The sequence below is a fragment of the Meles meles genome, chromosome 6 (genome assembly GCF_922984935.1).
Source record: "Meles meles chromosome 6, mMelMel3.1 paternal haplotype, whole genome shotgun sequence".
Lineage (NCBI taxonomy): Eukaryota > Metazoa > Chordata > Mammalia > Carnivora > Mustelidae > Meles > Meles meles.
The window spans coordinates 52,650,919-52,721,840 of record NC_060071.1 but is presented as its reverse complement, the minus strand read 5'-3'; the positions used below and the strand labels follow the sequence as shown (position 1 = coordinate 52,721,840).

Below are 70,922 nucleotides of genomic sequence, written 5' to 3'. Positions count from 1 at the left end.
ACGACTTCGCCTTTTGGAGCAAAAAGGCCCAGCTGTCCCCACTCCCCTCCCCCAGGTCCCAGCTCTGCTCGGAACAGAGCAGCTGCTCAGCTTGGAGATGGGAGGAGGACCTGGATCCGGGCAGCTCTCAGCTTCCAGTCTCCGGGGAGGCTGGCCGGGAGGAGGTACAGTACAGGGCTCCGAAGTCTCAGACAGCACACAGACATCAAGAAGCCACGTCGTCCACCCGTCCTGTGGTGAACCGTCAAGTGAGTCCATTCTGGGAACCCAGCACTCAACTGAAGGGGTGGTGAGGGGGACGACAATCAGAAAACAGTAATGGGAAGGCCTCGGTGGAAATAAAAATAGAAATTGGCAACAGCAAGCTCGGCTATTATTTATGGAGCGCCCACCCCGCGTTAGCCACTCAGCCTACTTCTCTCCATATATCCCGAGAGCCCGCACCATCAACTGTGGGGAGCCCTCAGGACCCCCATTCAGCGGCGTGGGGCGGAGCTCAGGAAGTCACCACGCATGCGCATGGCATGCCGGAGCTTGCTCACGAGCCAGGCGAGATCACCCAGGGTGATCGGATGGCCCACAGGCCCATTCATTCACTCACTCACACCCAGAAAGTCGCTGAGCACCAGTACCTTTGGGGCTGTGTACCAGCCCGCTTGGAGTTCTGTGGGAGAAGCTGTCGCACACAGAGGACAGTGACATCGGAGAGGCCAACGAAGGGTCTGTGAAATAGTGGGGCAGGACAGCGGAGCCTTGAATATCAAGGTGAAGTGGAGAGACGTCACTGACCTGGGCCTGGGAGGGTGGCCAAGTGGTGGTTTAGCACCCAAACCCAGGGCAGTGGGGAAGAGGGCATTTCTCGCGGGGTGTGAGCCCCGTGAGGCATGCGGCGCAGCTTCCTGAGGGTGTCCCACAGCTGCAGTACCCAGGACACAGTGCTTCATGCCAGCTCACGCCCGGAGTGGAAGCCAGATTGCCAAGGACCTTATGTGTGATGCAGGTGATCTGAACTATGTCTGGTGGGAAAGGGGAGGCCTTGGATGGGTTTTAAGATTTTATTTATTTATTTGACAGAGAGAGAAATCACAAGTAGGCATAGAGAGAGAGGAGGAAGCAGGCTCCCTGCGATACGGGACTCGATCCCAGGACCCTGGGATCATGACCTGAGCTGAAGGCAGAGGCTTAACCCACTGAGCCACCCAGACACCCCCTCAGATGGGTTTTAAAGCAGAGGAGTGATGCCATCAGATCTGCCTGATGCCCAGACGCCCCCTGCTCCTGTGTGTCCAATGAACCAAAGAGTGCGCCAGGATGTGGGGCGGGGTCCCAGCCGGGACACCATTGCCGTTGTCCAGTGGCCCAGTGGGGGCTCAAGGGAACAGGGGCTGTGGTAGGTTGGGAAGAGGGACAGTTAGGTGAGACATTAAGAGATGGAACCAGTAGACTCTCAGTGGCAAGAAGCTGAGGACAAAATGATGTTCTTTGCCAGAAATGTCTGGGTGTGTCTCTGGGGTGTTTGTGTGTTTGGGCATGTCTGTTGACACGCCAGCCGTGTGTGTGCACACCTGCTCATATGTGCACGAGAGGCTGCTCTCTGGATGCACGCCGGAGCCATGTGTGCAAGCAACCAGTGTGTGTGAGCTTCTGTGTGCTCTCAGGCACATCTGCGTGGCCATCTCTGTGTGTCTGCTCCTGAGGCCCACACATCTGTCTGCTGCTCACCATCCAAGCTTGAGGCCCAGGCCCCCTTGTTGTGCTCTGGGCTCAGTGCAGGATTCTGAATGCCCTGTGCCCCAGGGACTCAAGCTTTACAGGCTCCCACTGCTAACCCCAGCTGCCTTCCATTCTTGTCTGATGCTGCAACATGAACCCAGAGGCAGTTCTTGAAAGGGAGCACTGGGGGGTGGAATAAAGAAGGCAAACATCAGGATTAAAATTGTGAGCTAACCCTGCTCCTGTTCCAGCCCTGGCCCAGGAACCTTCCTCTACAGACAGGCTTTGATTTGACAACTGCATTTTCCCCTGGCCAGGATGAGGAGCTTCTGGGAACAGGCCTGGTGGAGGGAGAGAGCCGCCCCTCCCACCCAGCAGGTGCCTTTGCTTGTTGGACAAGGCTGCCAGTAGGGACTGAGCAGAGGAGCCCTCCCTCCTTCCTTCCTGTCCTCCTCTTTCCCTCCGTCCACTCCCCTCACCTCTCCTCCCCCTTCCTTCCCTTCCCTCCCTAAACACCTTTCCAGAGGATTCCAAGGCTTCACACTGACTCCCATCTGGGTCCTTACTCTGATATTTAGTATTGTGTGATGGTGGGTGGGCACAGGCTTCCCCTGTTTTAAAAAGTAGCCACTCTCACCTCTCAGGGTTGTTAGAATTATGTAAATGCAGGCACAGTTGAGGAATGCAACAACTGGTAGTCGTCCATTTGTGTAGTGGATCGATAAGGCCTCTCCCCATCAGATCGGCTCCTGCCAGTAGCAGACACGGGCACATAAACAAATAGTGCAATGAGAGTTTTATAAAAGGCTGGGTGCTAGGGTGCTTGGAGAGGGCTCAGAAGAGTAAGGACCCCTCTTCCTAGGAAAGGCACAGGATTAAGGAGAGCTTCCTGGAAGAGGTGACTGAGTCATAAAGGCTGGCCGGATTTCACCAAGGGAGGCCGAGGTGAGGGCATCCAGGCAGAGGACAGGATTTTGCTGAGGTGTGGGAGGGATGCTGCAAAGGCACTGTGGTGCCTCCAGGCCTCTTGGTCTGTGTGGGAGTGAGGCACCGGCTGCAATGCCAGGCGGGTCTGTGAGGATTGAGTGCCCCTGGGAGGATTTCACCAGACTAGGAGTGCTGGGCTGAGGGGCCTCAGGAAAACCTTTCCAGGACATAAGATTGTTTCCACTCAGGTGACAGGCTGCCTGTGGAGGCCACCCACATGCCCCTTGCCAGATCTGCCAGAGTGGGGTGACTGACCTCGGCCATTGCAGCCCCAGGCAGAACAACTCTGAGGGGCTGCTCAAGCTCTATCACTTCCTCAAGAGGTCAGTCACACTGTGACTCCTCCCTCTGCCCTCCTCTCCCTTCCCCTCCCTCCCACTGCTGTGGATTGGAGGGTGGGGAGGAGGGGGGATGATCTCGCTGCCATTGCCACTCACCTCCACCTGACTCTGCGGCTTAGCCTTTGGCCCCAGTGTTGTCTTTGCATTCTTCTTTCCCCCACCTGCCTCTTTGTCCGGTAGCCTTCTTTTCTGTTGAAGGAACACATGCAAACAGAAAAGAGCAAAACACAGGGAATGGTGTATAGCTCAAATCCTTACCCGAAGTGAACACAGCCTGTTACCTGTTGTCCAGCCCCACCCGAGTCCCTTTGTGCCTCTCTCCTTCCCAAAGGCCGCCACTGTCTGGGATTCTAACACCATAGGTAGATTTCAGGTCTGTTTGGTTTTGAAGATGAAATTAACAGAATCACGTGAAGGCACATGTGCGCTTAAGTAGCTGGCTTCTTTCATGCACGGTTATGTGTGTGAGATTCGTGGTGCTGCAGGGGACAGTAGCTGGTTCATGCTCCCTGCTGCCCACATTCCCCGTGTCTACACTACCACACTATATTTATTCATTCACTGCTCGGAGTAGTTTGGGTAGTTTCCAGCTTGCATGGTTACAAATAGCTCTACGGTGGACATTCGTGTCCTTGACTTTTTGTGTTTCATTAACAAATTTCTGTTAGGTATACTCCCGGGCTCAGGATTTCGGGGGTAGGTATAAGTGTGGTCATCTTGAGCGACACTTCTGAGTTGTTTTCCGAAGGGACTATACAGCCTTACTCTATCCCCAGCAGCGTACGAGGGTTCCCGCTACTCCACATCCTCACCAAAACTTGATATTTCCTGTCTTTTTCATTTCTGCTGTGGCATATAGTTCTCACTTCAGTTTCCTTAATGGCTAATGAGGTCAAGCATCTTTTTATGCTTCTTGGCCATTTGGACCCACCTTTGTGAAATGGCTGCACTAAGTCTTTTGTTTATATATTTGCTGATTTGGGGTTTTTTGTTTTTGCCTATATATATAAAGGAGCTCTTTATATATTCTGTATCTAAGTCCTCTGTCAGATCCCCACGTTCCTTTTTTGAGATTCAAATATTTCCAAGAGAGGAGTGGGAGGATGGGGTGCTGGGAAGGAGGGAGAGCAGGAGGGGTGAGGCCCAATGTCAGCATTACTGGAGTGGTACCCGATTTCTTTCTCCCCTCTCTGGGCCTGGGAAGCTCTTCCAGAAAGGAGGCCTCCTCAGTGAGGTTGCATTTCCCTTCTTCCTACTGGTCTTCTTTCAGCTGGAGAAGCTAAAATACAAAAGAGGTGTCATGGAACAACCAGCAGCAAAGACCCTGGAATTTTCACTGTAGGGGAGAGGAGCCAGGAAAAGAGTTTGACCTCTCCCCTCCTTTCTGGCCTCCCCGAGTGATGAGCATCCACTGTCAGGAGGGGATGGCAAGGACTGCAGGAGCTCCCAGACGAGCCCCCTTCCAGAGAGATTGTCACTGAGCCCAGGAGACATTAGAGTCCAAGGGGATTAGAGAAAGAGATGAGAAGTATTATGCCCCCCCAAAAATGGGTCCATGATTAAAGGAGCAAGACTGATATAAAGCGAAGGTCAAGCAAAGCTTTATTTCGCGCCAAGCATCAAGAATCAAACTGACCGGCCAGGGCCATGCCTCTTACAGAGAGGGCGACCTTTCTCTGTTTCACAGACTAGCTTTTAAGGGCAAAGGCCATACGGTCGAGCCTGGCCACGCACAGGTGGCCAATGAAATTGTAACACACAGAGAAAGCTGCACAGTGATGCTAGGTGACCAACTGAATTACAATTTACCCTACAGTAGACATTTGAACTAGCCTATCACCTTGGTCAGAATTGGCGCCCAAAAGGTGCCCAAAGGGCGGGGCCCATACTCCTTGGTAACTAGGGAGACAGTATGCAACCCCCCACTGACCGGATGTCTCCATTTGGCCTGACCCACCCTTGTATCTGGGTCCTGGGGCTGGTTTCTGGGACTTGTTTTTAAGTCAGCCCCCTGGGGGAAGGGGAGCAGGGACAGTTTAAGGGTTAAACAAGGTTGTTGTTTAACCTTAATGGAAGTCTCTGATTAAATAGGTCCTTACAAGAAGGAAAAACCAGGGGGCCAGAAGGTCTTGGGGAGAGAGGTGATCCCCTCACTGTACAGGAGTCTAGCTTCTTCATCCCCAGATCCCTGGTGCTTAACACAGGAAGTGTTCTGTGTTGGCCCAGCAGAATGTAAGGAACTTTGGGACTTTCTGAGAAGCAGCTCTGGGAGGGGAGGGCCTGGGGGTGCTCATTAGTGTAGGCTGAATGAACGAAGTTTAAAATGCACTGTAAACAGCAATGGAACCGTTTCCAAGCACCTACCATTTGCCAGACACGTGGCCTTATTAGCAGCTCCTGTGGTACAATGAGCGCCTCCCAGCGGCCGCTGAGGATAAGTAACTTGCCCAAGGTCACTAGGCTGCAATTCCTGGTAACCCAGCCCTGGCAGACTCTGAAGTCTGTGCGCTTCCCCCTAAGCCACGCAGCTTCTTTCCAGGGAAGCCAAGAGGGCAGTGTACCAAGGTGTCCCCACCCGGCAGCTGTCTGCTCCCGTCCAGCTGTAGGACAGAGAAGCCACGGGCTGGTGGGCGGGCTCTGAGAAAAGGGGCGGGGATAGCAGCCCACTAGCAGCCTGTACGCTCAGCCCGCCCAGGACCTCTCTTAGGCCTGTTTGTCTGCCTTCCTCCCTCCCTCTTCCCTCCCTTTCTCTCTCCTTCCTTCACCCTTCCCCTCGTCTCTCCCTCCCTCCCTTCCTCCTTCCTCCTTCCTCCCTCCTGGAAGGAGGCCTCTCTTCCTCCTTCTCTTCCATCCTCCTCCCTCTCTTTCCTTTCTCCCTCCCTTACACAAACACTTACTGAGCCCTACTGTGTGCTAGGCCCTGTGCGAGGGCCAAAGTGAAGAAAGCAGCCTGCCTTGGGTAGCTCATGCTCAAGCGGTGAGCACTGGAGCCAGTCCTTGATCAGATGACTGTCATCACAAACGGGGAGGGGGTAGGCAGTGTTCACTTGTGTTTTCTCCTCCTGCTGCAGATGTTCTCCCAGCAGGGGAGGGAGCCCCGCATCTGTGAGTTCTGTTCCAGAGTCCTCAGTGTTGCTGGGTGAGCCAGCCCCAGGCTGCTGTTGCCAAGCACCCAGAAGTCTTCCCTCCCCTTCCTGGCTTTTGTTTGGTGAGAACACTTTTCCAGGGGAGTTACGGCTGCCTTGTCTGAGATGGGGAGGGCTTGGGGGGGATGAGGTAGAAGCCGCAGGAATAGAGAATTGGGAGTTTCTCCCAACCTTCTGAAAAGGGTCAGGCTTGGGGGGTGGGTGGCTCTGGGAGACCTTAGAGGAGAGTGGTCACACAGGCTCCCAACCCCAGAAGAGATGCAAATAATCCCTCATACCCACAGCTGCTTGGAACATCATGGAACTTCCCATCTTTGGGGCCCAGGAAGTCCGGGCACTGCTATTACCTATGATGTCCAGAGCATAATGGAGACTGGAGCACCAAGCCTGAAGGGCCTGTATCCCATAAGGCCTGGGAGAACCTTGCTTGAGGGAGGAGGAGCCTCAGTGTCAGCTGAGATCGGGTTCCCACCCTCATGACCACATGCACCCCCATTCCTCACCTGGATCTCCCCAATTCATGTTCAAATTCTCGGTCTCAGAACGATCATATTTTTGTCTAACTCCAGTGTTGACCTCAAGGCAGAATCCGTATCTGCTTTCCCAGCATCTTTCCCCATACCTGGGGCACGACCAGGGGGCGGCCCTGTGGGAGGAGGCGGGGGGCGGGGGGCTGACCCTCTTCATGGGGAATTTGTAAGGATTAAAGGAGATAATCCACGCACAGCATTTCATGCAGTGCCTGCTACATGGAAAGTACCCTATGAACATTAGCTGTCATTATTGATGACCTCTCATTGCGGAGCAGAAAGTGGAACACAGGCCCAGAGGCATGGAGGGTCTTGGCACATTCAAATCATTCAATGACAAACCGTTGGTGTCGGGGCTCGTGGAACAGTATCAGATATAGCAAAGTTGACCCAGGATCTAGAAGACATAGGTGACCACAAGAACCATGCCAAGGGGTTTCCCGCAGGCCGTGGGAAGTCCTGGTGTTTTATAAGCAGGAGTGTGCATTTTTGAGAGCCCACTGGGCCACATGTGGAAGGTGGATCTGAGTGGGGAGAGACTCAAGGATCTGCTGTTACATGCCCTTGACCCTGGTTTATGAGGATGAGACCTCGGATTCTGAGGGGCAACAGAAGGGAAAAGGGAGTCTAACCTATTTTTCCAGCAGCATCTCGTTTTCAGTGAGGAAGCAACTTTAGAATGCTAATTGTAGTCAGGGAGGCGATAAAGCAGGAGAGAAAGCAAAACAATGGAAACCTGTAAAGAGATTGCAAGTATGACTCGGTAGCTGACAATGATTCAGGGACATTGAAATGTCAAGGTTTCTAAAGTCCTGACACTTTCCCTTGCATCCCATGTTCCACCCACTGACCTGAGACCTTCTCTTCAGCTTGTGCATTAATGAGGACTCTGTACTGTAAGCAGCAAAACAAAAAACCTTTGGTCAAAAGGGTTTAAGCAGGAAAGGGAAGTTATTGACTTGCTTAACTGAAAAGCCTAGAGGGAGTCTGGCTTCAGGTGAAGCTTGATCTAGTGGCTCAAACAATGTCATCTAAGAACTGGTGGCTCTCTGTCCCACTATCTAAACAATCTCCAGGCACCCTGGCTTTCCCCCTCACAATTATGAATGGCAGCATTGGTTCCTGACTTCACATCCTAAATACTCTTTCCAAAGTGTTTGGTGGTGGGGGTGGGGGTGGGCATTGGGGAGGCTCTCTTCTGGTAGAAGAATTCCTCTTTTTAAGAATAGATGCCCTTTCCTCCTCTCACTGACATTGATGTCTCCTTGCTTCCCATCGACCCTCAGAGCTTATAAGGCCCTCTCTAACCCAAGCCCAGTGGGGGCTGGGGGACACAACTACCTAAGGACTGGCCCTCCTCACTCAAACCACACGAAAGAATGACACACGGGGAAGGGTTGGGTGCCTGGGTGGCTCAGTCGGTTGAGCATCTGACTTCAGCTCAGGTCATGATCTCAGCGTCCTGGGACTGAGCCCCGCATCAGGCTCCCTATTCAATAGGAGTCTGCTTCTCCCTCTGTTCCTCCCCGAACTCATATGAGCTCTCTCTCTTTCTCTCTTAAATAAAATCTAAAAAAAAAAAAAAAAAAAAAAAGGAAGAGTGGTTTCCTAAAGGAAACTGCCCTCAAAAAGTAGGGTATGGAGGCACCTGGATGGCATAGTGGCAACGACCAACTCTTGATTTCAGCTCAGGTCATGATCTCAGGGTCATGGGATCGAGCCCCAAGTCGGCCTCTGTGCTCCTTGCAGAGTCTGCTTGTTCCTCTCCCTCTACTTCTCCCCTTGCTCACGTGCATTCTCTAATAAATAAAATCTTTAAAAAGTGGGTACAGACACAGGATGCCGTGACACTGTTTCTCTGTGTACCCTTACCCTCTGGGACCACTCCTCCTAGATTTGGGGGTTCCTCCTCTTTTCCCATCCTTGAAGCACAAGGTCCTCAGAAGATGGTCTTGGGTCTTCTCTCTCCTGAGCGGTCACACTCTGCCCATCCCCCACCCACCCCCATGTTGCCTCCTGCATCCACACTGTCTGTCCAGGGCTCGCTCCTGAGCCGTGACATCACACGTCCAACTGCCTGCTGGCCCCTTGCCCTCCGAGGTGCCCCTGGGGTCTGAAACCTCACATATCTAACAACTAACTCATTCTCACCCCCACCCCCAAACCACACGCTCCAAAAACTGCTTCCCTCCATGTTCCCACCACCACCACAGAGCTAGAAACCCGGTCAGCCTTGACCCATCTTCTCCTCTGTCCCCCAGATGGAACCAAGCCCCCACTATAAACGGTCCTGGAATCCTTCTACCTCTTTCTGGCCCCACTGCCCATTCATGGTAGGCACTAGGGAAGTACAGGGTGACTGATGGTTTCTATTTTAGCCAAGACCCCATTCCATGTTCTGCGCAACCTCCTCTCTGCTCCCGTGGCCACCAGGGTGGCCTTGCTGTGAGGGCAGTGTCTGTCTCCTTGTCGCTGATGCCTGACCAGAGCCTGGGACAGTGCCTGGGGCTTAAAGATCTCTCTGGAACGGTGTGCATTGAACAGATGAATGAGTGGATGAGAGAGATAAGAGGTGAGATAGTTCCTGGGGGAAGGAGGCGGCATCTCTGAAGGCCTGGGAAGGCAAGGGGTGCCTCGGGCTGCCTGTGCGGGCCTTGCAGCCCCTGTCAGGCAGGGGGCTGCCCACCTCCAGGCAGCAGGACTCTAGAGAACCTTCTGTGTGAGGCATCCAGTGAAGCAGAGAATTCTGAAGCTGCTGCGGCGGTCAGCCCATATCACCACCAGGAGCGGCTCAAAGTTGAATCGCTCCATTTATTTGAATCCCTGAGAAAACTAGCCCATGGAGACGGGGGCTCTGGAAACAGAGCTTGCTTGTTGTCCCTCGCCCTGGTCACGGGGGCCTAGGCGTGTGGGTTAACGACACCCAGGAGTTCAGCGACGGCAGTGACAATAAAATGTGTAGCAGGGAGAGGGCCCAGCAGGCCTGTGCGTAAAAAAGCTCGCACACTAGGTGAAGCTTCTGTGACTTGGCGGAGACAACCCCCTGAGGGCAAACACACAGATGTGGAGACAGAGGTGGGGCCTCGTGACTTTGGTTTTCTCTCTGAGGTCTCTGTCCTTTTGTAGACAAGGACTTGCTCTGACCTTGCTCCTGCCGGACAGGACCCTCCTTCAACCCTGATAGGCTTGAAGAGAAAGGTGAGGAAGGAGAACACTTGGTTTTGGGTGCTCCTGCCTGGGCCACTCGCCATGCTGGGCACCTCACAAGCATTAGCTTATTGAAACCTCAGAGTAACCCTGAAAACAAACATCCTCGCTGTCCTCACATTTACAGACAAAAAGACAAAGGCCCAGAGAAGTCCTCGGACTTGTCAGAGGCTGAAGGGGTGGGGTGGGGGGAGAGGCGGCTAAATCAGGACCCACAGGCAATGCTGTTCTTCCCACAGACTTAGTCACCAGGCTGCCTCCGCAGCCCTGTTTAGATGGCAGGGTCTCTGTAACTGGCCAGTGTCAGCCGCACAGGGGACCAGGGGTGTCCATACTTCCTTTGGCTCTGGGTCCGAGCAGAAGCCCGAGTAGGAAAACTTACACAGCGCCCTAGTGTTGCATGTTTGCCAAACTTTAATACACATGTACTCAGAGACTGCCTGATTTCGCCATGTGGGGCTCACCTTCCATTAGGCCGCTTAAAACAAACTTTCTTCCTCTTACCTTCTTTCTGTCTTTCTTTTTTTCTTTCTTTTAATATGGAGAGGTTCCAAGAAGGTAACCAAAAGTAAGTCATTAAACTTCCTGGTCAGATTAGCCTTTGTTGACACTAAAAAAAAATTCTATAGGGGCACTTGGGTGGCTCAGTTGGTTGAGCGTCTGACTCGATTTTGGTTCACATCGTGATCTCAAGGTCGTGAGACTGAGCCCCATGTTAGGCTCGGTGCTGGGCATGGGGCCTGCTTAAGCTCGCTCTCTCTCTCTCTCTCTGTCTCCCTCAGGCCACCCCGTCCCCATGTCTCTCTCTCTCTCAAAAAAAAAAAAAAAAAAATCTGTTAACTAAACTTATCAGGTAATTACTTCACAAAATATACGTGTATCAGATCATCATGGTGTACCCTTACAACATATATCTGTCAATTATAGCTCAATAAAACTGGGGGGGGGAATCGAGGTATAAATTTTAAAAACTCAAACAACTAGAAAACTTTTAAAATTAAGTGCCACCCCTTTCTGTCCCTGTCCAAAGGCCATCTTTGTTAACATTTTCTTGTGATTCCTTCAGGAAAAAGGAACACGTACAATATAGGACTCTGTTTTCTGTGTGACATGAATGGGGTTCCATGATCCCTCCCCGAGATTCTGCCCTTGTTCTTTTTCACTCAGTAACACATCTGAGAGAATCTCCCCCCCCCCTTTTAGTACCAGACCGCCCACCTTTCTTTTCCTGAACACATAGTATTTGTTTGAAAACCTGATTTAGGGTCTTTTCCTTATCAAACCCTTAGAACTTAGAGAAATCAGTTTTTGGTTATCTTTATGTGTTACAAATACCTTTTTCCATTTTTCACTGTATAATCTCAAATAAATGCTAGCATTTGTTTCTAGAGATAGTTCAAAAGATTCCTTCACAAGGACCTGGGAAGGGCGGCAGGGGTGGCGTAGGGGGGAGGGGGACTGCATTTGTTTCCTATGGCTGCCATAAGATCTTACCACAAATTTAGTGACTTAAAACAAATTGAATTTACTCTGAGGTTGGCAGTCTAATATGGGTCAGTGGGGCTCCTGGAGGCTCTGGGGGAGAACCCCCTCCTTGCCTCTACTAGCTCCTGAAGCCCACCTTAATTTGCGGTTGCTTCTTTCATCCCCAAAACCAGCAGTATAGAATCTTCTGTCCTCCCTGGCTCTGTTTCCATCCTCTCCATCTTTTCTCTCCATTGAGCCTCCTGCTTCCTCTCATAAGGATCCCTGTGATTACACTGGGCCCATCCAAATAATCCAGGATCCTTTCCCCATCTCAGAATCTTTAATCACTTTGGCAAAGACCCCTTTGCCATGTAAAGGGACATAGTCCCAAATTCTAGGGATTAAGACGTTGACATCTTTTGGCAGGCTGTTATTCAGGGAAGAAAGGGAGGAGGGGTGTGAGGAAGAGGTGGTAGCATTGTTTCAAAGCGTAACCTCCCCCCCTTCATCTCTGGTATTCTGGAACTTTCTACATACAGTGGTACCTGAGTCTCACTGCAGGCCTCTTCTTCTAACCCCACCTAAAAGGTGACATCCTTGTTCTTCAAGGGCTGTCACATGAGCATGTTTATTTCTTATTGTCTTCTGTCCCTCCGCCCCCACTCCCAATGGGGAACAGGGACAACTTCTGGAAATCAAGCTCTTGTGCTAAGAAATTAACACTTGCAGCTAGGTCTTACTTCCTTGCCAGGCTGTCCACACCTGGAAACCAAGGGCCAAGACTTCAGCTCTTGTTATGTACGCAAAATGCCTGGCCTGGCACCACCTGCCTTCAGAGAGAAGAGGAAGGAAGGGGAACTGGGAGAGAGGGAGGGAGCTGCTTCTCTCAGCTCAGCAGGCCTCCTGCACAGGTGCCCCCTCCCTCTTCCCTGAGCCCTGTGCACCTGGGGCTCAGCTTGACTTCTCACCCCGTTGGAGACACAGAATTTTCTTTTCTTTTCTTTCTTTCTTCTTCTTCTTCTTCTTCTTTTTTTTTATAAGGGCATTGTGGGGTTTGATTTTTTAACTTTTCTTTTTTAAGATATTATTTATTTGAGAGAGAGAGAGAGAGCATGAGAGTGAGCATGAGAGGGGAGAAGGTCAGAGGGAGAAGCAGACTCCCCGTGAAGCTGGGAGCCCAATGCGGGACTCGATCCTGGGACTCCAGGATCATGACCTGAGCAGAAGGCAGTTGCTTAACCAACTGAGCCATCCAGGCGCCAGAAACAGAGTTTTCTAGGAGCTACCTGGGAGCAAAGACTGCAGGAGGACCATGCCCTACTTTCCATCCAGCCATCAGTGCCCTGTTTTCTCCCCAGCAGAACACTGGGGCCACCGCAAGAGCCACAGGGACACTTGGTATGAAGTTGAAACTCTTTTGGGGTTCTGGTATGGTGCCCTCCGTGGAGAGTGAAGAGGGCAAGCGGTGGTTTCTGGCCCAGGGAAGGAGCGCAAATACTGTCTTGTTCAGGAACTTCCTCCCAGAGACAGGGGAATGGCCTGACTGGCCTCTAGGGGTCGCTACCAGTCTGACACACCCCTCACTGCTGCATTCCCACCCCTCCAAACCTGCCTGGGCCTCCTCTGAAACTTCCAGACTTGAGACCTCCCTGTACAAATGGTCATGGAATTTTTTTTTAAATATTTTATTTATTTGACAGAGAGAAATCATAACTAGGCAGAGAGGCAGGCAGAGAGAGAGGAGGAAGCAGGCTCCACGCGGAGCAGAGAGCCCGATGCGGGGTTTAATCCCAGGACCCTGGGATCATGACCTGAGCGGAAGGCAGAGGCTTTAACCCACTGAGCCACCCAGGCGCCCCCGGTCATGGAATTTTTTTCCCCTCCTGATTTTAAAAATAGTACATACCTCTTATTATTTAAAAAAAAGGGGGGGGGACAATTTCAGAAAAACAAAGGAGCAGCAAAATCTGATACCAGTAATCCAGATATCTGTAAGGAACCATGGCTAACATTTTAGCTGTTTCTTTCCAATCTCCTTACTGGACATATATATTTGCAATTCCTGTGTGAGGCTCTTTCTAGAGTCTTCAGGGAGGCGGCTGTCTGGAGATTAACTTTCCCTCCAGGTGTCCCCAGTCAGGGGAGGCTGTTCATGCCCTGTCCCGCTTAGATGTCTTTCTCCCCTCTCCTCTCTTCCTGTCGCCCCTCGGGCTTCTCACCTCTTCCTACTCAGCCCCTTCTGGGAATGACACTATTGAAACAAACAAGGAAGTCTTGAATCCACTCTAGAGCCTCCCACATTCCCATCCTCTGGCTCTGATTGACCGTGGCTTGTCTCTAGTGCCTCCATCTGTCCCTGCTCTAGATGACAAGTCGGTCTCTGCAGGAGACCTGTTCTAGAGCACAGGGATGGTGGGTACGGGGTGGAGGGGTCTTTTGCCCAAACCCTAGCTGCTTTGCCCAACAGCGCATCTACAATATAACGTATCTCACTACCCCAACACTCATTTCTTCCAGGAAAAAAAATCCCACAACATACAAATAATATTTGACACACATGAGAAATTAATATTCTTCCTATTACTCTACTCGTAACTCTATTTCCTGTGAGCAAACATGCTGACCTTATTAGCCCGAGAGAACATTTACCTCCTCTCTGTCAAGGTTAGATGACAAGATAGCCTTCATTACCTTGACAAAAAAAGCATATTGCTTTAATTGCTTGGAAAGGAAATTGGGGTGGTTATAAGGTGGTGGGGAGGGCTAGGGTGAAAAGCCTCTTTTCAGCCTATCACACACATATTTTTAACATAGTTGAAATTATACAATTTTCTATCCTGCTTTTTTCACGATATGATAAACATTCTCCCAAGTTTTAAAAAATTCCCTAAAAACCCTGTCTTATATAAGCACCATTTTAAATGATTGTGTAACTTTCCATTGCAGAACACAGCCTGGGATTTTTAGGGTTAGAAAGTCAACGTCCCAGGATTACTCTTGCTAAAGTAAATCCTTAAGAGGCCTAATAACTAGCTGGGGAATTGCTGGAGAGTTTCCAAAGAAATCACTAATAGGGAACGGCTTATGTTAAATTGGGTATGTTGTTCTAGGATATCAAAGCTGTGTGCAGAAAGCACTGGGCCCAGACCGGCTGGAACTGTATGAGCTGCGTCAAGAAATATATCCTAGGGGGCGCCAAGGTAAAAATATTATAAAAAAACAAAAACCAAAAACCAGATACAAAAGGCACCCTATCTGGGTGATTGTGTCAGTAGCCATCAATCTGTCCCCAGGGAGTAGAAGCAATGACACAATGACATTTCATCATGGACACAGGGAGGCAGCTGTATTCCTGAATGGGAATGAACAAGACTGCAGCCCGCAAATCCCAGTTTTGAGCTCTGACCATCTCTGGGACTAGGTAGATTTTATTTTCTTTTTCTCTGTGGATCCCTAGGGAAAGACAAAGTTCTCTGTTCCATTTGTGCAACGCTGGATACTCTGGAAGGCCTTTCTGAAGGTTGGTGGTGATCTACATGACCCCCAGTAGGTGGCCCATGCCCCCCCACGAAGACTTGGCAGGAAACGCTGGGTTAGCAACAATTTTACAGAGCCTTTTGTGCCCAAGTGTTTTAATTTTGTAAACCCCATTTTCAGATCTCATCATTAGGAAGACGTGGTTAGTAGGACAGGAATTGGGGGAGGACAAGGAACTCGGCGTCCGACTGCCTTAGGGTCTTCTCAGACATTTCTGGCAGACCTGAGTTTCGTCCAGGTATCTGCAGGGGACCTTCCAGGGAAGTGGCGGGCTGCTCACCGGCCCATTAGGACTCCTCCATGGCCTTCCCCAAGGGCCCTGCCCCAGCAGATGCTGCCCAGAACTGGGCGGAAGAGCTGTGGAAGAGGAAGCCCTGTTCTACCAGCTTCTGGCAGCCAGCCCTGAAATCATCACTCTCTGCCTGAGCCATGTCCCCCGCCCCCACTCAAATGTCCCATCAGCTAGTAAGAGCCATGCACACTAACTCCTAAGGCTGTATTAGATCCAGTTCTCTTCCTCCCAAACACCAGCTCCCCAATGCAGAAACCATCACCTCCCTGGTCTACCAGCCTCTGATCCTTCTACTTCCAGTCTGTTCCACAAGCCAGGGCCAACGTGAAGACAAAACGGGTGGAGGACGTGCCCCAGAACACTGGCTCTTCTGCAGAGGTGCTCATAGGAGGAAGTGGAGTGGGGGCCCTGGGGTGTAGAGTCTCAAGGACAGCTTGCAGAGCATTCATCCAGAAGGTGGGGCACCCACCTGGGGAAGCAACGGAGAAAGCCTTCATTTGCGACAGCAGGAAGCAGGTGCGCAGGTCTGGGGTATGCGTCCCGCTGGATCAGGACTAAGTGTATTTGTAAGAAGCAGTCTGTCTCTGTGGCAACAGGGGAGGAGAGGCTTGGCACTGGGAAAAGCCTCACCGTTGGTGAAGAGAATTCAAGGCTAAGAGCCCTTATATTGACCCAGGTCATCAGGAAAATTGAGCCCACCTGGTAGACAACCTTGGCCGCTCTCCTGCAGGAGGCCCAAGGGAAGGGGGGAAACACCTGATTCCATGATGAGTAATTTACACAAAGCAATGACAAGAAATAAAGGCAGAGGGGTGTGGGGAGAAGAAACACACAGCAGGTGAAGAAGACACACCAAGGAATGTTGCCATGGAGCGGATGAGCAATCTAACCAGAAAACTAAGAGAACAGAGTGAAGCAGTTGTCTCCATGAAGAAAGTACTGACACGAGAGATCACGAGAGAGGTCATGAAACAGTAGGAAGAAATGAGTCCCGAGCCGGATTGCTCAGAAAAAAAGACAACGCCCAAACGTCATTCTTAAAGTCTAAAATTGGAAGGAGTAAAAGGGACAATAAATTCTGCTGAAAACTCAGCGAGAGACAGCAGGAGGAGGAGGGGAGGTCTGCAGATTACAGGGAAATAAAGAAAGGGTCAGCGGGGAAGCTAGACCTGAAGGACGAAGATGATCTTTGCAGGTGCATTAGATCCTTCTAAAAGGGCACTGAGGAAACTGATCAGGTTCTTTGCCCCAAGGGAGGAGGGTAGAACTGGAAAGAAGAGTTTTCACTTTGCTGTCTTTTAAAATGTTGACTTGCAAAATTAAAAAATAAATAAATAAATAAATAAATAAATAAATAAATAAAATGTTGACTTGCGGGGTGCCTGGGTGGCTCAGTGGGTTGAGCCTCTGCCTTTGGCTCAGGTCATGATCTCAGGGTCCTGGGATTGAGCCCCGCATCGGGCTTTCTGCTGGGCGGGGAGCCTGCTCCCCCCTCTCTCTGCCTGCCACTCTGCCTCTGTGTGATCTCTCTCTCTGCCAAATAAATGAATAAAAATCTTTTAAAAAAAGATTGGGTAAGCCTGGCGGTGGGTATTATGGAGGACACGTATTGCATGGAGCACTGGGTGTGGTGCATAAACAGTGAATTCTGGTACGCTGAAAATAAATTTAAAAATTTAAAAATAAATACATAAATAAGATAAAATGTTGACTTGCATGAACATATTAGCTCTCCAAAAAGCATTCTAATTAGGCAATCCCCACAAGCTCCCAGCAGGCAGGCATATTCACCAGTCTGATTATGGTATTTATTTACTTTTTCTGCTTAAAACCCTTGAATGGCTCTCCTTGCCAGTAGGATAAAGAGTGCATATCTCTAGATGGCTTAGTAATGGGGCAATTATAGAATTTATTGCCCCACAGGGCAGTTTTGAATTTGACAGGGAAGGCTACATGTGTAAACCGAGGCTAAGGTCACCCACCTATGTGGCAGTCATGACCTGACCTTTGCTGCCTTCTCTTGCCTCGCACTTCAGTGCCCCCAGCCCCGGGCGGGAGGGGGGATCCCTAAAACTAACCATGCTCCAGGCCTCTCCACACTGGCTGCCCTGTGTTCTTCCTCCTTCTCCCCTACCCCCCCCCCCACCCCGTACTTTCTCCTACCCATGCGCCACCGCCCCTCCCCCCTGCTCCAACTTATTCTGCCCAACACCCTTTGGGTCTGAATGTACCTCTCAACACTTACACATTTTTCCACTTCTAAAATGTACGTTTCCCCCTCTACCCATGTACATCTGAAATTAGCATAGGTCTTACCATGCAGGGCATGTCCCAGTTTCATCGGCAGCGTTTTTCCTGGCGGACCATGAATTAATGGCACATCTTACAACAGAAAGTATCTTAGATTTGACGTCACATGTTATCACTCTGGACTATAACTGACTAGTTCCAGGGCTGGCTTCTCACTAACTGGGACATCTTAGAGGGCAGTCCCATGGGTGATTTTTCACTAAATTCCCCAGTGGCACTTACTGGGGAACAGTGGTGACACAGTAAATAAATTCAGCAGTGAGCCAGAAATTTTCAGAGTAAAAAAGAATGGGTAGGGGTAGGGGATTTTCTCTTAAAAACTTTAGAAAGTTCTTTTTCTCCCCCCTGAACACTTCTGATTTTCTTGGGGTCTTCAGATCTCCAAATACCCAAACTTGATGATGGAATGAAGAAAATCAAATTCTATATAAAATACATCTTTATTTTCTAACAGCAGGACTCTAGATCTATACAGGAAAGTGAAATAAAAGTGCAAATATGGATATTTCTTTTTTCTTTCGGCGTTTAAAGTGTAGAAGAACATATTCATTCATTCAACAAACATCCATTAGGGTCCCCATAATGATTTGTCTGCACTTTGTTCCAAACTGAAAACACCACAGCAAATAAGGCAAAGTCCCCTCCCCCCACCCCGAGCATAAAACCTAGTGATGGATGTGAAACAGTAACATACACGCAAATAAAAATATAACATGTCAGAAGTGATTATAATGATGATACTATGAGCGTACAGCATTTTGCTACATTTGGGGGTCCCCAAGCTTATCTTATCATAATGAGCACCAGGAAGCTCATTAAAAACAGATTTGTGGGCCTATTGCCAGGCCCACTGATTTGCGATCTCCCTAGGAGAGACCTGGCAAAATTTTCTGGAGGAATGCTCCAGTTGCTTCTTGTGATCCCCGGATGCCTAGGCTGTAGCAGAGGTTTCGAACTTTGGCTATAAGACAGAATCACAGGGAGAGCTGAAGTGTATGACACCCAGGTCCCTCCCCTGAAGATTATGATTTAATCTATCTGGGTGAGTCCTGACTTTTGCATTTATTTGAAAGCTCACCTTGGGATGCTAGTGAGCTGCCAGGGTGGAGAACGGAGGACCACGGGGTCTCGGGGATGGTTGGAGATCAGAATCAGGAACTTGCTGGCTTCGGGCTGTCAGCTGCCTGTGCCACCGGGGAGGCAGGCATTAGGCTCCTCGACCCAGCTGTCCGCCTGTGTCCAAGGCTAAATGTCTTCACATCTACAGCCACCGAGCACAGGCTGCTCCTCACTAGCGATTTCTTGGAAAGTCCCCAGTGTATCATTTCCACTAGTAACTTTGTTTTGAAATCCCAACTAGTCTTAAAGAAAGAAAGAGAACGGGAGAAAGAGAGAGAGGAAGGGAGGGAGGGAGGAAGGAAGGAAGGAAGGAAGGAAAGAAAGAAGGAAATTATTTCCTTTTTTTTTTTTTAAGATTTTATGTATTTATTTGAGAGAGAGAGAATGAGAGAGAGAGAGAGCATGAGAAGTGGGAGGATCAGAGAGAGAAGCAGACTCCCTGCCGAGCAGGGAGCCCAATGCGGGACTCGATCCCAGGACTCCAGGATCATGACCTGAGCCGGAGGCAGTCGCCTGACCAACTGAGCTACCCAGGCGTCCCAATTATTTCCTTTTTTAGCTCAAAATTTCCCAAACCATTACATCCCTACACCAGGCCTCTGAGGAGAATCGAAGAGGGAGAGGGGAGGATCGGGGTGCAGGGACATCCAGGCAAGAGGCACCTCGCTATTCTCTTTTCCTGTGACTAGCCTCTGCAGTCACTCCCTCTCCCACACGAAACACACGGGCAGATCCCACCTGGCCTTGGTTGGACCTGGGTGACATCTGGAGCCTCAGGGACCCTGTAGGCATTGCTCTGAAAACCGGAGGTGCCCGTAGCTGGGGCAGCGGGTACTGTCTTTTGCACTTAGTAGGCAGTTCTGACTGTTCCTCCCTTCCTCCCCCTTCTGGTGTTTTTCTTCTTGAGAACTGATTGTGTCGGGACTTCTTTATGTCATTGCTCAATGAGCTGGAAGCGGCGGCCCCGCTGATTAGAAGGCTGGTTTGCAGGGAACAAGCTGGAGTGTTGACATTTGCAGAAAGCATTCTTGCTAAACTTTAAACACTTTGCAGAGCTAATCCTGCTGGCATTGCCTGTTAGTGATATTCCTGTGGCTCTGACGGGCACGCAGAGTTCCATCAGACACCCCGGGAAAGGGCAGGTTAATTGGTTTCTTTTAGGGGTATCACCTGGTTAGGCGGACACCACGTCCGTTTTCCTGCGAAGGAAGTGAACTTGCATTGAGTGTTACCTGTCTGGCACATAGGAGGAGCTCAGTCCAGGCTGACAAGCTGAGTAACGTGAAGGAGTGATTAATTAATTGCGTGGGCCGGGATGAACTGTGCATATTTATTGGGCACTCTTTTTTTTGCTATGAACAAATGAACGATTTCCGATATTGATGCATTTGTGGGAGCACAAAATGGCCACCTTCTCTCTGTATTCTCCTATGGTCTTCCCTTGGGGCATGTTGGAGAGAGAAAGCTCTCCGGAGACTCTTCCTAGAAGGACACCAGTCCTGTTGGATCAGGACCCCACCCGGGGGTCTCATTTTACCTTATTACCTCCTTATTCCAAATAGAGCCAGAGGGTTAGGGCTGCAACATATGAATTGTGGTGAGGGGGGGCGGTGGTCCCGGGAGGGGAAGCCCATGCGGGTCCCAGTGTGACCCTCCAGGGCAGTAAGTGAGTGAGGAACCCTGGAGACCCCATTCGCAGATGGGCGAGAAAGCTGGGCCAGCGGGGGGATGGCCAGAGGCTGCTGGAAGAGTGGAAATGCGGGCTGGCTGGGAAGGTGGAGTTCGAGTTAGTTAAGTGGACAGAGGGGCTGAGCCTGCCAGGCTCTGGGAACTTCTCCGGAAAGGCCTGGAGTCCTGGAGGTGAGGAGGGAGGGGTGAGGAGGGAGGGAATGAGCCTCCGAGGAACTGGAAACTGGCCGCGGGTGGGAGGTGGGGCGAGGGGCGGTGCAGGGAATGGAGAGGAGGCCAGGCAGAGAGAGGTGGTGGAGACCGCAATGGGTCTTGTGTCACTCACAGTTTTGTCCGGGGCCCACGCTACTGTGCTGGAGGGAAAAGGCGAAACATGTCGTTGTGGAAATAATTTCATGGGAAAAGAAAATCAGGTCTTTGTACAGTGTCATTTGTGTGTTGCTTTTTCCTTTCAATTCTGGAGGTGGACGCGGTGGCCTCCTTCCGTGGGCTTTGTAATGTTTCAGGCTTCTATGGGTTTTTATGGGGCTCTGACGGTGAGCTCCTGAAGGCCAACAGGAGCTCTGGAAGGGTTTCCCCGGAGGAGGGGAGTAGAAAAGAGGCCCGCTTTCTCTTTGTTTCATCTCAGGGGTGCAGGGAAGAGGGTTCAGTGAGGCTGCCCGGATGGGGGGCCCAGCCTACAGGGAGGTAGAGGAGGAATACAGGGGTTTGTCTGGCAAGCCCAGGTGCCCCAGTCCCCTTCTCCTGCGGAGGCCTAGGCAGGTTGACAGGATGGGGGGGGTGGTGGTGGACAAGGGTGGTGACCCAGAGCCCAGATCCCAGAGCTGGAAGCCAGCTTCCTTGGCTTCCTTGTCCGCTGAAGCCACGACCTCCTAGGGCTGCAAATCATCTTGGGCCTCTCTGAGCCCCCTCCTCCCATCTCTGGCTTGTGCCCCAGGCCTGGACGGATTCTTCCCTAGGACTTTATGCAGAATCTTCATGGACTTCCTGAACCTGGGGACATCAGGGCAGCCACTGTCCCCATAGGGCAAGCAGAACAGATTACCCGGGGGAGCGAGAGTGCCCCACACCCCTCCCTGCTCCAGGCTCACCACGGCACCCCCTTTCCCTCTTCTCCCCTTATGTCCCTCAGCCACTTGACATGGCCTGCGCCCTGCCCTTCTGGGTGTAGACCCCCTCCCCACCCCTGCCTGCCCTCCATACCTCAAAGCCCACAAGGGGAAAGGAGGGACCAAATCAGGTAGTTCCTGTCCTCTTCCTCCTCACCAGACCACCCTGGGCACAGGGAGGCTTCCTCCCCTTTCTGACCCAGGTGCCTGTAGTGAAGACCCACGAGCTGAGAAATGCTTCTCCCTCTCGTCTGCTTCCTTCCAAGTCCTCCGTCTCCCTGCCTCTGTTTCTCTTGTCATGATTTTCCTTGTTCCATCACACAGGGAATACACAAACTCGTTTTCATGGAAGATGCTGAAATAATACATGACGGAGATCACTTGGCAAAATGTCAATATCACAGCGTACCCCCATCTTCGTCGCCCCCCACCCCTGCCCGTTTCCCTTCCCTCCTCCCAGGCGGACTCACAGCCCGGGTTTGGGCTGCACCATCTCAGCCCTGTTCCTCGGGGAAGTTCCTGCAATCACACAGATATGAATACACACGCCTGAGTTCACACAGATATGACTTCATTACATCTATATCTATGTGTACACGTACTTATCATTTTTTAAAGATTTTATTTTTTTATTTGAGAAAGAAAGAGAGTGAGAGAGAGAGAGAGCACAAGTGGGGGGAGTGGGGAGAGGGAGAGGAACGGAAGCAGGCTCCCCACCCAGCACAGAGCCTGATGTGGGGCTCGATCTCAGGACCCTGAGATCATGACCTGAGCCAAAGGCAGACGTTTAACCGACTGAGCCACCCAGGCACCCCTGGTTGTTCTGTTTTTGTTGTTTGTTTTTTTAATATAATTGGGATCATACCATAAGTGTTCTGCAAATTGCTATTTTCCTGTAAGGTGTCTGGGGGAGCTGTCAATCACAGAGCACCCCAGTCTACATGAGCCCTATCTCATCCCAGCAGCTGCCTGTTCCAATCTGCGGATTTCTTATGGTTTTTTAACCTCTCATTACTTCTCATTATTGACATTTCTGGCGTTTCTAATTTTGATTTTGCTATTACAAATAAGGAAGTGACTACTTTATTAGTTATCTATTGCTGCCTAGCACGTTACCCCAAAACTTGGTGGCTTAAAACCATAATAAATATTTATTATCTATCCCAGTTCTTGTCCGTCAGGAACCTGGAAGAAGCTTGGCTGAGTGGCTTCTGGCTCAGGATTCTTCTCCAGGCTGCAGTCACTGGGTGTTGACTGGGGCTGGCAGGGACACTCACTCACAGGGTTGGCAGGTGGGTGTTGGCCATTGGTGGCGAACCTCAGTTTTTCCCCATGCGGGGCTCTCCACAAGGCTGACTGGGTGTCCTCACCACATGGTGACTGGATTCCCCTCACAGGAATTATTCAAGAGGGAACAAAGCGGAAACAAAGATGCCTCTTACAACCTAAGCTCTCACATCACATGTTGTCACTTGGGCCACATTCTGTTCCTCAGAAACAAGTCACTAAATCCAGCATTTTTGAAGGGAGGAGTGCAAAGGATTTGTGAACATATTTTAAAACCATCAGTACTGCCCTTATACATAATCTTTGCGTATTTATGTGAATTGTACCCCTAGAGTAGATTTCTAGAACTGCAATTACAGGATCAAGCGGTGTATGCCCTTTTAATTTTGATCATTCCTATTTGTGCCAGAAACTGTTCATCATCCCCTATTATCCATTGTCTCTTTCAGCTTCACCAGACCTCCTTGGTTTGAGCTGGCTTGGTTCGGGAACGTATTTTCCAGCATCACTTGCAGCTACGTAGAGCCGCGTCCTTAAGTGCTGGCCCATGACAGGGATCGTGTGGAGCTGGGTCATGCCCTTACCGGAACTGTTGGCCTACTTCCTTCCTTCCCTGTGGAGAGACGGTCAGGGGATACATAGAAAGACCCCATCCCTGGACCACCTTATGGAGCCATGCTTCTTCCCAGGATCTCCTACCAGCTTAGACTTCCATGTGAGAGAGAAATGAAGTTAGACTACCTGCATTCATGTCCCATCTCTGCCACTCGAGTCTGTTGACATGTCCGTCCTGAGTAGCCGCCAGGAGCCACTGGCAATTCCGTGAGAAACTGTTGTGTCCAGACCTCACCTTCAGAGGGCTGAGAGAGACAACAGGCCAGACTGGGCTGCGGCCCTCACCTGGAGAGCAGGGACAACTCCCAGGGCCACTGCCAAGACTGATTGAAGTTACATGTGTATTGGATTGTGCCCACAGCTCCTGGACACCGTGGAGCCTCAGGATGGGCTGCTGGGATAATTAAGAAAGACATAAAAGAAAGTCTCCAGAACCAACCCCCCATTTCCTCTCTGGTGACTTCCAGAGACTTTAATACCCATCTCCCCAGAAAAAAACAAACAAACCCTTCTCGTGTAAAAGATCTTGTAAACTCTTTCTCACCAAATAAAATTGGTTGGTGTCATTTTATGCCCTTCTGCTGTCACACGGACACTTTAGTGGGGGACATACTGTGTTTGACTAGACCACAGGAACGAAAAGTCCAACTGTGAAATTTCAAGTACCAGTGAAGCTAAGAGGGGGCCTTTGGCCCACTTAGAGGTGCTTCACTGATGCTGTTGGAATCATAACTTTTAGGGAGTGGGCCCCCAACCTCCTCTCTGCTTCCCCCCTTATGTCTTCTCCCCTCTCTTCTCTCCTGTTCCCTGTCTTCTCCTGGCCTCAACGGCCATCTGAGTCCCTGATGATTCAATGTGATTACGTTTCCACAGGCAGGTGTGTGTCTTGTTTAGTCACATTAAAAATAAATCACTTGGCCGCACACAGTCAATGCCTCAATCTGTTGCTCTCCTCTGCTTTCCAGGAATGGGTTGCTCCAAACACAAGTGACTGCTGGAGAAGGTGAGCAGGGAAGGACAAGGTGGGATGGACTGAGCCCTTCCAGCTCACCCTCCCACTTCCTGCCCAGTTGGACAGAGACTGGGCCATGCCCACAGTTATGCCCATCACGCAGCATGGGCTGCGTTCTTAGGGCCGGTAACAGTGAGCTGAGTGGGAAACCAGGTTTGGGGAGGAGAGGCAGGCTCGTATTCCTTGACACCTGCTTTGTGCCAGGCCCTGGGCTCTCTTTCATGTCTGTTCCCTTCTACGGGGGGATCGGGATCCTGGTTGTGGGACCCTGGGCAATTCTACCTTTCAGGGCCTTGTTTGTTCAGACTAGAAATATTACCTCATTCTCTAGTCATTCCTTTGGCTATGATGGAAGGGCCTGGGGGTTAGACAGACCTAGTTCACCATTGTGGGCAGATTGCTTAGCCTGTTTCTTCATCTCTAAAATGCAACGGAAATCAGGATCGAATGAGATAATGTATTTAAGACACCTTATAAATAGGCAGCTAAAAAAGGATGGTGTTTAATCTCTCCTTCATAACACATATAACATACTTCAGCATCTTAGAGATCTGATTAATTTTACAGGTTGGGGTGGCAGTGTTTCTGTGTGTGTGTGTGTGTGTGTGTGTGTTGATGAAAACAATGTGGAGGATGAAGAACTGAGTCTTTGTGGAAATCCTGGAACTTCAGAAAACTAGACACCCAACCCTGTAAAATACTCCTGGACATTCAATCAGGGGGTGGTGGGTATCAGAGATGTCCCCCAGTGAACTGGTCCTCCCTACGGTCTCACTCTGGGTGACCTCCTTCCACAGCTGATCTGGGCTGGTCTGTGATTTGTTTTAACCCATAAAATGTGGTGGGCTCTGAGACAGTTCTGGGTCTATGCCTTAAGAAGCCCTAGAAACTAACAATTTCGTGCTTTGGTGGGATCTTGAGCCAATATGGAAGAAATTTGTCCTATCTGTGCTGAAGACAGCAGAGAGAGAGAACACGTGGAAAAGAAGAAACCCTTAGAATGTATGGAGATGAGAGAGAGAAGGGCAGCCATCCCTGTGTCTCTGAGCCCAGCCTTCCAGCCACCCCTGTGAGGCTCCAGCCATGTGAGTGACCCATCCTGGATGCTCCAGCCCAGGCCAGCCCCAGGTCCATCATTTCACTCCACCCTGACCTGGGTTCCCTCCTCTTTTGGCCATCACAACACTTCACGAGGCTCTCTGCTGTCATCTGCTTCATTGTCCTTGGCACCTGGCACTGTACCTGGCATAAGGCAGCCATTCAACAGACACTTCTGACGTGAATGAATGAATGAATGAATGAGTGATTTTCAAATGGCGGACTAGTAGGCCTCAGCTGATTCCACAAGGTGTTGTTGGGTGGAGTAGGGCACGAGGAAGGGGCTTTCCTTCCTGGGACATTAGCCTCAGTCCAGCCCAGGTGTGGGGGCCAGGTTCTTTCGGAGGCCCTCCTACCTCCCTAAAGCCCACCCCACCTCTCTTCTCCCCTGGGGACAGGGGGCGGTGCTATTGGAAACTGGCCTTCTTGTCCTCAACTCTGAATTGAAAACCCTGGGAGAATTTTGCCGTTTTCCTCTTCTGGAGAAGAGGAGCACAGAGCCAAAGAGCAGAGGCTGCAAAGCGTGGCTCAGATTTGATAAACAGGCAGGAGATTTCCGAAGCAATCAGGGGAGAAAAGAACATACATTATTCCCGGAATTCACAATGCAGTACTAACGAGCTGGAGGAACTATGATTTGATCTCATCCTGCCTCCTACAGCCCAGGACCAGCAGGTTTGGGACAAGAAGCAGGGAGGGGCGCCGCAGCTGTGTCCACACAGCCTGGCCGGGGCTTCCCCTGGGATGTGAGGGGCCGGAGGTGGGGTAGGGCTGTGGTGTTTGCTGCCCCCTCGGGAGCACGGTGGTCCTCTGTGGGATGGGAGGGTGTTTATTAGGGCTCCATACGGCTGGTCATGAAGGACCTAAAGATAAGGGACAACAGGTGTCTCCTGATGGCAGGGGGGGACCCGGAAGAGGGTTCCCAGCAGAGCCCAACCATGCTGGCACCCTGATCTTGGACCCCCAGCCTCCAGAACTGTGAGCAAAAAATTGTGTCATTTATAAACCATCCAATCTACAGTATCTTGTCATAGCTGCCCAACAGACTAAGCCAGAAATAGCCAACATTTATTGAAACATAACCACATGCCAAGCATAGTTTTAAGCACCTCGCTCACATTAACTCCTTGAATCCTTGCCATCGTCCTATCTAATAGGTACCATTATTATTTTGTCCCCATTCTATAGATGAGGACACTGAGAGCAGAGACCCTGACCCTTCTGACCATGGTTGAACTCCAGCACCCAGAATGGTAGGAATTCAACAAATTCGTCTGCTTCACGGCACCAAAATACACTCTGATGTGGAGCCTGGGGGCCAGCAGCCTCCCTGGGGACACAGACTGAGACTCTCATATCCCCCACCCCCGCCTTCCTTCCATCCGTGTTTATTTTCCAAGGCCAGCAAAGTGCAGCACTTTCGCATAGAGAGAAATCAGATTTAGGTTTTGCCCCCAAGTAGATCATAATGACAGTTTAATATGCAGAGATAACCTATGGCTAAAAATCATGGCAAAATAATAAGAATTACAAAGAGAAGCAAACAATGGGCTGTAATAATTTTCTCATTCATTCATTCACTCCCTCAAGGAGCATTCATCAGTCCTAGCCCTGGGATGCAGGGATAAGAGGGACGTAGGCCCCCGCTTCCGGTGGGAGGAGGCAGTGGCTGTCCCCTCCAGAGTAGCAAAGACCTGGGTGGAGCCACCAAGGAGAGCAGGCCCCGGGCCAGAGTCTTGTCCCCCATCCCCCAACTCTCCTCTCTGCCCTACGGGTACTTTCGCCAGAGCTGCCTCCACAGTGCAGCCTGCGGGGCTCTGGTCTCTGCTGAGAAAAGCAGGCCAGTGGACCTTGTCCTGGGTCTTATGGTTGGCTGACCCCTTTCAGTATCCCTCTGGCCTCCCTTCCTCCCCCTGTGATGGCTGGCAGAGGGCCCCAGGCTCCTGGCCTGGCTGCTCGCTCAGGCACTTGCTCCCTCACACAGATCCTGCTGCAGACAGCGAGGCCACTCCTCCCACTGGCCTGTGTGGCTCTGGGGGGTGATTGATGGGGCTGCTCCCGCTCTGGGTCCCCAAGAGCGCCTTTGAATAATAACTTGGCAAAATTACCCTCATTTTTTTTTTTTTGCTCATCCTATTTCTGATTCATTTGCTCTTTCTAAGTCATTCATCTCTTTTGAGTTACAGAAAGAAAAGAGGAAGAAGAGGAGGGAGGGGTCACAGGTGCAGGGGACCACGAGCCCCACCTCCGTGTCTCATGGAGGGGCTGGACACATGGGCCTCTCTGCCTCTAGGACGCCTCTATTGCACCTGACCTCCGCCCACGGGAGGAGAGCCAGCATGGCAGGTAGGGGAGGTGGCGGAGGCTGGCTCTACTCACGAGAGAGATCCTGCCTGCCTGCAAGGATGTCAGGGTTTTCCCAGCCTCGAGGGGGAGCGGGAACTAGGGCAGGGAAAGGAAGGAGAGATGGGGGTGCGAGGGGGTCCTGTCAGCTTACCAATGCCTTCACTGATCACCTGCTACATACCAGGTGCTGAAAGACAGACAGACAGACTCTGTTCCTGCCCTCGAGGGGTCGCCAGGCTGGTAAATAGGTAAGTACCTGCGGAAGATGCCGGAGCGGAAGTAGGTCCTGAGCCATCGTACAGAGGAGGTTGTTCATTCTGTGACGAGAGGGACCAGGCCAGGCCGGCTTCACAGATGGGCTGGGGAGGAAATGTTCTGGAACTTCAGTCTGAAGGTGGGGAAGGGTGCTCTGCATGTTGGGCTCTACAGAAGCCAAGGCGTGAAGGTGGTCTGTCTGGGAGGACTTCTGCTACATGGTATTTTCAGAGCACAGAGAGGGAGATGGCCATTGGCAAGACGCAAGAGGTCGGGAAGGGCCAGTGATAACAGGGCTGCAGATCTAGCTTATGGGAGAGGCCCGTGTGCCTGTTACAGGACTTGGATTAAGCAAAAGGACAGTTGTCCAACAGAAAGATGTGTGATTAGATCTACAACAGTTGAGAGGGGGGAGATGGGTGGAGTGGCTGGGAGAGGCTGGAGGCAGGGAGACCAGCCAGGAGGCTGCTGCAAGAGTCCAGGCAAAAGGCCGTTGGAGGACTGAACCTGGGCAGGGCCAGTGGGGGAGGGGATGGGTGTGAGAAACCGGTAGAATGGACTGGGCTCAGTGAGTGGCTGGGGGTGAAGGATGGGGGACATAGAAGAGGCGATGCTACCTAGCAGTGCCACAGCTGAAACAGGGACCACGGCCGCAGAAACATTCATGACACACGGCCAAGCGCCTGCCAGGTGATAGCATTTTTCCAGTCCCAGAGACATAGAGAGGAATCATTCATGTCTCCTGAACGCTCTTCAGAGGCATTTAAAGACAAGCTTAATTTATATACAAAACTCATATCCCTCCTCATTTGCGTGCATCTCAGAACTTCTTCAGCAAAAATGTACCCTTTTCTCGCCTGCCACACAGAAACTCACTACCTATTTTTCTTTATTTTGTTTTCTCCAGCAAGCTACACTCACCCAAGTGGGATGATTCAAGATGCCCCCATTGGTCCATGGGCGGGAGCAGGGAGTCCGCTTGGGGCGGATTCCACACGGCTCGGGTTGGGAAGCTGGAAGCTGCAGAGTCAAATCTCCTTCTAGCCATCTCCGCCAGTCAGCTTGAGTATTTTCCCCCTTGGGATGGATTTCCCCGTAAAATAAATGTCTTGTCTGAATTAATCTTATTTTTAAAAGGAGAGAGTCATCATATTGTAAAGACAGATCATAAAAAGATGCATCAATCTGTCAGAAGGCTGGTTACGATGAGTGTTTGTTTAGCAGAAACGGTGCCGCCCTCCCCCTGGCTCCCCGACCCCCAGCCTCCCAGCCCCCCGCGCACCAGCCCCCGGCATCTGGCCTGTGAGCCTGGGCTGTTGCTGCGCCCAGCCTCGTGCAGGGAGCTTTTCCTGCGTGCCCAGGGCCCCTGCAGTCTGTGCAGACCAGCTTTACTGAATCCCCGCACGCAGCTGCCTCCCTTTTCAGCAGAGACCCAGCAGCGCCCCCAGCTGGAGAGGCCAGTCCCACTGCCCAGCCGCGTCCCAGACACTTTTCATTTGGGAGCTCATCAGTATTAATATTAATGGTACTTCAAATCTCTCTATTTTGCTTTTTCTTGAAAAAACAAACAAACACAAAATTATATAGGTCTTAACCTAAGGGCATAGATTAGGAGGGAAAAGAATCACACAAGCAATTCCTGAAGAGCCTGTACCATAAGGTGAAACATTACAAGGTAATACATGAATGTGCAAAATAGAAGGAACATGTGAAAGTCCTCCTTTACCTTCTCCACCGTTGACCACTGGGAACGTTTTGTGTGTTTCCTGTCTTCCAACACATTTCTACCAATTTTTCCCTTGCTCTACACACACGCGTCGTTTATTTTGGGCTTTGTGAGGTTTTTTTCTTTTTCCTTTTACTTAACATCCTTTTTAAAAAAAAACCTATAAAATCTACAGCCATTTATCATTAAAAACTTCAAATTTTACAGAGGGGTAGAAGATAAAAAGAAAAAAAACCCCACAAAACAACCCTCAAACAATATCCTTTCCCTGTCCCACCATTCCCACTCCCCAAAGCAAACAGATGAGAAACATATATTTTTTGCATATCTCTTAAGGAAGGATTATGCATATACCAGCACTTTAAAATATTCATCCTTAATCTGTTCCTCCTACAGGTGAGGAAGCGACAGCTCAGAGAGGTCCCAGGGCAGACCCAAGGTCACACAGCTGACTGGGACAGAGGCAAACTTGGCAGCCAGTGCCCTGATTTCAGAGAGCAAAGGTCCTTTCTCCACACGTCTCCAAGGTATTCGCCCAGCGCCAGTCTTGTCTCTAATCCCTCCCTAATCTTGCCTCTGCCAGGCTGTGACACCTCACATCATTGCCACTGGTTGTCACCCTCCCCTCCCAAGAACGCTTGTGGGCTCTTGTCTTGTCGGTCTGGGTGGGCCTGACTCAGGGCTTCAGGAGCACCTGCTGTCTCTATCAGAGCTGTCCTCAGAGCAGAGCAGCCTCGTGGAGTCTGGCCAAGGGATTCCTTCAGTGGGCTCGAGTTCAGCCTTAGTTTCCCAGATTAAAATGACAGCTATGTGCAGAGGACCTTTCCTTCCCAAGGACCATTCCAGTTAAGTAGGACCTGTGCCTTGTGGGAGTCGACATGCGGGGTAGGCCTCCTGCCGCTCCCTCTGTCCTGCATTCTGGGGCTGCAGGCCTGGCCGTGGGGAGCTGACAGCGTGGGGAGCTCACACTCACACAATCCACCTTTTATCTGTAGTTAGCCTGTGTTCCTTCTGTTCCTTTTCTGTGTGCCCTCCTTAGCCCTCTTAGACCCACAAATGTCTAAGGAGGAAAGTCAGCCAGCCATAGGGGATGCGTTTGTTTCTTGTTGATGGTGGGAGGGCCCCCATCTGGACATGCAGGCAACATCCAGATGGACAGACCCCACATTTGATCCTGCCATCTCCAATGATAGAAGGTCCATAGGTCCAGAGCCTGGACCTATGCTCAGCCAGGCCTATGCTGACCTTACAGATGGAAACTTGGGAAGCCCCAGAACCTGGACAGTGGGTCCCAGGGAGGGAGGGATGGGAGGGGGGCGTGGTAGGGAGAGGGTCTGTATGTGCATCTGTGAGGGGCTGTTAGGGAACGGCAGCTAGAGGAACTCTGATCCGGAAAACGAATTCTCTTGACTTCACAGATCCACCCACGTCTGTGCCTCGAGGTGTTGCCTAGAGGCAGAGCTTCAGGGTGGGGCACAGTTCGCTCTGGCGGGTCTTGGATTCACAGACGCTCAGGAACCCGTCTCCCTCCCAGCAAGCAAAACCTTCAAGATCTCTGATTCCGCAGCGCCCTCCAGTGGCTACCTGGAGTATGTCTTGCGAGAAAGCCTTAGGACTCGTGTGATCTAAGTCAAATACGTGGACCCTTAATGGATTTTAGAATCTGTATTCAAGTTCCTCTACCTGCTCCCACCGCCTGCATGATACAAAATTCTAGGTGAACAGAGAGAGAGAGAGAGAGACAGACAGACAGACAGAGAGACAGAGAAGTCCTATGCTAAACGGACTCTGCTCTGCCAACTTTCCAAATGACTTAGGCGCATTCCCAATGCATATCCTAGCCCTAAATCAGGACACCCTCTTAATTAACTTCTCCACTGCAGGGAGTGACAAAACATGCTCTAAAATGCATCAGAAAAACAAGAGGCACTGATGGATAGAGAGAGGGATAGATGGAAAATATGCAGAAAAGCAAATATAGCAAAACGCTAACAGAGGAATCCAGCAACTGGGTAACTATCCACTGTACAATTCTTTTAGTTATCTTTATGTTTGAAAATTTTCATAAGAAAATGTCGGGATAAAATCCCGAATGATTGTGGTGATTAAGCAGGTGTGGGACCACCGTTGTAGGGGAAGCCTCCCTCAGAGGACTTGCGGAGGGGCAGTGGCCTGGGAAGCCGCCTCTGCACCTCCTTCTGGAGCCTCTGGCCTCTGGCCTGGTCATTTTCTCAGCAGTCCCAGAATGCACCGCACTTTTCCCAGGGTCTTGAAGGAAGTCCATCTGCCCCTGGGCACTCCTGCTCTGGGGGTGGAATGGGACAAGGTGGGTCCTCTGAGGCAGGTCTCTGTGGGGCATGGGAGCAATGTGGTCAAGCTGGCTGGCAGTGTGGGTTGGGCAGAACTGGGAGAGATGAGGCTAAAAGTTCTCCTGGAAGAATTTGAAGCCGAACTGCTCACAGTGGCCCTTGAGCACCTTGGCCAGGGCTGGGGAGCCACAGAAGAAGACCTGCACCTTGCCCTTCTTCTCAGCAGCCACCTTCTGGAACACCTGAGCCCACACGGGGTAGGAGAGAGCAGAGGGAGGGGAGTGAGCCTGTGGACCTGCTCAGGGACACACCCAGCTGGGGCTTACAACATAATGGTTCGGCAGCGATGTCCCTCCATCCCCATGAGGAGCTCCAAGACACAGCTGCATGGCTTCAGAGCGCGGGGTCCAACATGCATTCTTTTGGGGGGCCACTTACTCTACCCCTAACCCGACCCAGACCCCAGGAAGGGGCTGGACCAGAAGACCCAGGCCCTCTATTCCCGGAGCACATCTGCAGGGAGACTGTGCTGTTGGGGGACAGTGACAAGGCCCCGTGGGCACACTGAATCCTGACTGCCCGGACATCCCGCTAGTCCTCCCCCGGTCACGTGCCTCCACTGAAATGTCTCTTTCCTCAACTCCGACCGTTCCCCCAGTGAAGACCCTTTCCCTCCCCAAATTCTGCTTACGGAGGCCATTGCCAAAAGCCCTCCTTGGTGCCCAAGCACCGGTGGTGTCCCCTTCCCTCACTCTCTGGGCATGATCGTCGCCCATGGATTGAAAAGCAGGAACTTCTGGCACCTAACACAAACGACCCTCTGACTGGCAAGTATTCAGAGGGGAAGAGAATCTAAAAACCAATTTAAGAAACAAAATAAAGACTGCAAACTTTTGTTCCTTTGGGCCTCAGTATTTCCATTTGTACTGAGAGGGACAGGACTTGGTGCCTCCCCAAGACCCCGTCTACTCAGGACTTCTGACCCCGGTTCCCAGGGAGTCAGAGCTGGGGGAGGCCTAGGAGGTCAAACTGGCTAACTTCTTCACGGAACAGATGGGGAAACTGAGCCCAATGATGGAACAAAGAGATCCAGTCGTGCTACCAGTTATCTTGGTTGGACCCTAGCCTCTGGCCTCGTGCTCGGTCCCCAGCTGCTAGTTTCCAGTCTCCCAGCCCCAGTGGTTCCTGCAGGCCAACGGGGCTGTCGCTGGCCTTTACCTTGCTCCAGTCGGGCCGCCCGGGCTGGGTGCGTGTCTGGAGGCCCGTGATGGAGTCCTTCTTCTCCTTCTTGGCCAGGAGGTCGAGGGCCATCTGCAGGCCAATGGCCTTCATGTCATTCTTGCCCAGTGCAGAGGTCATATACATGTGCAGCTCCAGGAAGGGGTCTGGGTGGTGGGAAGCAAAGGCGGCACTGAGGGGCTCATGCCCGAAATGGGGACCAGGCACGATGTCAGCCCCTGGCCCCGGGGCTTGGAGCGAGACCATGAGGGCTCCGGGCTCACACCTTCGGTCCACCAGTGCATTAGAAGGAAAGCCGGCCCGCTGCTGGAGCAGGGCCTGCTCTGAGCCAGGCGCACACAGTGACTGTATCCACGGTCTGGCCTGCACCCCACAGCCACCTCAGGACTCGAAGGGGAAACGCATTCCAGGGGAGCATGGCAGTCCTTGGGCTCCGAAACTCATGCCCTGTCACACCTCGTGGTGTCTGTTCCATTTGGTTGAGGACACAGTCCAGGCACAGCTGAAAAGCTGAGACCAAAGGGTCAAGGGTTGAATGAGGGGGTCAGGTAGCAAAGGGTACCGAGCTACAGAGAATGGCTGCAGCAGACCAGGGACTTTCTGGGACCGTGGGGATTGGGACAGGTCTTGGAAGAGGGGCACGATTCAAAGCTAGGGTGGGATGTGGGAAAGGAGGGCATCCTGAGGAGGGGGGACAGATGAGCCAAGAGTGAGAGGCTGGAAGAGATGTGGTGTTTGTGGGGAGTGACATGACTGCCCACCTAGAACACAGGATCCTTGAACGGGAGCAACAGGAGATGGGAGAGAGGAGACTGGATGTGCACTGAGGCTGGAAGGGAAAGGGCCTTGAATGCCCAGCTGGCAAATGGGGGGCAGGTAGTGGGTATCAGAGTGGGGTGTGGCAGGATGAGAACAACATCCCAGAAGGGGAGCCAGAGGGCAGGAGGGACAGGGCAGAGGCTGGCCTGGCTCTGCCTGGACACAGGCCTGGACACAGTGGGACACCTGTAGTGGGACGGGTTTGCTAAGATCTTGATCCCTTCGGCTCACAGGGCAATTTGAGCTCCCTGGTAGGCACCTCTGTGCTCAAGCAGTTTCCTCCATTTTCCCTGATCTGGCAGACTAATGTATCATTTTCCACGTGGGCCACGACAGGGAAGAGGCTGGTGATACCATCCTCCACTTGCGCATTGGTCCAAGCCAGAGATGATGGAGTCTGATCTAGGACGCTGGGGCTATGAGCTGTTGATCACTCCATCCTTCTCCTCTCCTAAGACTAAAGGATCCCTGCCATCCCGGTTGGCTCTCTATTGTTTCTTATGTTGCTATTAGCTCCCTCTTTCTTTGGCTTGAGGTCTCAGTCACTGTTAAAATGCACATGGCCCTAGGAGGGAGAATATATTTTGTTTCACATAGCACTTAACTTGAGAAAGCCCTGACCCTTCTTCCCCTCCCTCAGAGTCCTTAACCCCCAGAGAGGGGGCCAGTGAGAATGACACTGTGGTAAGAGCTCTGGAGAATGACCCGACATGGTTTCCACCCCTGCGAGAACTGTTGTGTTTGAGATAGTTATCCATCTCTGGGACACTCTCTTAAACGAATCATCCAAAAGAAGGAAATAAACTATGTACACAAATATATTAATTGCAGCTTTATATATGATAATGGAGAATCAGAACAAACACATTGTCCAGTAGCAGGAGCATGGTGGACCACTGATGTATCATTCATTGTAGAGCCATTAAATACCACTACTACTTAATTAAATACTACTACTACTACTACATTAAATACTGCTGATACTACTACTACTTCAGTACTACTACTACTAAATACTGCTACTACTACCATTGCTCTACAGCTATCGCTACTATGATTTTAATTACTACTACTGCTACTGCTACTATTACTACTGATGCTACTAATGCTAATGCTATTGCTACTATAGCTACTATGACGACTATGGCTACTGCTACTATGACTATTGCTACTACACCTACTACCACCATTACTACTAGTGCTACTACAACTACTGTTATGACTGCTGCTGCTACTATTGTTACTACAACTATTGCTACTACGATTATTACTACTACTGCTGCTAATGCTACTATTGCTATTTCTACTATAGCTACTCTACTATGACTATTACTACTACAGCTACTACTACTATAGCTACTACAGCTATTACTATTGCCACTACTGCTACTACTGCTACTACTACCATTACTACTTATATTACTACTGCTACTACTATTGCTAGTACTGCCACTACTACTATTATTACTACTACCATTGCTACTACAGCTGCTGCTACTACGATTGCTACTACTGCTACTACAGTTACTGCTACAACTACTATTGCTGCTGCTACTATTGCTACTACTCCTACTGCTACTCCTATTGCTACCACTGCTACTGTTGCTACTACTGCTACTATTACAATTACTTCTGCTGCTGCTTACTTTACTGAGCAGTTATTAAGCTCCAGTTCCATGTGCTGCACAGATGATCTCGTTGACTCCTCATGACAACCCTGTGAGGTGGGTACTAGTTCCATCCATGTTTTTCATACAAGGAAATCAAAGCAAAGCAGTTAAATAATGTCCCCAAGTTTTGAGAGTTACTATGGGATAGAATAAAGATTCAAACTCAAACAGAATATTTGAAGCTGAAGCTGTAGAAATTAAAAGCAATAAGCCACAGATTCTTGAACTCAAACCTCGGTAAATAATTAGAGTTGAAATCAGAAGTCACGGGTTTCTGTTGTAGTTAATGAAAAACCCTGGAAGAAATTTGAGGTCATAAAGTTGTTGACTCAAGTGGCTTTGAGACTACAAAGCACCAGGTTTGCTGTTATCCTTTGTTTACACAGATTAGGAAGAAGCAAATAGCAAATATTTACATACCCGTAACCAGGAAATTTAAATGAAATCTAAACTTCCCCCCAGCTTGTCCTCATAAAATTGAGTTTCTAATAAATTAATATACATAAAAGCATTTAGAATGAATTTGAAGCTCTATAAATATTTGCTATAATTGTTATTTACAAGAAAAGGCGAAGAGCTTTATTGCGACATTCTAGAGTTTACCAATTCTGTGTCAAACATGTTGACTTGCACTCTAGGGCTTTGAACGTCTGTTATTCTAAATTACATCTGTTTGAATGTTTCTTATAAAAAAAACCTATGTTTGATTACTTGAACTTATAAACTATTTATCATGGAATTTTAATTCACTCATGGCAGCCTTAGGATAATTAAACAGCCAAACAAGATCTGGTTCCACTGAACTCAACCAGCATAATACCACCCCCCCCAATTCTCTCAAGTTAGAAACATACCTAAAAATATCCCTCCTCATATTAATTATTCTGTAAGTAAAACACAACGATTCTAACAGATTCACTTTAAAACATAGTACAAAACCTCAGTATTCCATGAAGATGTCCTGTGCAGACTATGACGAACCCAGAGAAACACGCTATCGTACAGACTAAACCTTGGCTTAGCACAAAGTGCAGGCAGCAACACTTGGGGGCAGGGAGGGGAAGATTGTGGGGCTGGAGGAGGACATTCACAAGATTTATTTTTGATGAAATTATGAAAGAAGGGACCAAACAGGAAAATAACTCGTACATGCTAAGCTGTTTAACCCATACCTTAGACCATTCTCTACACTTATGGATGGCCATCTCATCAGGAAAAATACTGAGCATTCAGCCCCAGTCACTACCTACCCTCTTCACCTGTTCATCTCTTCTGGCAGATTATGTACATTAAAAATTGATGTTGGAGGGGCACCTGCACGGTTCAGTCAGTTGAGCTCCAACTCTTGGTTTCAGCTCAGGTTGTGATCTCAGGGTCGTGACATCGAGCCCTGTGTCAGCCTCCATGCTGAGCGGGGAGTCTGAGGGAGCATTTCTATCTTTGTCATTAGTTGTTAGGGAAATGCAAATTAAGAGCACACTGAGATACTGTTACATACCCACTAGAATGGCTAAAATGAAAGACACTGCCAAGATCAAGTGTTGGCAAGGTTGAAAAACTACTGGAACTCTCATCCTCTGCTGATGGAAACACAGAAATTGGAAAACTGGTTTGGCAGTGTCTTATAAAATTAAACTTAACACATACCACACTACCCAGCAAATACGTCCACACAAAGACTTGTGTGCACATATGCAGAGCAGCTTTATTCTGAATGGCCAGAAAGTGGAAATAACTCTAACATCTATTCACAAGTGAATGGCAAAGCAGATTGTGGTATATCCACAAAACAGCAAAGGAATTAACTATTTTCTAATACCTGCAGCAACATGGGTAAGTCTCAAAGATATTAAGTTAAGTGAAAGAAGTTAGAAAACTGTGACTGTCATATGATTCCACTTACTGGAAATTCTAAAAAAGGCAAAACTATAGTGATCAAAAGCAGATTAGATGTTGCGGGGAGCTGCAAAAGGGGACAGGGCACATGGAGGTTCCTCAATAAGTTGAAAATAGAACTACCCTATGACCCAGCAATTGCACTACTGGGTATTTACCCTAAAGATGCAAACGTGATCCGAAGGGGCACATGCACCCGAATGTTTATAGCAGCAATGTCTACAATATCCAAACTATGGAAAGAATCTAGATGTCCATCAACAGATGAATGGATAAAGAAGATGTGGTATATATACACAATGGAATACTATGCAGCCATCAAAAGAAATGAACTCTTGCCAATTGCGACGATGTGGATGGAACTAGAGGGTATCATGCTTAGTGAAATAAGTCAATCGGAGAAAGACAACTATCATATGATCTCCCTGATATGAGGACGTGGAGATGCACCATGGGGAGGTTAGGGGGTAGGAGAAGAATAAATGAAACAAGATGGGATTGGGAGGGAGACAAACCATAAGTGACACTTAATTTCACAAAACAAACTGAGGGTTGCTGGGGGGAGGGAGGTTGGGAGAGGGGGAGTGGGGTTATGGACATTGGGGAGGGTATGTGCTATGGTGAGTGCTGTGAAGTGTGTAAACCTGGCGATTCACAGACCTGTACCCCTGGGGATAAAAATACATTACATTTTTATAAAAAATAAAAAATTATACAAAAAAAGGGGACAGGGCATTGATGCAAAGGAGGATGAGCAAACTTTGGGGGCACGGTGATAGAAATGCTCCATGTTTTGATTGTGGTGGTGGTTACACAGTTGTACATACATGTTGTAATGTCATTGTATTTACTGTAAACTTGTACTGGTGAATGTTATCGTATGTAAATTATCCCTAAAAAAAGCTAAAAAAAAAAAAAGTAAGTGTAAATAAGAGTCATCTGATGTACATTCCTGGGGAGGGCTGTCTGGGTGGCTCAGTCAGTTCAGCAGCTGCCTTTGGCTCAGGTCATGGTCCCAGGGGCCTGGGGTTGAGTTCTGTGTTGGCCTTCTTGCTCAGCAGGGAGTCTGCTTCTCCCTCTCCCTCTGCACCCTGCTCTCTCTCTCTCTCTCTCTCTTTCTCAAATGAATAATAATAATAATAATAGTAAGATGTACATTCCTGGGCCCTGCTCTCAGAGATCCTGATTTGGAAGTCTGGGATGAGGCCCAGGAATCTAAATTTTCATCCAGTGGGGCACCTGGGTGGCTTCGTTGTTAAACGTCTGCCTTCGGCTCAGGACATGAACCCAGGGTCCTGTGATCGAGCCCTGCGTCGGGCTCCCTGCTCAGCCAGAAGCCTGCTTCTTTCTCTCCCTCTCCCACTTCCCCTGCTTATATCCCCTCCCTCACGGTCTCTCTCTGTCAAATAAATAAATAGAGAATCTCAAAAAAATAAATTTTCAAGTGCTCACCGTGAATTAAAAGAAATGCCACAAAAGAGGGAAATTAGAAAAAAAGGATATATATTTTTGTAAATGTAAATAAGAAAAAAAATCAGGAGATCCTTTAAAATGCCTGGAATAGTTTGCATAGCTGGATAGGATTATGAATAACTTTTTCTCCTCTTTTTTTGGTTTTGTAAATGTTATATTTTAGTGGTGGAAGAAAAACCATTCCTCTCTCCCCCACATTTTTGATAGAAATAGAATAATTTAAACACTGTCTTAAACCCCCACCCCCCACCCCGAGCCCGAACCCCCACCCTGCTGCCATCCTCCTCAGGCCCTGTCCCTCTCCTACCCTCTTGGGTCATCTCAGCCTGGTCCATCTCCAGCTTGGTCAGCAGGCTCACAAACCACTCAAAAGACCGCTGGTCTCGGTTGATCCAGATGAAGTCCACCTGGGGAGAGGGGCCCTTCTGTTCAGGGTCGGCCCTGCCTCGTTCAGGGCATGCTCACATCTGTGATCCCCAGCGCCTAGATGACCACCCCTGTGAGATCAGGGCACATGCTATCATCCCCATTTAGTGGAGGGGAAAACGGAGGCTTGCAGGGGTAGGAACCTTGCCCAGGTCACAGAGCAGCATGGAATCAGGACCCAAGTCCCTGACTGGCAGGTCAGGATTTTCTATAATAACCTCTTGTTAATAGCAAGTAGTGTGCTGAAATATTAAGCTTAGGAAGAAGGCAGGACATTACTTAATTACTCCCCCCCAACAAGCTCTTTTAAGTGGCCTGTAGGAAATAATGCATTTTCAAAAGGCAAACATTTTCATTTTTAAAACTACCACCAGGTGATGGCTAGCACACGTCAAGGTTATAACTGGATCCCAGCTGCCTGACTTTTAGGTTCCAAGGTCTTTAGTGGAACTCCACCTTTAGGGCCCAGAATGCCTCTCAGAGGGGATGGGTGGAGGCCTGGACACATGGGAGGCACGAGGAGAACATGGGGTGTTGAGGGAAGCACAGGGACCAGCCATTCCAAGCAGAAGAGTCATCTGTCCCTCCCCTGCATCCACACAGGAGAGCTTGCTCTGGTCAGGGAGGTTTCCAGGGGAGAGGGTCCAGAGGTCTTCTTGGAGGAGGCAGTGCTTACCTTGCGGAGCTTCATGTACTCATCCTGGATGCTATCCATCCAGGAGTGCTGGCAGCTGGGGCAAATATACTTCCTCTTCTGGTGCCTGAGGAGAGGCAATGAGTGATTTTGAACTTGGGGCGGATATGAGACTTCTCAGACCAAAGAACAATACAGGGGATGGGGGAAAAGGGTGAGGTGGCAGGGCCCACCCTATGAGGAAAGGGAGGATTGAGAGCCAAAAGAGAGAGAGAGGAGGGACAGGGGAGGAAAGAGAAAACAGGGTGAAAGGAGAGAAGGGAGGAGCAAGGGGGAGGGAAGAAGTGAGGTGCTTCTTGGGACTCTGCCCCAGGAGGCAGGCAGGGGTTGCAGCCTGTCCACCCACCGGTACATGATGCTCTGCAGGATAGAGGCAAAGGGGGTGATGCCGATGCCCGCCCCGATGAGTACTGCATGCTCAGAGGCAAAGATCCTGCGGGTGGGGGTTCCGTATGGGCCGCTGATGTAGCACTGTGAACGGGAGGGCATTGCAGGAAAGAGAGGGCTGGGTGCCTGGAGAGCTGGAACCCAAGGCTTCAGCACCCCCCCCCCATTATATGCAGGCAGTCACCTGGACCTAAGTGGCCCCCACTGTAGTGCTCAGAGCACAAATCTGGGAGAGCCCTGGGATGTGACAAGGCAGAGCTGGTGAGAATGGAACCCAGTGCCTGTGAAGGAGTGGATTTGGTCCCCTTCTCTGGATGCCTGGGGACTTGGAGAACTGGGGTACCTGGGGCTTCTTTTCCTTTGGTTGCAGCAGGGGGCACATCCACCCACTGGACCCTCTTACCTTGATGTTACAAAGCAGGTGGTTCTCAGAGAACATCTCAGAGACCTGCAGGGAGCAGAGAGCTGTGGGCGGATCAGGCAATTCTCAGAGGCAACCCAGCCCTTGTTGGTCTGAACTTTACAAAAAGGGAACTGTTGTTTTCTGCCCCAGGCATTCCAGGGAGCCCTTCTAAGGGAGAATGTCAGTGATGTGCTGGTAAACTGACTCTTCCGAAAAAAGAAAACATCACCAAACCACTGATCGGTAGTGTCTGGAGATTTCTGGTATAAATGCTGCCATTGTGGCTTCTGATGTAATATCTGTGTCTCATGACTGGCTCTTAAAGCTCCCGAAAATCTAACGATGGGCTCTTGTGGTCCAATACAAGACAGCCTTGGGAGTGCCTGGACTCACTCACCCCCAGTCTCCAGCCACTGTTATAACTTTGGTGTCTCTGATACACCCATGGCTTTGAACATTCTCTTCCCTTGACCTAGAACACCCTCTCCTCTTCCCCAGCAGGCAAATTCCCGTGCAGCCTTCAGAGTCCAGTTCACTTGAAGCAGCTGCTGCCCCTTGAAGCTCTATCCAGATGCACCAGCCAGAAAAGCCTGGGCTGGCCTGGCTCACAGCTCCACCCTGCCCTTGGGACCCTTTTCTGGGCCTGTGATGGGAGCCACTGAGCGCAGGGAGCAGGCCTCCTCTGTCTGCTCTGCCTGACTGCTCCAGGCCTGAGCACACAGCAGACTGGATCTGGGACGTTAGGGGATTTCCTTCCAAAAGGTGAAGGAAGCAGACTCCCTCCACCCCAAACAGGCCTCAGGAGCCTGGATAGTTCTTTGTCTGGTGCTGGAAGGCAGAGTTAGGAGCAACCTTCATAATCATCCAGAGAAAATCCTCATTTCACCGAGGAGGAATGCAGTCTCAGAGTGTGGGGATGACCTGCTGCAGTTCCCAAAGAGCTCAGGGTAGAGTTGGGTCTCCCGCTGACTGTCCAGGGCTCATCCCATGACAGCACATTGCTTCTTTGTGTGGGGTCCCCTGCATGCTGCATCCCCCATGGTGTCAGACTTGAACTACGGGTGTCAGAGGTGCTCTGGACAAATGCTACTGTCCTTCAAGACTCCCAATTGCAAGGAGAAAGCCTACATCATGGTTCGCAATCTTTGACATGCAACACTCACCAGTCCCACCTTTTTTTTTTTTTTTTTAATTTTACAAAGTGAAAAAGAGAAGGAATATGAGAGAGAGTCCAAGAGAGAAAGAGGAGGAGTGGAGTTCAGCTTCAGGCTTGGAGCAGGAGCAGGGGGAACATCGGGCAAGAATGAAGTCACATGGGTTTTTACTGATTTTACTTCTAGAGTTATCTGCCAATGATGGCACAGGCTACTAGTTTGCCATTAAAGCAGCCATCTCAAGCAGGCTTTTAGATACGATGAAGTTGAAAGTGTTGTTGGGGAGTAAAGAGAGATGCTAGGTTGGAAAGATTCTCAGTGGGGAGTGACTGGCAAAAGTTCTGAAGGGGGTGCGCCAATGCCTGGTTATGGGAACACCATGTCCTGTGCGTTTCGTGTGTGTGGCTTGCCCTTAAGGACCTCTCTCCCGAGTTCCAAGGACTCACCACCCCTGGGAGAAAAACATCCCAGCTTCCCGCCTCCAGCCCCAGCTTCCGCAGCCTTACTGGGCCCAGATGGGCTGGGGCTCCCCGCTGGGCTGGAGCCCCTTCCTCGGTCCCCGTGCCTACCAGGCCTCGGTCTCCCTGCTGTGGAGTTCCCTTGGGCCTGTAGGAGGTCAGCTCCACGGTGACGTCCCTGCTGAAGGCCACTGCTCCCTGTGCCGAGGTTCCCGAATGCACGGGCTGGCTGGGCAAGCTCTGTTTGGTTTCAAAGTGGAAACCGCTTTGTTATTTAAATCATGAAATCAATACCTGCTAGTTTGTAGAGATTCCCATCTTATAGTATGTGCAAGAATAAAGTGAAAAAGTACCCTGGATCAAGCGGAATAGCTCCTCCAAACATTTTTCTAGGTCCTTTCAGACTTTGACTTACACAGACACACACACACACACACACACGCGCGCACAGTCGCATGTACACACTCTTGCATAAACGAAACATACCGCTTTCTAACCTGCCTTTTCCACTTCGTACATCTTGACTAGTTTTCCATGCTAATGCATATGCAGTTACATAATCCTTTTTAAGGGACTTACTATTCCCTGAAAAGGGTGACCAGTAATTTATTTAGCTACACCCCTATTGTTGGGCATTTCGAGTATTCCCATTTTCTCATTTTTGTTAACAACCGCCGTATATAAAATAGTACCTTTCCCGTCTCTATCCCTCTCCCTCGATTTATTTTTCTTCATAGCATTTTTTTTCACTTGATACATTATGCATGTATTTTGTTTGTTTATTGTCTGTCTCTCCTGCCAGGAGGTAAGCAGGGACTGTGTCAGTTTTGCTTACTGACAGATCCTCAGCACCTAGAATAGTCCTTAGAAAACCGTAGGTGCTGTGCTCAATAAATATTTGCTCAATGAATGAATGAAAACGGTGATTAACGCACTTCCCGTGCAACTCTCCAATTAACTAGTCCTAAAAATGGAAATGCGGGGCCAGTGGGTCCACATATTTAAGAGGCTGATACTTATGGCCAGACCACGTGCCAGAAAGATTGTGCCAACGTATTCTTCAGTGGTGGTGCCTGAGGTCCAAAGAAACACAGCCTTTAATGAATCTATCCACTGATTCCTGGGGTGGAGGAGTCACCTGGTTTGGAAAGCCAGCTTCCTCTGTCCAGAGAATGTCCTGCTTGTTTCTACCTACCCCTTCATTTCCCAAAGCTTTGCAACTTTCTAGAGGGATGCCTGCCTCTGGTCTGGACTGGCAGGATTCCGCCTTGTTTTCTTGCCTGGACTTTAAATTCCACAAGGGCATGGCAGAGCTGAACCAGGCCTGGGACTTCTTTTCCTTTGACCCTGGGCAGGGTATCCCCGTATTAACACATCTCCCAGCTGAGTGGTATTGTCTGCTGGCTTTGTGTCCAGACACCTTCAGCCTCCTTTGTCTGTTCTTACTGTGATCTCGCTGTATTCCTCCAAAACCTCCCAGAGCCTGCATTCATTCCAGGCGCTGGCAACTTGCCGGCTTTGTGAGTTTCATCAGGGCTCAGAAGGTAACCATGGCGCCACTGCCGCTGCTGATGGGGACGATGGGGGGTCCATGGGGACCCTGCTGTCCTGTCAGCTCAGTACTTTACCTGCATCCATTCCATCCTCGGTCCTTTAAAAGAATCGTGTGATCAAGGGAGGCCAAGGATGGGGGCCTCCTCCAGTTCGTTGATGAATACGCTAAAGCTTGGTGAGGCCAAAGGGTGTGCAAGGCCGTATAGTTAGAACGTGCTGGGGCAGAGACATGGAAGCGGGTTTCTCTGATCTCAATTTCCTCTCCCTTTCCATTGTCCCCCAACTTCTGAAGGAGGCCTGGGGAGGACCTGGGGTCCTGGTGGAGAACATCGGGCTCTTGGATCACATATTTAGTTCACAGCTGGTTCACCCCGTGTGGTTGTTCAGCGGGTATATACAGCAGCTGCCCGGTGATGGATGCTCACCAGCCAAGAAGATAGCAACATGGTCCCTGCGGGGTTTGTCTCCACGGTGGACCCTTCCTCCCCCAAAGCCACCTACCTGGGGGCCCCTCTGGCTCCTTCTCCTCCTCAGACTCCTTGACAGCTGTCCGGAGCCACAGTCCATGGGGCACGACATCTTGAACGATTCATATAGCCTGTTTGTCCATTGGCCTTCAGACCGGACGTGTAGCCAGATGGTGTCTGAGCAAGGGGGGAGGGAGGGGGGCTCAGCACTGGCTCCTCCAGCAGGGAGCAGACGTGTCCCACCACAGGGACTGGAGCTGGGCATTAACTGCTCAAGTCCCAGATGGAATGTCCTTCCTTGGGTCCCAACCAGAGTCACAGCCCCGGGACTTGGAAATCTGATCTCTCCAGCATGAGAACCATGGAGTAAGCCTACAAAGCAAGGGTTCAGTCTCCTCTGCCAAGATAGGGGAGCTCCCTGGAGGTGCGGGCCCTGCCTCCTCTATCATGCCAGGGTCTCCCCATGGCAAGGACCACTCCCTCCCACATTCAACCAGGGGCCCATCAATGGCTCCGCACATGGAGCTGTTCAGGCTGTGGTGGGACCAGTGGCTTTCATTGTGCCCAGTGCCTGGGACGGAACAGGGGCTTATTCAGGTGCTCTGCAGAGTGGATGACTGGTAGAAGGCAGTGTGGGGAAGCTTCTCCTCTGCTGAAGGGCACAAGAGAGAATCCACAACATTAGAGCGAGGCTTCTTGGGGCCCAGGAGATGGCAGATTCCAAGCTGAAACCCTGAAGAAAGCCCTTGGAGAAGGGGTCTGATCAATGACGCCTTTGTATAGTACACACAGTCCTTATAATTATACTAGTATCACTATGCTGGAATACCACGCAGCCACAGAGGAAAGCGCTTGTTTTAAAAGAACGGATATGCAAAGACCTTCAAAGACATTCTGTGCATGGAGGAAAAGTGGACTGCAAAACAGTGTGAACAATGCGATCCATGTAGGCAAAATTCTCTCTGCACCAACAGAGCCACATAGAAATGGTAATACAGGGCCACCTGGGTGGCTCAGTCGGTTAAGCATCTGCCTTCGGCTCAGGTCATGATACGGGGTTCCTGGGATCGAGCCCCGCGTCGGGCTCCCTGCTCAGCAGAGAACCTGCTTCTTCCTTTCCCTCTGCCTGCCGTTCTCCCCCTGCTTGTGCTCTCTCTCTCAAGTAAATAAAATCTTAAAAAAAAAAAAAAAGGAAAGAAACATTTAGACAGATCACCAAAAAGCTGACAATGGCTTTCTTTGGATGGAATTATTTGAGGAATTTAAATTTTCTTCTGTACATATTTCTATAGTGTCTGAGAGCAGGCATCTTCTTGAGAAACAGAACAGGAAAGAAAGCTTGGAAGAAAACAACCTTCTCTCTCCTGCCTGCACCCCCACCTCTGCCTCGTGGTACGTGTGAGCCACCACTCAGGGCAGGTGGTGGGCAGTCTCACGTGGGGAACACTTGACTTGGGGCTGCACCCTGAACTCTGGGCACTAGGTTTCCCTGGGAGGCATCCTGAGTAGGACTAAAGCTTTTAATATGGATGGGCCAGAGAAAACAGGCAACCAGCACCCTTTACCCTTCCTGGAATTGAGCAAGGGTCTCGCTGTCATAGGTCATGCAAGGCGTTCCCTGCCAGAGGTGCCACTTAAGGCAGAAAGGCCGATCTCTGGCCGAGGAAGAGGGCAGAGGTCTAGGAGCTGGCTCTGGTGACAGCCCAGGACTGGAAGCAGGCACACACATGGCTGGGGGCCAGAGGTCCACTGGGCGGAGGAAGGGTGAGCTGAGCAGTTCTGTGGGTGCTGGGGAGCCAGAGAGAAATGGGAGTGGTCCAGGGATGGGGAAGAAGGATTCGAGGGATTCTGCTGCCCTGAGGCTGCACAGGGACGGGGGAAGATGACTGGCCCTCGTGAGATCTTCACGGCAGCTCGTCCAGCCCTGACCTCCCCAGTCAGTAAGTGTTTGGGCGTCTGCTTCCTGGTTTTGGAGGGAGCTTTTGGAAGGCAGGACTGGGGGTCTCTGGTCTTGTTCACTCCCGTGTTCCTGGTTCCCAGCCTGCGCCTGACGCCCTGCAGAACCCCATACCTTTCTGCTCTGGAGCACTGCTGATGGTGAAAGGATGCCACTCGTAGCGTGCGATGCTGGGGACGTTCAGGTACAAGTAGTCGCCTGGCCTGTAGTGGAAGAGAGGGGGCCTCTCAATGAGGAGATGGGTGACCTGGGGAGAGAAGAAGGTCAGGGTCATCCGTGCGGGCCCAAAGCTGCCAGGGGGCCCCCTGGGCAAGAGGGCAAAGGCCAGGCCATCCTCCTCCACCACTACCTAGGCGGACCTGGACGCGAGACCCTCCCGTGCCTGTGAGTGGGGCTCACCCTGCACCCCTCTGCCAGGCTGGGGGCAGGCTGTGATCAGAGAGTAGGAAAGCTGAGATGTGTCTGAAGTGAGGCTCATGGCTTCATCCCACTTCTTAGGGTATAAACACGGCTCTTAGTGGCCCCTTCTCTTCTCTGTACCCCCCTGACAGCTCTAGCCCTTTGCTAGGAACTTCTGTAGCATTTGGCTGGGATTCCAGACACTCATGGGCATCTCCTCTGGGAGAATGACACCCTCCTGGACCACAGCTTTGGCTCACTGAGCACTCACTGAAGCAGGGAAAGCGTGATCTCTGGTCCTCATGGCCATTCTCGGACACGGATGTCATTCTTTCTCCACTTTATAGATGGGAAGCCAAGGCTCAGAATGGCTAAGGAGCTTGCACAAGCCCATCAGCGAGGAAACTATGGGATGCAAATCTCATCACACTGTCTGAGGCCAGAGCCTTGATATAAAACCCCTCACTCTCCACCACCACCTCACACTCAAGTGCCTGGAAGTGAGCCCACCTGGAACTGCCTTCCCTTTCCCCACAAATGGCCTGGTCATTCAGACACCTGGGAGAGGTCCTGGGCTCCTTCCTTTCTCCCACCCCCCGAATGCACCCGACCTCTTGACCTCTTGGGCTTTTCTGTGATAGGCCGCCCCACCCCCACCCCACAGCCCCCATTTAAGGTGAAGGCTCTCATGAGCTCTCATCTGCGTATGTGCAATAACCTCCCAAAAGTCCTCGCCAAGCCATCTCATCTCCCACAGAGCAACTGCAGAAATCTGGCTGGAATAAAGACCCAACCTAATACGACTGCCTGCCCCCTCCCTACCAGCCTGCTCAGGGGTTCCCTGTTGCCTGCAGGATGTGGAGCCTCCTGGCCCACCAGGCCCCGCCCACCCCTTCTTCCTGGCATCTTGGCTCCAGCTGTGCCAAATTACATTACTCACAGTCCCCAAGGACAGTATACCCAGTATACCCAGTGGGTATACCCAGTATACCCCAACCTGGTGCCTTTGCTGGTGCTGTTCCTTCTCCAGGAGTACCCTTCCATGTCTGTGCAGCAAACTCTTGCTCGTCTCTCAGAACCCTGATGTGGCAACTCCTTCCTCCTCCTGGAGCCTTCTCAGATGGCTCAAGGATAGTTTCCCACATCCTGACATTCTACTCTCACCAGCACAGCCCTACCCTGTAACGTAGAGGTCAAGCAGGACAGTACCCGAGCCATCGTTTTGTCTCTGCTACCTCACACGGGGCCTGGCAACTTGCAGGCTCTTAATATGCTTCGTGAGCTGGTCTGGAGCAGTGTCCTGACTACCTGTCGTTCCTCTGCCTCAGGTGTCACTCTTGAAGGCCAGACTGGATCCCAGACTTTGCTCGTCTCCTCTACTGGGCAGAGGCTGTAGCTACGCTGGTCCCTATCTCCTTGCGAGTCTAACAGGGTATCCAGCTGCTGCGCCCTACACCTGCAACTCCCCTTCGCACCTTGGAGGGAAGGAGATTGACTTCCACAATGCAGAAGGCTCTCATGCGGGATACTGCTAGCCCGATGATCTTCTCCAGGAAGAACAAGATGCCAGGGACCAGCAGCCACTTCCAGAAGTTGGGTCCATGCAAAATGAGCAGAATCCACATGGGGAGGTAAGACAGATGGGTCCAGTAGAACACCTGTGAGGGTGAGGAGGGAGGGGGTGGTAAGCTTCCAGAGCTCAAGACCTGGGGTGGAACAGCCCCAGAGCTCAGAGCCAACCTCAAAGCCAGGACAGACCCAGAGCCTTGGTCATATACACCCTCTCCTGGAGACAGGGCTGGGTAGGAGGCTGGGGATGGGAAGCTTTGGGGTTTCTTTGTTCTGGGGACTTGGCCCAGGGATCTTAATATAAGGGCTCCTAGCGCTCGCAGCAAATATCTGAAACATCTGCCTAGGGATAGCCTGGCCAGAGTGGAGTGCCCTCAAAGCGCTTATCAGCATCAATGTCCCCATGAGACTGACCCATTTTCAGGGGGAAGAAAAGAAAGTAATTTTCTGGGTGTGGAGAAGAAAGAACCGGAGCCCTGAGTTTGAACGCCTGCTATTGTGGGCTGCGAGATTACTTGTCTGAGTGTCAGACTCCTCATTGGCCATATGAGGATGCGGAGTCCCACGTCAAAGGATTGCTGCTGGGGCTCTGTATGTGTCCATCTGATGTGACCAGATCAGTCCAGAGGGCTCCAAACCAAATTTGTGACCTCCTGCATCTTGAGGACACTACACAAAGGGGAATGAAAATGGAACTAACATGTTGGGAGCATCTGTGTACCCCGTGAATAGTAGGGGCTTCCCATATGTCATCTCATTTAATTCCTAAAATAACTTCATAGATAGAGAATTATAGGTCCACTTTATAGATGAGGAAGCTGAGCAAGCCTGTGCTCCTTCCTCTCCCTGAGCCTGGTCTAATCCAATTCGGGCAGGCTGGTAAAAAGGCAGAATCTTCCAGAGCCAAATATCTTCCACTTGGCAGACATATACTACAGCCCAGTGACAGACCCCAGAGCACATGCACATAATGTGCAGACCAGCCTGGGCACTGCCTGGGCTCTGGAGTAAATGCGAGGGGACATGGCATGGAACGAAGAGGGGAGCCCAGCTGGGGAGAGCCAAGGGGAAGGGCTGGACACCTCAAAGTGGCCACTCCTCCGGATGCAGGAGCTGGAGCAGGCAAACATGAGGACCAGCAGCAGCAGCAGAGCCACACCGGTTGGGGAGGCCGAGCCATAGACCCAGCCGATGCCAGGCCTGGTGGTGAGCAGCAGTTCCCAGAACCGGAAGGGGCTGTCCTCGGACTGAGCCTGAAGCGCTGGAGAGGAGCACAAGACAATCTCTTCCCTTTCTACCTTTCTTTTTGGGAACCCACCCTGCCCCATCAGACACCCACATAGGTAGAGACTTCCATCCAAACCACTGGCTGGTACAGGACACCCCTTCCCCACCCACTGGGCCTGCAGGACACACAGGGTCTGAGCCCCATGTCCTGGGCTGGGGGCTGGGGACAGGCGCACCCACGTCCTCTCCCCCAGCCCCAGGCCACTCACCGAAGTTAACAACATGGGCCACAGTGTGCACCAGGGAGAGCACGACCACCACATAGCCCATGAGCTGGTGGAACTGGATGTTCCGGTCCAGCGGCAGGACCTGAGCCAGCCAGGTAGCCCGCAGCCACGTCAGGCACCGCCTCAGCAGCAGCACCTGGACAGAGCAGCAGAGAGCCCCCGCCTGGCTCTCCCTCCGCCCCATTCTCCCTTCCCTAGAGCCATCTCCCCGCCTCCCTCTGAGCTGGCTGTGCCTCCTGAGCAGGCTGGTGGGTGGGGAAGGCCTTCCCCATCTCCCCTGCCCCCAAGCCTTCGCTGCTCCCCTAGGTCCGCAGCTGAGATGTCCAAAGCACGGTCTCCGGAATCAGGGCAGGGAGAGCAAATGTTACAGAATGGCTGCTGGTATTACTTTCACCTAAACACACGAGAAGCACAGAAGCTTTTGCTAACATTTAATACCCGCGTCGACACGGTGCCCTCATTTAGTCTGTGTGTCAGACAGGCACGCGTTATGTCTAGTCCTCAAGGTGTCCTGGAGGAAGACCGGGTTCTCCAAAGGGGCTTGAGACCAGGGTTCCCTTCCTGCTCATTTGCTTTCAATATACATGTGCCCAGATATAGGGACTTGAGATGATGTTGTCTGGTTTTGACCAAGTTAAACTATCTCTCACAGGAAAGACAAGATTCCCTGCGGAGAAAGTACGGACGGAAAGCAGGGTTACTAATGCGAGTGACCAAGCAGATGAGTCATGGATCTCCGACTCTTGGTATGTGGCCAGTTCCGAGGATAAAAATAAAACCCACCTAAGACACTGACATTATCAAGAAGAGTATCTGAACTAAAGATGTACGCTCCTGATCGTTAAGATGACCCTTGCCTTATTGTGTTCTGTAAGTCTAACGGCTAATGATAATAGGGCATGCATATAATTATAGTTAAATGAGCAGGTATTGGGTCAGTGGAAGGGTTTTTCGTTCTCTATCTGCTGTCCACCTGCCCTGGGGCCACCTAGGTTGTTGTGAACATCGAAAGGAGAAGGCCTAGCACCCTGATTGTACATGGTAAGTGCACAAAAATGCTGGCTGTGTTTTACAGGCTGTGTGACTATGGACAAGTCACTGCCCCTCTCTGGGTCCCAGTGTCCAATGACTATTGATTGATCCAGTTGGCTTCTGAGGAGCCCTCCTGCCCTGGCACTCCAGGACTCCACGTGTGGGTCCCTTGGGCTATGAGGAACTTACATCAGCATCCCCCAGCAACCTCACCCCTTCACCCTACTTTCCCAGGCATTGTGCCCCCGCAGTCCTACCGCGATGAAGCTGCAGTCGAAGTTGAGGCACTGGCCACAGCCCTTGGCCACCATGACGCTGGGGCCGCGCGCCCGGTGCGCCCTGGCCGCTAGCGCGAAGAGCAGCACGTGAAGGACCGCGTAGGCGGTCAGGCAGAGCAGGTGGCTGCGGTGGTTGTGCCAGTAGGCGGAGGTCAGAAGGCGGGGACGCCGCCTGGGCGGCCGGGCAGCGGGGGGCGTCAGCCAGTGGGCGGCGCTGCGAAAGAGGGGCTCTGCTCAGAGGGACCCGCCCGGCGCGGGTGTGTGGCGGGCAGCTCCCCAGCGGCAACCTAGAGACCCCACGCCCGCCGTAACCGACCAATTCTCTGGATCCTCCTGGCCAGCGGCCGGCTTCCCTTTATACCAGGACACAGAGAGGTCGAGCGACTCGCTCAGAGTCACACAGCAGGCAAAGCCGGGATGGAACTCCCGCCACAATCACGGCTGCTTCTATTACTTCCCTGACCTACCAACTGGGAGTGGGAGGTTGGGGCGGGGGTGGGGGGGGAGGCAACCGAAAAGGATGGAAAATTCTGAGATATGTTGTGGTAAATAATCCAAAAGTAAGCTAATACACAAAAAGAATGAAACACAGAAGTGGCACTTTTCGGAGCATGGAACACCCCGGCTACTTTATTCTCCTCCGCAGCTCTTTCTTACTTAGCATTTCTCTTGTTTGTGCATTTGTTTACTGGTATAAATTACGTATAAATTAACAGTGCCTGCTTGACCAAGTTGAATAAATATCTGCTAATTATAGGTGTGATCCTAGGTAAGTTACTTCAGGTCAGGTAACTAATTTCCTTTTGGAAATCAGTGCTGGTGCGGTCACGAATTTCCTTTCCATTATTATAAAACGCACTGGCGTATTTGCAAAAATGCCCAGCCCACTGTAGGTGCTTAATACTGTGAAGATTCTGAAAAGACACTGTAAATAGGAGACCCGATATGAGCCCCCAGCAGAACAGGCCTTTGTCGGCTATAAGAAACTGGGTGGGGCAGGGCCGGAGTGGGGGCGGGGCCGGAGTGGGGCTGGGCCAAGGGATCCCCGGAGCTTTCGCGCTGCTCTGCGCCCCCGGAATCTAACCTCACCGCACCTGATGGTCAGGTTCTCCATGACCCCGGGGAAGCGCTGCAGCTCGTCCCGGAGCTCGTCGAAGGTGATTGCGCCGTTGCAGTCCTTGTCGGCGGACTCGAAGAGCGCCAGCGTCAGCTGGTCCAGCTTCTCGTCCGGCAGCGAGATGGCGCTCTCGCGCATGCACGACTGCAGCACGGTGCGCAGCTCGTCCACGTCGATGGAGCCGCTGCCTGTCCCAAGTGAGGATCGAAGCCGAGTGGGGGCTTGCCCCGGACCCTACTCTCTACCTGCAGATTCCCCCTGCCTGCCCAACTATTGCATGGAGAGATGAGCTTTCCCTGTTCGCCCACCTCCAGTTTTCTCCCAACCAAGTCCCTTTCCGGGTGTAGATCAGGCAATCAAAGTACGTAATGTCATCCTCAGTTCAAAACCTTCCATGGCTCCCCACTGCCCAGCTCCGTGGAGAGAAACTCCTCTCCAAGCATGGAGAATCTTAGCTTCAGTGCATGCCTTCCTCCAGAATCTGCAGCCTCCTCTCTAAGTACTGAGCTTAGACAGCCTTTTTTTTCTGTGTATTTTTCCACTCTGCATGAACAGCAGGGCCCATGATTAATGAGTTCTTGGCCTGATTTGGATGCACATACACATGAGGTGGCTTCATGTTTCTGCCCCTTACTAACTGTGATGGTGGGCTATAAGTCCTTTGGAGTAGTGAACCTTACTTTGCTCATCTATAAAATGGGTATAATATTCCTTCCCTCTCAGAACTGGTTCAAGGATAACAGATCATTATAAAATACTTACTGTAGTATCTGAAAGAAGGTGGCTGCATATAAATGGAAAGTCTTATTGGTATTTTAATCATCATAAAGGCCCAAGCCAGGGTCTGTAATCACATGACAGTACAGTCTCATGTATTGCTCTCCAGCACGCCTCCCATAATTCAGGTTTCCTAGCCAAGAGCCACTATGCCCCAGGTCTCTAACTGCATCCAGAGTCCCTCCCCTGTGCCTTCACACCCTCTGGTCCATTCAGCTTTATTCACTCCTTGGCTAGTTTCAAATCCAGGATCCCCCTTCACTATTATTCTCATACACACAGTCCTCTTCCTCATCCCGCTGTCCTTCTATTCTAGTGACCTAAACATATCCCATTCCTGAGTGAATCTAGCCACCTGTCCTTTCCGTTCCTGCACCAGGGCAGCTGATAGAACATTCTTGGAGAAAAGCACTCAAGAGAGCAGGAAGCTCTGATCCTCAGCCACAGCAAGGCCTTCAACTTGCCCAGAAACCTTATCCTGATTCTCTGGTAAGGTCATTCCACTACTGCCTGCGGGATCACTTCTCTCCTCCATGTGCATCCAATCCCTGCCTGGCTCTCAGAGAAAACAGAAGCCACTGGAAGGGAATGCTCTCTAGTTCCTGCCTTTCACCTGCCCTGTACTGCCTCCCCAACCCGCCCCGCCAAAAGTCTGCAAGGAGAAGACAAGTGTGTTGCTTCTCCCATCAAAAATCAACCTCTCAGAGTGAGCAAAGCTTGGTGGTCAGAAAGCAGTCAAGGAGGACTGTCTCATGGAGACTCGGTGTGGTCAACTCCCTATGTACTAAGGGAAGGGGGCCAATTTGGGGAGTGGGTTCCTGGTCTGGCTAGACTGAATCAGGTGGGACTGGGAGTTAAGAAACCCCATAGGCCAGAGGGCCCTGCCCAGGAGCAGGCCTGCAGCGAGGTTTAACTTTTCAGGATGCAAATCCAGCCCAGGGACTTCCCTGCTCAACACTCTTCAGTGGCTCCCCGTGGCTAATTGTACTGAGACTCCAAACCTGAGTGGGTATAGAGTTTCAGTTTGGAAAGATGAAAAAGTTCTGTGGGTGGGTGGTGGTGGGTTGCCCAACAATGTGAATGCACTGAACGCTGTTGCACTGACGCTTAAAAAATGCTTAAAGTTTAAAAAAATTGGTTAAAGTGGTAAATTTAATGTTAGGTATATTTTGGTATAGTAAAAATTATGTTAGAAAGCAATATAGTCTTACACGAACAAATTTGTATGTTGTTTAGCAAGAAAAGGCAGTCAGTAGAGCGTAATCCCATTTTAAAAAATGCGGGGGGAGGTGTGTACAGAGAGAGACAGAGAGATCAATTACAAGGCAGTACAGAAAAATGTTATGGGTGGTTTTTGCTTTCTTCTTTAAAGAAAAAAGAACTGTAGTATCTAAAATATTCACAGTGGAATTATCATAATAAGGAAAAAGCATAAAGCAATTTCTTTTTTCAAACTTTCAAAATAAGTTCAGGCTTCTGGTGATCGAATTAAGGGCATCTGTCTCCTGGGCCAGAGTGGCCCCTTCTTGCCACCTCTCCAAGAAGCGAGGCAGTGGTCAGCTGGAGAAAGGGGTTGAGGGTGGGAGGGGTAGGGGGGACACAGAGAGAGAGAGCGCGAGCCATCAGCCTGGGCTGGAGAAAAGTCACTGAAGGGGGTGGATTCCCTTTGCTCCTCCCACTGAGACCATTCCCGCCCCTCCGGAGCCCTTACCGTCGACGTCGTACACCTGGAAGAGGAATTTGAGTTTGTCCATGGGGTTGCCGTGGATGAGCAGGGTCAGCGCCTCCAGCAGCTCCTGGAGGGTAATGGTGCCACTTCCATCCGAGTCAAACAGAGTGAAGAACCTCTCGGCAAAGAAGGACTGTGGCCAGAAAGGGCGGGAGATGGGCACTGGGTGGCCGAGGGGCCCGGGCTTTGAAGTGTGGCGGGCTTTGAAGTGCGGCGGGCTTTGCGCGCATGCGCTGTGGGGTGGTGGGCTTCGGGCGGGTTCCGGGTGCTTGCGCACCGGGTGGGAACGGCCCGCTTGACCACACCATGGGGCGGTGTCCACGGCCCCTCCCGCTGGCCCAGAGCAAGTTTAGACACCCGCGGAAGCACTGTTCAGATCCCAGCAGTGAGGTTCCCCCTTGGGGTGAACCAGGAGGGTTTAGAGGGTATATGGCCCTTGAACACCTGGATGGTCCCTATACTTATTGCTTAGGCTGTCTGATCTTACACTTAAGGCTCATTCTTAAGCTCCTATTCACTCACTCTATTCACGCATTCAGTTATTCACCCATTCATTCATTCATTCATTCATCCATTCAGCACTCATGTCCTGCACAGCCCCCACTTGCCAGGCCTGGTGTTAGACACCCAACACAGAAATTAAGACAGGCGGGGTCAGTGCCCCAGGTATGCCCGGCGGGAGGCTCGCCTGAAGGCAGGGAGAGGGGCCTGTAGGGCTTCGTGTTTGACCTAAAGAAACCATGAGGGTTCACAAGCAGGAAGTGGGGGCGAAGTCTGTTGTAGACAGTCACCCCTGCCTCGGCTCCCCTCTTTCTTTCCTGAATCCCTGGCTAACACCTTTATCACTCTCTACCATCCCGAGTGGTCTTTAGCTTAAGATAATTTACAGCATCCTTGTAATGTATCAGGCGCCTGGGTGGCTCAGTCAGTTATGCATCTGCCTTTGGCTGGGGTCATAATCCTGGGGTCCTGGGGAGTCTGCTTCTCCCTACCCCTTCCCTGTTTGTGCTCTCTCACTCAAATAAATAAATAAATAAGTAAAATCTTAAAAAAAAAAAGTGTAATGTACTGTTAGGCAGAATGTCTTTTTTCCCCCTCCCCATGTTTACTATGGAAGGAGGCATGGCATTTAGAGTTCTTAGCAGTATCCCCGCTACCAGCAAGTGAGGGGCATGCTGGGACACGCAGATGCTCATTGGCTCGCCCCTATCAAGGACACAGGCCACCACCAGATGCTAGCCCATGAAACATGTGGGGAGAAGTTAACATTTGCAGGCTCACTCCCCCCGTATCTCTATGGATGTCTCCCCGGTTTGTGGGGCATGCAGGCTTCTCCAGGAACGGGCAGAGAACCTATGAAATGAGAGAGGTTTTTGGGGAGGGGGTGGGAGTTTCTTGGATACAAATCATCGAGAATCTTATTTCTTGGAAGGAGGCTTATGGACATCATAGCCTCAACACTGCCCATGAGGCTGGTGGAAAACATGAGGCCAAAACTACTTCCTAAGATCTGGCGAGCTCCTGACATCCAAATTTACATGCTGTTTCGAAGCCCCCAGGAGGCACAGTTACCAGAGGGATGAGAGGACATCAGGAGCAGAGACTAAAACGTTCAGATCCTGCTTAGGGGTGAGGCTAGAAGCCCTGAGGATGCCCGGGGGAGGGGGGGCAATCTTTCCCTCCTTGCGAGGTACTGTGTCCCTGAGAGCCAGACTGCTCCTCTGCTATGAGCACAGGGTCCACTTCTGGAGTGGACACTTGCCTCTTTCACATTGAGGGCTGCTTTGAATTTTTGCAGGTCGATTTCCCGGTCTTCCCCCGCAATTGTCTCAAACTGGTGCGTCACCCACTGAAGCCATTTGGTGTCCTCCTCGGTACTCATGGTGCTGGAAGAAGAGGAGACAGGTTTGTGGGTTTGGGGTGGTCAAGGGCTTCTGGTGGTTCCAAGACGTGTGCCTGCTTCTATCTAGGTCCTCTGGTCTTCCATGGGTTGGACCCACTTTGCCCATGGGAAAGGAGCCTCCCCAAGACTGCTTCTTTACGTCTCTAAGTCCCTGTCTCTTTCTTCCATCTGGCATGAGCCAGCCTGGACTCGTGTCTCTTTATGTTCTGAAATGATAGGGTCCCAGTGAGCTGTGGGCCTGAGGTCAGAGAATGGCACACTCATGTTAACACATCATGTTAACATGATGACAATATTTCCTGCCTCACATTTACACAGCTCTTCACTGTTTTTCAAATACTCCCACCCACTACTGCATTTGGTCTCTGTCACAGCTTGGTGGATCATGACGTTTTAATAGGGAGGAAATAGATTTAGAGCAGATGAGTATTTTAGAGAAATTTATTCAGTCAATGAGAGACAGAGAAAGTTCTAATTCAAGGCCAATATGTTTTCCATCATGCCCCATCCTCTGCTTAAACACTTCTAGTACAAGCCTCACTAGGACTTAGACCTCAGGTCTTGACTCTTTGGGTCCAGGGCATATTGTATGATGTTCCAAGGGTATCAGCAAACTGACAGCCTCCCAGATGAGCTAAGTACCCAATGACCTGAACAGAGGTTACTGGTAAATGAGGACACTTTCTGTTATCAGAACCTAACAAACCAAAAATGAAGCTGTGAGTGAGGATTTATAGCTTCTGTTGCCCTAAACTTTTCTCTGAGAGAATGGCTTTGTCTGTATCCCGTGAGTTCAATGTAACCTTAAATGATTTAGCTACAATCGATCCTCATTATTTGCAGATTCTGTAAGGACCTATTTAGCCAGAGCGACTCCATCTTGGATAAATAGCCATTTTGTTGTTTGTGCAGTAAACTTAAATTGACCCCCCCCCCCCCCCCGAGAAACTTACTTAGAAACAAGTCCGGGAAACTGGTAAAATGTAGTCGGCTAGTTCCTGAGAGCAGAGCCCAGAATACAAGGACGAGTCAGGCCAGATAGAGACATCTAATCAGTACGAAGTACTGTTTGTTAACAGTGAGAAGCTCTTGCCCAAACCTAAATGACTCCATCTTGAGAAGGATGACAATCTTATTATTCACACTGAATATGTTAACTGACTAAGCCTTCCCAAAAAGTACTGTTTGTAATGGTTCCTGGTATGGGGTAATCTTAAATAACAAGTCTCCAGACCAGATGGAACTAGCCAATCAGCAAGAGACACACAAACCCAGTGGGTTGAGATAGCAAGATATGGGTTGCACAAAATACCACAGACTGGTGGCTTAAAGAACAGATATTCGTGTCTCATGGCTCCGAGGCTGGAGGTCTGAGGTGAAGATGCTGGCAGATCCCGTGTCTGGTGTACAATATAGTGATTCAACAATTCTGTACATTACTCGGCTCTCATCACAGCTGCCCAAGAGTGAGTCACAGTCAAAAGGAAATCGACCATACCCTCAGACCAGGTTAACTCAAGATCGTGTAAAGTCAGAATATGGTACACATTCTTCAAAAATGGACACTGATTTTGGAAAGTCAAGACCTTCATCCATAATGATCCTGGCCATGTGGTGTTTGTTTGTGAGAAAAGCAGCTGGTTAACACCCAGAGATGTAAGGTCTAGAGAAGCAATAAAGCCTTCTGTTTGGGGAAAAAAAAAAAAAAAAAGATATGGGTTGCAGTTTCAACCAATAAAAGGTAGCCTGTAAGATTGGGAGGGGTCGCTCTCTTCAGAGACGGCCCTGACCGGTCAGTCAGTCAATTCTTGAGCCTGTAAGCTGGGGGTGGGTGCTCTCTTCGGAGATGGCCCTGGCCGTTCAGTCTGACTTCTAATACTTATCATAAAATAAAGCTTTAAATAACTTCCACTTTGTCTCAGTCTCGTTTCGTTTAATAACGGACCTAACAATTCCATATTTGTGAATTCACCTGTTTGTTGAAACTTATTAGTAGCCCCCAAACCAATACTTGCAGCATTTTTCCAGACATTGCAGGCATGAGCAAAGTAGTGATCAGTTTCAGCTGCCTGATGTACACGTTCCCAGCTGAGGCTGAACAGGGGTCCCTCTGCCTTCTTGTTTCAGCTCTCATACTGAGAACGAGTGTCCTTTGCATGATCTAGTGAGTGCTACAAGTTTTAAATTTTTGTGCTTTTTGTTGGTGATTTTCTTTTTCTTTTTTTTTTTCATTCTTAACAAAAGTTTTTTAAGGGTGGTTGACACACAACGTTACGTCAGTTTCAGGTGTATGTCTAGATTATGTTTTGCTTAAGATAAGTGTAGCTACCGTCTGTTACCAGGTAACATTGTTATGATATTATTGATTATAGTCCCTATGCTGTGCCAGTGACTTTGCTATTTAAAATGGCCCCAAGAGTGGTGTTGAGATGGTGGCTAGTGTCCCTAAGCACAAAAAGGCTGCGATATGCCTTAAGGGGAAAAATACATGTATTAGGTAAACTCTATCCAGACATGAGTCCTAGCACTGTTGACCATGAGTTTTATGTTAACAAATCAACAATTTATATTTTTAAAGGAGTCTTTTTAAAAAAGATTTTATTTATTTATTTGAAAGACAGAGAGAGAGAGAGAGAGCACGACAGAGGGAGGGTCAGAGGGAGAAGCAGACCCCTGGCTGACCAGGTAGCCAGATGTGGGGCTAGATCCCAGGACTCTGGGATCGTGACCTGAGCCAAAGGCAGATGCTTAACCAACTGAGCTCCCAGGTGCCCCTAAAGGAGTCTTTAAACAGAAGCACACAAAAAATAAGATTTTATATTGATTGTTTGATTAAAAAAACCAAAACTTTGTGCCCAAATGTTGGCAGGAATCTAACCCTGCATCTTCCCGAGGAGAAATGGCCCAGAATTCCCTAATCATTGTTTGCAATGAATTTAGAGGACATAATTGCCATGAATAATGAGAATTAACTATCTATACATAAAAATTAAAAATAAACAAGTTCACTTCCACTTAAGGAACCATAACAAAAATAATATAATATCCACATGAACAAATAGAAGGATAGACTATTAAATAGAAAATCTGAAATTCAGGAACTAGAAAACTAAAAATGGTCAAAATAATACATTTATTTTTTATTATGATGGTTTCACAGATGTAGCCATATGTTAGAAACTCATCAAATTGTTCATGTTAAGTATCCAGCTTATTGTTTATTAATAACGCTTCAGTGCAGTGAAAAAAGAAGTTGGGTCTTCAAAAAGTCTAAGTAGAAAAGCACAATTAAAGAAAACAAATGGGGGGCGCCTGGGTAGCTCAGTGGGTTAAAGCCTCTGCCTTCGGCTCAGGTCATGATCTCAGGGTCCTGGGATCGAGCCCCGCATCAGGCTCTCTGCTCAGTGGGGAGCCTGCTTCTCCCTCTCCCTCTGCCTGCCTCTCTGCCTACTTGTGATCTCTGTCTGTCAAATAAATAAATAAAATCTTAAAAAAAAAGAAAAAAATATAACATTAATATTGAGAAAGGCAATAAAAAGGGAGGGACTACAGACATATGAGTATCCAGTGCACTTGTTTGGTGAACTCAGGGAAATGAGTTGATTTCAAGAAGACATAACAATCCGAACGGACTAACATTCATTTCAGAAATAAGAAAGGCAGTGAAATGTCAACCACTTATGACCGTGTCAGCCCCAGCTTGTTTTTGTAGCTGAGTTCTACCCAATCTTCAAAGAATAAGCCCAATATCAAACTAGCTCTGATGGTTAAAAAGAAAAAAAAAAGTAATAATAATGGTAAGACTCCCAATTTAGTTTACAAAGCTAGCATTCCCCAATCCTGATGTAGATAGCATACAAGAAAAGGAAAATTCTAGACGTATGTAACTGGTAGAGATGCAACACTCAAACTAGAATATAACCAAGTTAAATCCTGGAATTTACTTCAAAAAATAATAACCCACCTTTATCAGGAAGGACTTTTTCCAGATATACAAGGAAAATTCACTATAAATATTATCTGCCAACCCCTGCTGCTGTCCAAACGCAGTAGCTGGAAGACTAGCGGTGCCCAAGTTATGACATCTGCCTGTCAGAGACAGGGAGAGCTTGCTACAGTGCCCACTCTGGCTCACCAACTTTGGGGTGAGGCCCCGGAATCTGCACATTTAACCAGAACCCTAGATGTTGGCAACCCATGCCGGCAGGTCCAGGCTCTCACCTGGAGGTTCAGCAGCCCCACTTACTTTACCCCTGGGGACCCACAGAAAGGCATTCCACAAAGCAGAGAGAACTCTGGGAAAGAGGCTGCGTGCAGGTGCTAACCCAGGGAGGGTGAGGATGGGCTATCTGGTGTGTGCTGGTGTGCACTTCCCTCTTCTTGGAAATGTTAGTGTTTCAGGCCTGCAGAAGGAGAAGAAATTCTAGGAAGCTGGTGGAAAAGAGGCTGGAACAGCCAATGGGAAGAAGGGAGGAAGGGAATGCAGGGGAAAAAGAAGGTAGCACCAAAGGAGACAGATGTCCTCGAGGAGGAGCTAGGAATGTTCAGATTTCAGAGCTCTAGGTGAACAATGTGCTCAGCAGAGGCCAGAATTTTCCCAGGAGACCAGGAGTTTAGGTCCAGGCTTGCTCTGCCCTACCTGATCACTGGCCCCACTGCCCTGTGGTGAGATTATCTGCAGCACATGACAAACATCATTCCAGCAAGGGCTGCTACGATTACCAAATGAGATGCTATTTGGGAAAATGTAACTGACATGCACTGTACAAATGCTACATATCATTACTCTGACTAGGCCAATTCCTCCTTTTACAGATGTGAAAATGGGTCCAGAGAGGTCTGGTGACATGCCCAAGATTGCACAGCTTGCTGGTAACCAGGCAAGAGCAGACCTGAGCAGGCTCAGGTCTCCTGACCTCTGTCCCAGACAGAGAGTCATTCTCTGTAGCTCCCCCACTGAAGGCAAAGAACCCTTGCCTTTCCCTTGTCACTGGCATGGAAAGCTAGAGAAAGAGTCACTCACCCTCTGTGGCTTTCAAAGTCTGGTTAGGCTGGGTCTTCTGGCCTGCTCACCCTTTCTCCTATCTTCTAGACCACAGGTCCCAGAGAGGCTATGGTCTGTACAGCAGCTTGTGGGTGAAGCCCACAGTTGACCTCTCCCCAGCTCCTCCTCTTCCTGACTCTCCTAAAGAGCTGCTCACACCCACTGCCCCTCAGGCATCCACGTACTGGCCAGTAGCTGACCTGGTCCAGAGAAATCCTGACAAAGAGCCTGGTGCAAGGGTGGGGCAAGGATTTCACTGGAAAGATGTTGGCAGTCTTCCATCTGGCTAGATAGCTTCCATTTCCCCTCCAGCAGGTAGGAAATCTAGAAATGCACTGTGGAAAAAACCAAAATCACCAAGTCAGAGTCAGCTCTGCTCAGCCCTTAATGAGCCAAGTGCAATTCATCAATCCCAATAATGTAGATTACCAACAGAAAAGTTGAAGCACTTACCCTGAGCCATGCGTTGTGCTAAGGACTTTACACATAGTGTTCAACTAAATACAAAACACAGCCCTGTTTGGTGGGGTTATTACCATCACTACACCAAAGGGGAGAGTGGCACTCTGAAAGGTGAGTGACACATCCAGATGGCTTGGCAGACATTCAGCCATGTCGGACTGACTCTGGAGACTGTGCATTTAAGGCACAGGAGCAAAGATCAGTCCCAACGAATTGGGTAAAATATATCGGAACAGTCCTGGGAAGAGGTTCCCAGTTCAAGAGACCTGGAGAGGGAGGGAGGTCGGAGAATCCTACTGGCCAAAAATCTAAGAGAAATTATACAAATGGTTGGATAAGGTCGTGCTGTAACTAAAATTTGAAGTGCTTTTTACGTTTTGTCCTATCTGGCAAGACATGAACAGATAACCTTGGATGTCTGGTGGGGATTTGGACCCCTGACAGGTGATTTTAGATGTCTCTTGCTACTTTCTAAAATGAGGGAAATGATAACTGTTTTGTTTTTATCTTAAAGCAGGCAAGTTGGCAGAAGAAATTTCTCTGATCATGTGGCCACTGGTGGGAAACTTTAAAGGGCTCCTTGAATGCAGTCCTGTCTGGACTCTAGCTTCATCAGGGGCCCACTTGATGCCGTTTTGCAGTCACTCATGCTCCTCTGCCCGCAGGTTTGGCCAGTTCTTCCTGGGCTAGTCCCAAGGCCATGTATGATCTGCAGAACTGGGGTGATCTGGTGATCTCTGAGAATTCTCCATTCTAACTTGGCAAAAGACATCATTCCAGATGATTTAAGATGATGAAGAACATCTGTGTCTCTTTTGAGGTTAACAGATGATTTAAGATGATTTAAGACAGTGTCCAGATGATTTAAGACAGTGTCAAAGATGATGAAGAACATCTGTGTCTCTTTTGGGGGTAAAAATCCCAGAGTCTGTGCTGTGATGATAGCATTTGAGAAATTCAGCCCCGTGATCTTGATTTAGGGTTGACATGTTTTCCTTAGAATCAGTATTGGAAAGACCTGCAAGATCACAGAGTTCAACCAACCTTTTTTTTATAGCTTAAGTCTCTCCTTTACCCTACCCCAACCAGACCTGGTGGTCTGTAGTCTTGACTTGCACACCTCCTGTCATGGGGTGCTCACTTACTTGGGAAGCAGCAATTTGGGGCTGCTTTGACTATCAGATAAGTGTTCCTCATACTAGAGGGAAGAGAGAAATAGAAACTTCCATTAAGTGACTTCAGAAACTACATGTAGGAAATGCAAAAATCTTTGGAAGAAATAAGCAAAGTGGTAAGTATGGATTATGCTTTCAAGTTGTGACTGGTTAAGGGAGAGGAGGAAGAAGAAGAAAAAGTGAGGTAGAATTGCCTGTGCCCTATTGTAATAGTGATAATCTATGCATGATTCTCTTTCTATCCCACTGGACTGTGAGCTCCAAAAGTCAAGGTCTCTGGCTATTTATTTTTAGTCCCAGGAAATTAACACCATGCTGAGTACACAGTGGGCACTCCATACACATTTGTGGAATGAACAAACCTGCCTCCATTCGACAAGTATTTATGAAACACCATATGCCATGCACTGTCTGAGTCTACAGCGATGAGTGAAATAACCCAGTGTGATCAAGGCAGAGACAGAAGTGCTAAGAAGAGAGCGTTAGGAGGGCTTCCCAGTGGAAGTGACTGATCTGAGATGGGTTTTAGAGTGTGGATAGGAGTTTGCCAGGCGGAAAGCCAAAAGGACATATTCAGAACAACTCAAAGATCAAATACAAAGTCATGGTGATGGGAATGCATTCTGTGTTCAGGAAGCTATAACAGTTCAGGTCTAAACTAGTTCAGACTAAACAATGGCATGGGTAAGGACAAGCTTGAAAACAGGACTGGAGCGGAGAGCAGAAGTCAGATCACAAAGGGTCTTGTACGAAGCGAGCTAAAGAGCAAGGCGCCTGCCCTGGTTGCTGGGGAGCCCAGTAACACATATAAAGCAACAGAGCAACAAGGTACTTGCCAATGTTCTGACAGATGAAAGTCCAGTTTTTCTCCTAGTATCTGGAAAAAATGCACATTTTTAAAAGGAGATTGATAAACACTGTGAATATTCATTTTTGAGCATGCCTTTCTTCTAACCAACATTTGGGAAGGATAGACTTTTCCCCCAATAACATTTTTGTATGATTACAAAACTTATAAACATTAATTATAGGAAGGCATATAAAAGCACAAAAAAAAGGTTTTAAAAATCACCGCAATCCACCCGCCAGATAAATCTCTGCTATAATTAAGTGTTCCTTTCTAGGCACATGCCGAAGGTGACCCAGCATGGGATTCGGAGTGCAATAGTTTCTGATGAACCTGTTTGCATGAGCTGGTTTGCCTTTTGAAAGGTGAAATGGAATGGTTTCACTTATGTCAAGGGCTTTCACTTCTGTCTCCTCCCATGGAGCTGGGAGGCCATGAATGAGGTGGGCATCCTGCGCATTTCACCAGGTAGAACCATGAACTTCTGAACCTGACCAAACCACAAATATTCTAAGGAGTGCACCTGAACACCTGCAACTTGCTACAGTAAGAGACTTTGCTGAGTCAGAGCCTTAGCAAACAATTATACTCAGCCAAGGCCCATTTTCTGCCCCCCAAATCAATAAAAATTCTTTGGAAACAACACATGCAAGTGTTCCCTTTTGTCTTTAAAATTCCTTGACTTTTGTTCCCTGGGAGGGCACCATTTCAGTTGCTGACTATATCTGTTTTCCCTGAATCACAATTCTGAGAACACAAATAAATGCTTTTGTCTTTATTTTAGCTTAGTCTCTTTTCTGGGTCAACAGCCTTGCAGGACAAGCTTGGGATGGCACCTGAAAAGAGGAGGAGAAAATCATGGGAATGTTCTACAGCTCTACCCTTGAACTCTGGTTGGAGCTCTCTGAAAAGAGAGGCGATGTTCTCTCCACTTTTGCAGGGAATTCAGGTGGCTCTGATACCGTTTGGGCTCAGGGGTGTTAGGGTCCATGATCAAAGGAATGAGACTGACACAAAGTAAAAATCAAGCAAAGCTTTATTTTGCACCATGCATCAGAAACCAAATTGACCAGTAGGTGCCTGAGCCCCCTGCATTAGAAACCAAACTAACCAGTAGGTGCCGGAGCCTTGCTGGGGGCCACCACCTCCTAGACCCTGGGGTCCCTCCTGGAGGCTCCCTGGCCCACCCTCACTGTACCACAGGCCGCTTCCGGCGAGGCTGCACCATTGGCTCCTGAGAGGCTGCTCCCAGTGACAGCACTCCGCCAGGCTGCGAGGCTGCTTGTGGCGGCGCTGCTGCTGTTGCTGCTGCTGATGCTCCTGCTCCCGGAGGTGTTGCTCGCTGCAGTGTCGCTCGCTGCAGCGCTGCTGCCGCTGCTGCTCCGGCCAGCGTCGCTCCCAGCGGCGCCACTGCTGCTGCTGCTCCCCTGCTGCTCCCCGCGGCGCCGCTGGTGTTCCAGCTCGAGGCGACGCCGCTGCTGCTGCTCCTGCTGCTCGGGGTGATGTCGCTCGCGGTGGCGCCGCCGCTGCTGCTGCTCCCCTGCTGCTGGGATGGTGCTGCCGCTGCTGCTGCTGCCGCTGCCGCTGCCGCTGCCGCTGCTGCTGCTGCGGCCGCCGCTGGCGCTCAGGGCGGTGTCGCTGGCAGCAGCGCCGCTACCCTGGTGTTATTGCTCCAGGCGGCCGGCTGCTACTGCTGCTCCCCTACCACCTACTCTAACTCCTCCTGCTAAAAACCCCTCTGCAACCTCACAGACCATCTTTTATAGTGGTGGTTGAACCTGGCCCACACGCAGGTGGCCAATGGGATTTCAACTCACCACAGTTAATATATACACACCCCACTGATTGGATACGGCTATCTGGCCTGGCCCACCCCTATACCGCGGTTTACAAGTAAGTTTCTTTGGCTAACCAGGCCCCTACAAGGGGTCTTGAGTTTTTGGAGGACATCAGCTGCTGAGCAGTGGGAGGAGGTGTCCTTAAATGGCTGTCATGTGCTAAACATCTCCAGGAGCACCAGAGTGGCCGGATTTGAGCAGGCTGGCTTGTGAGCATATGTGACACCAAACGCCCACTGGGAAAAATTCCTGGGGAAAATTGAAAGTGGAGTAGGGAGGCCAAAGTTCACAATCAGAAAAAGATGAGTATGAATGCTAATGTTAGTTCACTCACACTCACAGACCAGAGTCAGAAAAGTAAGAAGCTGCAGTTTGGGGTTTCTGGTTAAGATGGCCTGAAGTTCACTCTTTGAGGACCCCCTCACCTGTACTATACACAAAACAATGAGAGAGAAAATACTTCTAAAAATTTAAGGCAGTGCTCTGGTGGAGAAGGAAGGCAGAGACCTGGGAGTAGAGAACATGGTCTGAGGATCTGCTGGGTTGCATGGAGAGAGGCAGTTCCCCTGTTTGGAGTGCATTTGGGAGAGGGGGACATGACCTCTCCAGGGGTGAGGGACCTGGTGGGGCCATTGAGCTGCCCCATTCACTAGCACAGAACTCGAGGCCAATTTCTGGATAAAGCAGTGCAGCAAGATTCTCCCCTAGGGGATCAGTGCTTGCACAGATCTCTACAATTTGGAGTTTGGGAACCCACTCATGCCTGAGATAAAACACAGGAGTGCAGGGCCACCTGGCAGGCAGATAGCTCAGACATAGGCAGGGTGAAGGCAGGGATCTGATGGAGGCTTGGGACACAGAAGACGTGATTGTGTGCTCTTCTATGGGTGCTTGAGAAGTGTGGTGGGTGCAAACTCCTCACTTTGGGAGGAGAGAATCTGGGCACCACCATATTTATCCTGCCCCTCAGCGCTGATGGACTTCAGTGAACAACGCAGTGTAAGGGCCTATTTAGCCGGAGCAGCTCCATTCTGACCCTGCCCCCCCCCGCCCCAGGGAACGTACTTAAAAACAAGTCCTGGAAACCAGTCCCAGGTAACAAAGCCCAAATACAAGGGTGGGTCAGGCCAGGTGGAGGTATCCAATCAGTGGGGGCGCATACTGTCTCCCTAGCTACCAAGGAGTATGGGCCCAGCCCTTTGGGCGCCAATTCTGACCAAGGTGATAGACTAGTTCAAATATCTACTACAGGGTAAATTGTAACTCAATTGGTCACTTATGTGTGACCTAGCAGGACTTGCAGCTTTCTCTGTGTTACAATCTCATTGGCCACCTGTGCGTGGCCAGGCCCAACCACATGGGCTTTGCCCTTAAAAGCTAGTCTGTAAGGCAGAGAGAGGTCGCTTCTTTGCAAGAGACATCCCCGGCCGGTCAGTTTGATTCTTGATGCTTGGCGCAAAATAAAGCTTTGCTTGACCTTCGCTTTGTATCAGTCTCACTCCTTTGACCATGGACCCCATACACAGCACCACCCAGTGGAGCCTGGAGCCACTTACACCAAGCCACGCCCTCCTGCACCCTGCAGGCACATCTCCACTAGTGCAAGTCCTCCTGACATTCAGGGTAACAGGCCGCTCTCCCAGAAGACCGCACAACTCCTTATCCACACCAAGTTTACCAAATGCAGAGTGCTGGAAAACTTCAGCTCTAAAAGAAAAAAAAAAAAAAAAGGAAGAAAGAAAAACAAAAAACTTTAGCTCTAGAGGAAATGAGATCGGACTTCCTTTTAATTTTTATTATTATTTAAATTTAATTTAATAATTTAGTTTGTATTTTATTTTTTTATTATTTGTATTGTTTTTTATATTTTTTGGACCTAGGTTTTTTAGCAAACAGACTAAAACACCACCTATGATCTAGCTTTCTTTCTTTTTAAAAATATATATATATTTTTTAAAGATTTTATTTATTTATTTGACAGGCAGAGATCACAAGTAGGCAGAGAGGCAGGCAGAGAGAGAAAGAGGAGGAGGAAGCAGGCTCCCCACCGAGCAGAGAGCCCGATGCGGGGCTTGATCCCAGGATCCTGGGATCATGACCTGAGCCGAAGGCAGAGGCTTTAACCCACTGAGCCACCTAGGCGCCCCTATTTTTTTAAATTTTTAAAATTTTTTAATTTTTTGGATCTAGCTTCTTTTAACAAGCAGATCAAAACACATCTACAATTTAACTTCCTATTTCTTGATTTATTCCTTCCTTCCTTTCTTTTTTTCTTTCTTTTTCTCATTCTTTATTTCTCCTGGACATAATGACAAGATGGAGGAATTCACTCCAAAAGAAAGAACTGGAAGAAGTAACAGCTAGGGGTTTAATCAATGCAGATATAAGTAAGATGTTTCAATTAGAATTTAAAACAATTATAAGGATACTTGCTTGCCCTGAAAAAAGCACAGAAGACACTACAAAATCCAATCTAGTCGAGCTAAAATTTAAAATGCTATAACTGAGATGCAAATCCAGATGGATGCCATGACAATGAGGATGGATGAAGCAGAGGAACATATTACTGATACAGACGATAAAATTACAGAAAATGATAAAGCTGAGAAGAAGAGGGAAAGAAAAATATTAGATTATGAATGTAGACTTAGGGGACTCAGTGCCTACTTAAAGAATATTAACATTCATATGGTAGGAGTTCCAGAAAATGAAGAGAGAGAAAAATGGGCAGATAGTTTACTTGAGCAAATTATAGCTGGAAACTTCCCTAATCTCGGGAAAGAAACAGGCATTGAAATCCAAGAAACACAGAGAAGTCCCATTAAATTAAATAAAAGCCAACCATCACCAAGACATAACGTAGCCAAATTCACAAAATGCACAGACAAGGAAAGAATACTGAAAGCAGCGAGGGGAAAAAGTCCTTAACCTATAAGGAAAGACAGATCAGGTTCACAGCAGATCTGTCCACAGAATCTTGGCAAAACTGGAAGAGAGTGGCATGGTATATTCAATGTGTTGAATGGGAAAAATATGCAGCCAAGAATACTTCATTCAGCAAGACTGTCATTCAGAATAGAAGGAGAAATAAAGAGCTTCCCAGACAAACAAAAATTAAAGGAGTTCATAACCACTAGACCAGTCCTATAAGAAATAATAAAGGTAACTCTGAGGGGGAAAAAGACCAAAAGCAACAAAGACTAGAAAGGAACAGAGAACACCACTAGAAATATCAACCCTACAGATAACACAATGGCACTAAATTCATATCTTTCAATAATCACTCTGAATGTAAATGGACTAAATGCTCCAATCACAAGACATAGGGTGTCAGATGGATAAAAACAAACAAACAAACAAACAAACAAACAAGACCCATCTAATGCCTGCAGGGACTCATTTTAGACCTAAAAACACCTGTAGATTGAAAGTGAGGAGATGAGTAACTATCTATCATGCTAATGGATGTTAAAGAAAGAAAAGAGTAAAGAAATCAGAGTAGCCATACTTATATCAGCCAATTAGATTTTAAACCAAAGACTGTAACAAGAGATGCAGAAAGATATTATATCATAATTAAGGGGTCTATCCATCAAGAAGATCTAACAATTATAAATATTTATGTCCCCAACTTGGGAGCACCGAAATATATGAATCAATTGATAACAAACATATGGAAACTCATTGATAATATGATAACAGTAGGGGACGTTAACACTCTACTTACAGCAATGGAGAGATCATCTAAGCTGAAAATTAGCAAGGAAACAATAGCTTTGAATGACACAGTGGACCCGATGGACTTAACAGATATATTCAGAATAGTTCATTCTAAAGCAGAATACACATTCTTTTGATTGCACACGGAACAGTCTCCAGAATAGATCACATACTAGGTCACAAATCAGGCTTCAACAAGTACAAAAAGATTGATCATACCATGCATATTTCTGACCACAATACTATGAAACTTGAAATTAACCACAAGAAAAATATTGGAAAGACCACAAATCCATGGAGGTTAAAGAACATCCTACTAAAGAATGATTGGGTAAACCAAGAAATTAAAAAAGAAATAAAAAATTATGTGGAAGAAAATGAATGTGAAAACATGACAGTCCAGAATCTTTGGATTCAGCAAAGGTAGTCCTAAGAGGGAAGTATATAGCAATACAGGCCTACCTCAAGAAGCAAGAAAAGTCTCAAATACACAAACTAACCTTACAACTAAGGGAGCTAGAAAAGGAACAGCAAATAAAGCCTAAAGCCAGCAGAAGAAGGGAAATAATAAATATCAAAGCAGAAATAAATGATATAGAAACAAACAGTAGAACAGATCAATGAAACTAAGAGCTGGTTCTTTGAAAGGATTAATAAAATTGATAAACCCCTAGCCAGACTTATCAAAAAGAAAAGAGAAAGGGCCCAAATAAATAAAATCACAAATGAGAGAGGAGAAATCACAACATCACCACAGAAATACAAACAATTATAAGAGAAAATTATGAAAATAAGCCGAAGCTTAACTGACTGAGCCACCCAGGCA

The 70,922-nt window shown here is 49.5% G+C and overlaps 1 protein-coding gene across 2 annotated transcripts; it reads right to left on the bottom strand.

The window, feature by feature from the left end:
- Window positions 1–29,615: 29,615 nt before the first annotated feature.
- On the bottom strand, window positions 29,616–62,195 carry NOX5 (NADPH oxidase 5). 2 transcript variants are annotated; one of them, XM_046010400.1, is made up of 17 exons: window positions 62,034–62,195; window positions 56,870–56,993; window positions 55,090–55,240; window positions 52,579–52,789; window positions 51,464–51,698; window positions 50,157–50,310; window positions 49,743–49,921; window positions 48,567–48,749; window positions 46,807–46,939; window positions 44,770–44,912; window positions 42,763–42,954; window positions 41,103–41,147; window positions 40,659–40,783; window positions 40,295–40,379; window positions 39,500–39,599; window positions 33,314–33,480; window positions 29,616–32,337 (listed from the first exon to the last, which is right to left on the bottom strand). In XM_046010400.1, exons 2-17 carry the CDS (start codon window positions 56,987–56,989, stop codon window positions 32,206–32,208), a joined length of 2,355 nt encoding a protein of 784 aa, XP_045866356.1. In that variant the 5' UTR covers window positions 56,990–56,993; window positions 62,034–62,195; the 3' UTR covers window positions 29,616–32,205. The 2 variants fall into 2 exon arrangements, with proteins under 2 accessions (XP_045866356.1, XP_045866357.1); XM_046010401.1 differs by having other exon boundaries at window positions 42,826–42,954.
- Between the last annotated feature and the right edge of the window lie 8,727 nt (window positions 62,196–70,922).

Excerpts from the sequence above, each read along its gene's own strand:
- NOX5 (XM_046010400.1), bottom strand. The coding sequence starts at position 56,989 with ATGAGTACCGAGGAGGACACCAAATGGCTTCAGTGGGTGACGCACCAG. Across the intron at positions 41,148-42,762 it reads CCCCAGCCCATCTGGGCCCA|GTCTCTGAGATGTTCTCTGA; the intron begins GTAAGGCTGCGG and ends TGCTCCCTGCAG. Across the intron at positions 40,380-40,658 it reads CTGCAGAGCATCATGTACCG|GCACCAGAAGAGGAAGTATA; the intron begins GTGGGTGGACAG and ends GCCTCTCCTCAG.